At 45.0% G+C, this 66,468-nt stretch overlaps 1 protein-coding gene across 2 annotated transcripts; it reads left to right on the top strand.

Annotated features, from left to right (window-relative positions):
- The first annotated feature begins 31,230 nt into the window (after positions 1 to 31,230).
- Positions 31,231 to 42,399, top strand: lrrtm4l1 (leucine rich repeat transmembrane neuronal 4 like 1). 2 transcript variants are annotated; one of them, XM_031578023.2, is made up of 2 exons: positions 31,231 to 31,634; positions 40,528 to 42,399. In XM_031578023.2, exons 1-2 carry the CDS (start codon positions 31,631 to 31,633, stop codon positions 42,174 to 42,176), a joined length of 1,653 nt encoding a protein of 550 aa, XP_031433883.1. In that variant the 5' UTR covers positions 31,231 to 31,630; the 3' UTR covers positions 42,177 to 42,399. The 2 variants fall into 2 exon arrangements, with proteins under 2 accessions (XP_031433883.1, XP_031433882.2); XM_031578022.2 differs by having other exon boundaries at positions 40,531 to 42,399.
- The last annotated feature ends 24,069 nt before the right edge of the window (positions 42,400 to 66,468 follow it).

Below are 66,468 nucleotides of genomic sequence, written 5' to 3' on the forward strand. Positions count from 1 at the left end.
AAAGACAGGCAGCACTTAGTCATATAACCTGATAAACATCGGGTGAGGGACAGAGACAGAGAAGCGTTGAATCAAAGAGAGAGGAAAAAAGAAATGGATGATGAGGAAGGAGGGAAAGAGAGAGTGAGAGAGGAGAAGTGAGAGACAGAAGGAGAGAATGAGAGGGACTTGGCAAGAGGAGGAGGAGTGGAGAGGGACAGAGAGAGAGGAGAAGAGAGACAGAGAGAGAGAGAGGGATTGTACAGGGATAACGATGACTATAAAAAGCAGAGTCCAAATCTCTGGTGAATGCACATGTTCCCTTTGCTTGGCTTGCTATGGAAATCCAGTTGATTTTCCTCCCTCAGCTGGTGGTGTTGGACGTAATGGCAGCTGGTTGTGTAGGATGTGTGAAGAATATTACAGGGTTATTGTTTGTATTATTAAGTTTGATGAACAATATACCAGAAGAATTTGTGTAAAACACTAGACAGATGTTGACTTTATTTCAATTACAAACCATATAAGTAGTTTTTGTGGTAAATATTTGCCATTTACCTCTGCAACATCACATTCATCAATAACAGCACCATTCAGGCATGTCAAGAAAATGAGGAAAAGGACAGATTCTCATGCTTGAAATATAACATTGTTGCAACTGTTTTTAATCGGATTCTCTATTTTACCATGTTAACCCTCTTCTTACCTACAATGTACACATTATGTTAAATCTGTATGTAGTGGAGGTGCATGATATGAAAGGGAAAGTTTTACGTGGGGTCCGGATGAAACCATATGCAAGTTACTAATTAAAGTCAAACACAATGGACGAATTCCAGGTGTACCTACACCTGCGTGCTGCAGATTGATAAATAATTCAGTAGTCTATTTTTCTTTAAGTAAATGTAGAAAATTGATCCCACAGAGGGTTAACCCTCACTGTCCACTCAGATGTAAACAGTCGCTCCTTGGCAACGTTTGAAGGCAACTCTGTTAAAGGTACAGTCTGCAACTCAAGGTTGTTGATACATGAGCTCAACAGCCAATCAAATTACACTACTCCATGCTTTGCTCCTGAAGTTCAGAAACAGGTTTACTGGCTGGAATAGTGTATGGCTCAGTCCAACGTCTTATGCGCTTCAGAGCCAGGACTTTGTAGGGACAGGTTTGTTTGGTTTTGGAGCATACACACAGAAAAGCCAGACAGCTAGAGGACCATGAGGCGCAATTAGCTGAATTTGACAAAAAAAGTTAATTGGATCAGGGTCGTGGGTTAGGGTTAGGGTGCCCATCGCCCACTCAGGTGTAAACAGCTGCAACATTTAAATACGCAAAGCAACTCAGTTAAAGTCTGCTGCTGCTTCCAAACTAAGGCCTATTTATGTTATTCATGAATTCATGAACATCAGAGTGCTTTAGAAACATACCATCAGCTAGACAAGGCTCTGAACATACAGTATACTTAAAACATTTTTTTGCACAATTTTATGCAAAATCCAGTGATCGTACATAGGAAGAGAACCTCTGGCTCACCATCCCTGCTATCATAATATTCACAAAGGATGAGGAACAGAAGGAGATCTTCACAGAGCCTACAGACCAAGCATGGAGAGGAGAGACAGCAAACGGCAAAAAGACTAGTTTGAGTTCATTAAAAAAAGAAGTGGTTTGCTCTTAAACTACAGCACGTCCTCCCATGGGTGCTGGTCCTGGCACAGAAGAGAAGAACAGAGAGAAGACTCTGCTACGACTTCCACATCTCACTGTGCTAGAACTACCCGAGCAGATGTTTTCTGTGCTGCGGTGCGCTGTACTTTTACAAGCACTGACTATAATGTGTTTTATGGCCATAGGCTTTCAGTCTGATTGTAATGGTGACAAAAGAGAAGTGTGTGTGTGTGTGTGTGTGTGTGCGCGCACGCGCATGCAGATGTGTGTGTTCCCAATCGTTCAGCCTTCAGTGCACCTTTATTGTTGTTTATAATAAATGCCTTCTACTTAGCGAATATCTGGAAAGATGGTCATTGCTTTTTAAAGACAGCAGTTCATGTAAAAAAAAACACATGCCAATTATTATAATTGTACAAGCCTTTTCTGAGTGAGGTGTACTGGGGGTGGTGGTGGTGGTGGGGGGAAAAGTCCCAACAGAACAGACATCTTTAGAGAGTTCTTTTTCATCCTGCACATTTTATTTTCCTTGAAAAGACAAATCTGCCAAGTGCTTTCAGGGCTTTAAGTGATTTGCACAATCAGTTACTCTAAAACAATGTACAATATGATTCATTATGAAAAATAGACCATTACTGCAGAAATCTATCACACTGAAATATCAGCTGACTCAAACCCTGACAAGAAAGGGAAAGTTTTCCACCCTGGTGACTATCAGGACCATTGAAATAATAATGATGTTTAATATAATCTTATCTGCTCTTATTTATGTACACGCACTCGCAGCACTCATTGGCTCAAACATCTCAGAAACTTATTTTACAAATGAACACAGGGAGAAAAAGACAGCAAGAAAGGATGGAGGAACAAGAAAGGAGAGACAGGGACAGTGAGACAGGGACAGTGAGGCAGGGACAGTGAGACAGGGACAGTGAGACAGGGACAGTGAGACAGGGACAGTGAGAGAGGAACAGTGAGACAGGGACAGTGAGACAGGGACAGTGAGACAGGGACAGTGAGACAGGGACAGTGAGAGAGGAACAGTGAGACAGGGACAGTGAGACAGGGACAGTGAGACAGGGACAGTGAGAGAGGAACAGTGAGACAGGGACAGTGAGACAGGGACAGTGAGAGAGGAACAGTGAGACAGGAGAGAAAGGGACAGAGAGGGAGGAGTGAGAAACAAAGAGGGAGGGAGGAACAGCAAGCGAAGAGAGAGAGGAACAACGAGACTGGAGAGAAAGGGTCAATGGGGGGAGGAGAGAGGGATAGTGAGAGAGGGACAAAGAGGCAAGAGAGAGGGACAGCGAGAGAAGAGAGACAGCGAGATAGAGCCAATTGGGGAGGAGAGAGAGGGACAGCAAAACATGAAGGAGGGACAGAGAGGGAGGGACAGAGAGAGGGACAACTGGGGAACATGAGAGAGGGACAGTTAGGGAGGGACAGAGAGAGAGGGACAACTGGGGAGGAGAGGGAGCAGGGGAGGACTTGTGAGCACATGAGCTGGAAGACGTTCCAGGTTTGGGAGAGGAGAAAAGATTTATTTGAGCGGAGAACTCACACGCAACTCAACAGGAAGAGGAATGGTCAGTGCCAATGTTCTCACAGTAACCAACATAATGTCCAATGTAACAGGCCAGCTACTCGTGAATGCTAGACTTTCTTTTTTTTTTGCCTGTTTACAGATTTAGCCCAGATTCGTTTTCCGAAATTCAACCGAAAGCCCCAGAAGATGTGTTTAAAAGATGATTCGTTAATTTGGCCCAAACCCATAATATGGATCTGAGCTGATAGTGGCAGAAATAATTGGAATAGAACAAATACAAATATTCTGGTGGTGCACTGTACAATACTGGCCACTTTTGTCTTTGTTAAGGCTGAGATGATTGGTATTTTAACAGTGCTTAGTAGTTTTGCGTGACCAGCTGCAGGGATAGTCGTTAGATTCGTGTTAAACAGTGACCAGGCGGTTTAACTATGACCAGGCATCCCCATCTCCAAAACATGTAGCAGTCAGATTACTTTTTTTGCCTGCGCTGACAGCTCAGTAAACATGATCCCTCGACTATCTCTTGGAAGCAGCCAATTGATAACTTTACTGTTACTCTTACAAGCAATTGTTGTTTTCCTAGGTATATTATTTTGTCCATATTTTGTCATATTTTGTCCATATTCTCCAGCCATGCTTTTGACAAACAGCCTACCCCTGTTTTCCAAGGAGCCTAATGACCTGCTGACAGGAAAGAGAAGCAGAGAGAGAGAAACAGAGACAGCACATCACAACAACAACAGCAATTCGACTCTTAGGCAATAATAAATACACAATACATCCATAGATGTAAAGTGTAACGACACCTAAGCAAAACAATAAATAAATGAATAAAACTGTACCTTGTTTCCCCTACAAATACTTAGTTTTTATGGATATTTGAGTCTACTTGTATCTGTTCTCTGTGTGTTTTTTGGTTCGTGAGCAGAGAATGTTACGACCTTCAGGCCTTGTACTGCCAGTCTCCCATCTCCTTTCCATCCAACGTTCTACTGACTTTCATTACACTCACACATACTCTCTCCCCTAGACATCTCTTCTAACTACAGTTCCTTATTTGCCTGTTTATTTTTCAATAAACAAAATCTTGGTGTGAATCACATCTCCCGTGCCTGCCTCTCTTTGTGTCACGGTAATCGTAGAGGCCATGACAAAAAGCACAGCAGATTAAGAACATGTTTTTTTCGATTAGAAAATAGAAAAGCCTTTATTGTCATTGTATTTGCATACAATAAAATGTGGATTGTATAGAGGGCGTAGGGTGTCTGTGTGTGTTTGAGGTTATGTGGGGCAGGAGAGATCTAAAGGTGAGGAGATGGATGGGGGGCTGGGTGATCTGTACAGGAGGCTGGGGATGGTGTCTGCATTGGGGTGGTGAGTGGTGGGGTGGGGTGGGGAGTGATGAGTAAAGTATCTTTCTATGTTAATCAGAGGCGTCGCCTCCAGGTCTGTGCATATGGCAGTAAGGTAATTAAATTCATCCCCCGCCTGTGTGGTTGTGTCAGCACTGGGTTAATCTCTGACATTTCCAATAGCCGCCTTCAGGCTTAAGACTGGAGACTTAATGGCGATTTGAGTTACGGCTACACCCCATGGAGGCTTAAGGTCATAGTCTATATATGTTATTTACACAGAGACTGAGGAAATCATCAGGACCACAACACCTGGAGGCAAACACACAAACACAAACAGGCTCCATGTTTCTCATAGCAACGTTATTCTGACGTGAAGAGGACATGGTGTTGGCGGGGGTGGGTAAAAGGCCAGAGCTCTGCAATGCATCACACAATATACCTGTTAGGATGACTACTTGTGGTATTAACACTGCTGGAAAAACACTTCAGTCACACACACACACACACAAACACACACACAGAGAGAGAGCAAATTATGTACTGTGTCTCTTTGATGCTGTGATTGATTTATGCCAATCTTTCATCTTCTGCAGGACAATTTACTCTCTGATGATGAGCAAACTCTTCACATGGCCTGCAGTAAATTAGTGGATCCTGTCTGAAGACGTGCTCCTGCTCCATGATTTGTGACTCCTTTCATCTTCATCTCCAACTCAAATCAGTGCTCCTTCATCATAACCTTCATCCTAATCATCGTCATCCAGACAGTCTTCAACATCCTCCACTTCATCATCGTCATCATCATCATTATTCTCATCCAGATATGCTGCCATTGTCGCCATCATCATCATCACCACCAACCAGACACTCTGCCTTCATTTATCTTCATCGTCATCAACATCATGCAGATGCGTCACCTTCATCATCACCACCAGACTGACAGCAGAGGCTGATCAAGACTAACTCTCTGCAGCTGAAGACTTCAGCTCACTTGCCCACCCAGAACAGTCAGATACTGCGGATTTGCTGAAATCACCACCTCCTTCTCTGGGCTGATAATAGTTTAATCTCATTCCCCGTTGGGGCGGCCTGTTCCAAACATAAACAGGGCCTCAAAGCGACCGGGAGAAATAGGAATTCTATGTGAAGTCTGTCTATGTGACGCTTTGCTGGGGTTTTTGATAACTGGCCAAGATTTTCAACTGATGCCAGTTTGCTGCAGGGCAGTGTTTCGGCTCCAACCAGATCACAACATGAAACAGTCATGTTATAAATAAAAACAAATAAAATAATACAAAATTGGGGATATTGGAGAGCGGTTAATAAAAACAACCTATAAATATACATAAACAGCCACCACGCTGTTGAAATGGCAATTAATATGCTGTCACATTAGGTCCATGGGTGAGGTTATAATAATAATACATTTTTACATAGCGCTTTTCTAAATACTCAAAGTCGCTTTACATGTGCGAAGACAAACAAAACAATACAACAGCAAAAAATAGAAAAGACAGAAGATCAAACAGAACAAACAAACAGAACATTTTAGTAAAAAGCTGTGCGGAATGAGTCGTGTATTCGAGGGTAGGGAGCAGGGGTTAACAGGTGAAGGCGAGTTTGAAGAGGTGAGTTTTGAGGGTTTGTTTGAATGATGCTGAGGTTAAATGCTGGAAAAGTGAACACTGTTTCCTGAAGCTTACAGTGTCGGTTTAAGCCCCATGATTAAAACATGCTCATGTCTGCCTCTTAGTGTGGTTCTATCTCACAGCTACGAAGAGTGAACTCAATCTGCTATTTAAACTCTGATTAGGCCTTCTTCTCATTAACTATCCAAGCGCAGCACAGCAGATCCAGCACACAGAACTCCCAGGCAGTACGCCACAAGTCGAGTTACCATGGGTACCATCAGCCCTGCCGAGAGGAGGGGGGGGGGAAGTCCATCATAATCGGCAGCCTTTCTGAAATTAGCCTTGAGATAGGTGCCAATCTGTGTGAAATAATGGGGGTGGGACTCTATTTCTGGTGGCGGGAAGAACGGAAAGCATGTGGGCAGCAGCTGCTGTGAGTACCTTGCCACCCTACTGGGGACACATTTAAACACACACATATTTAACGCACATATACACACACACACACACACACGTACACAACAAACAAATACACAAAAAGGGACAGACATACACACATGCACACACTTAAATGAATCAGGGGAAATATGCTACATAAAATCCATCTGACACAAAGACTCATGCACGGAACATGCAGTCTTTGGATGTGGGACATTTTAACAGACTTAAATTGATGTTTTGCAAGGTCTACTTTTCTGAATGCAATCTCATGGACAGTTTATTATCTACTGAATTCTTTCAGTAAGTGCCGGCCCTGAAACAAGCAGAAAGAGAGAAAATATGACCAATAAAACAAACCTCAGTGCGACTTCAATAATGTCTCCTGTCAACCCAGTCTAAACATATTAGAATAAATATAAGAACAGGAAAACAATAAATAATGCCAAGACTAGATTTTCTCTGAATTACTTTCCAGAGTAAAGAGATTCCCTCCCAACACACGACTATAATGAATAACTATGATGGACTTCTTTAATGGAGTAATTCAGTACACTAAAAGCATTGCTAGTCTCTCCATACAAATAGATCTGGTCAAAATGTAATCATCTGTCTGTACCAACACTCTGATTGGTATAACCCTAAGGCATGGCAGGCCAAAATCATAAAGAAGAACAAGCATAAACATCACATGATCACAATGTGCACTAATATCCCACTGCATGTAAAAACATAAATCACCAAAATATCACACTAAAAATCACTCACTGCATATAGTACATATCACCCAATACACAGATATACTACACTAAGTACAGTACACTATCATATTTACCGACTATTAACTGCAACGTATATAAACCTACAGTATTTCATGTAATTTTATAAAACAAACCCATGTATTGACCGCACCCATGTATTAACCGCAGTTTATTGAACGTAATGTTATGCCATGTAGTTGTGGTGCGAGTGCTACTAGCCATTTAAAAGTTGTACGAATGGATGGGTATTTCAAGCAAAAAATACTACCCCTACACCCCGTCCTTGCATGCACAAACACACACAGAAATACAGCATTCTTTCTCTTAGGATTGTCTATTTCTATTGCTGTTCAGATGGTTCCCTAATTTAGAGATAGCTAGGATAGTTAAAAAGCTATGATCGGTAGAAACCCTCTGGGTGCTTGTGCACAGGGCCGGCCCTAGCACATTTGGCGCTCTAGGCAAGCTTCACTCCTGGCGCTACACCAAAACTAACGTTGTTATAATTACTCAAATTTCAATTTCATGACACAACGAAAATTACGCCAATCGCGGTACAGCTGAACTTGCACTATGTTTTGCTAAAGATAGCCTGATGTTTCGACTGAATGGCAATAACAAGGAACGTCACACGTCACTTGCTAGCTAGCGTTAGCTAACTAGCAAGATTACATGCAATCCATTCGCTAAAGTTGACAATACAACATTTGGATTTTCACCAGTATTCCTCACTTGTTGACAAGTTGCCGTATTTGTCTTCCTTAATGGGTGTGCTATGCAACGAGTAAGATATTTGTAGTGTTGTTGCACTAGCAGCTATTGGCTTTATCTGTGCGCCCCTGGTGTAATTTATGACTGGCTGGCCCTCAATATTTGAATCATGTCTTTTTTGTATAATGTATAATAAAATGGACATATCATTTTTGAAATACACAATATTGTATTGCCTCTGTAAAATCCTTAAATAACTATGTGACAGAGTAGGAAGGCTTTCAATGATAAGGTACATCTTTTCTTCTTCACTCCACTAAAGTGCCCGGGGCAATTCTGGCATTCATGAAAGTTTTCTTATCTGGGATTCATTCTTGGCTAAGAACAGGATTTAAGGATTTACCTTTCTCCTTGGCACGGTTCTCTTCTTCTTCCTTTCTTTTCTTCTTAAATTGCGCCCCGGATGGCTTTTGCCTCTTCATTATTTCTTTCGTCGAAGTTGCTTGGACACACACACTCTAACCATATGCCTCAATGTGCTAGCATGTTCTGACAACACCAAGGAGGTACGCAGCCTACCCCTTCCTCTTTCGATTTTTGGCTCATTTTACCCTTATGTTAGATTTATTTTTGTAATGTCAAAATATTGGTTGGAGATATAGAAGGGGGCGCAAAAAACTCTGCCCAGCAAAAAAAACAAACAATTATAATTATTATTTATTTATTTTTTGCTGGGCGCAGTTTTTGCATAGGCAACCGCTTATGTCGCCTGTAGGAAAGACCGGCCCTGCTTGTGCAGCATCATATTAACACAAGTTCATATTCACTTCATATTAAAATGAGCAAGCAACCATGAGTTAAGATGGTTCCCTAAGCTACAGATAGCTAGGATAGATCATAACCAGGTTAACTGGCATGAGACCTCACACAATTCTTGCGGAGGTTTGCGCTTCATAGTTTCCTGTTAAATACAGACTGGTAGGAATACACAAGACTGAATGGGACTGAGTGTGAATGAAAATGTGTTGTCTATCCTAATGTTGTTTTTCGTATGTGAAAGAGGGAGAGAGACATTCATGCTTTATCTGGCAGAGTTACTGTGCGTGTTACTAACTACCAGGCGGAAAATAATACATTCCCGTGTACAGGACGCACCTGAGCAGGGTTGCAGAATTTAGCAAAATCAATGCGATTAATAGTCAGGAAATTATGGTACTCACGCAATTACAGGTTGGAATTTCACAACACATCATAATCACAAACAATGGCGCAATCAACTGAAATCACAACACAATGCCAAGCAGTTCCTAAACATTCATTCTCACTACTGACACACTCCACACACCACTAACACCACAATCACAAATGTCTTTAATATGCTATGGATGGACACCACAATCAGATGTCTTTAGTATGCCATGGATAGACACCACAATCAGATGTATTTAATATGCCACGGAGGGACACTACAATCAGATGTCTTTAGTATGCCATGGATGGACCTGTTTAAGTGGGAGTGGGAGTGTGTGAACCTGTCACTCCCACTCTTTACTGATGTGTAGAAGGTGAATTACTCAAAGATGTACGTTAAGTCTACTTAGACAGTATGAAGCAAACATGTTTAGGAGGCATGAACTACACAGACTTGTTTGTGTAATATACAAGAACACATGCTGTGGTAAATAATCTAAAAGCATCACTACACGAGCTAAGATATGGCATTATACAACATAAACAGAAGTTAGGATCTGAGGCAACCCTGAGGTGAAGGTCGCTGAGGAAAAGTATAAGAACATGTTGGTTGTTGTCAGTAATTTAGCATATTGCTTTAAAACATCAGCAGACTGCTCCACAGGCTGGTAGAGCACGAAACAAACAGGGAGAGTATAATGGGTGGAAACTATTGCTCATATCGCCACAGACACAGCCAGGGCACCCACCAAATAGCCTCATTACTACAACAGAACACAACCAACTCATAGGTCAGGGCACAGAGGAGGCGGCTGCGCGGGATAGTCAGATGGTTGTGTTGCCATGGCGAATGAGCCTCACATACAGGTGACCGGTGGGATTGGTGGTAATAGCGTGACCGCGGCAACCCTGTGGAGAGATATCAGGAGATGGGGATCAGGAGATGGGGATCAGGAGATGAGAGGACAGAAGTGGATTTGCCCTGGATCCCCGAGCATTCTGTAACCACCAAGCTCCCCTCTGGTGCCCCCTGCCCCTGTGCACACCAGCACACCGCCACAGACACTCAGCCAGCTCTGCTCTGCTCTGTCTCAATGGGACGAGGTGACTTGAGGACTCCATCGGACTCCATCGAGTCTCAGAGCTCACTGCTGAAGACATGTAGCCTGCTACTCATGTAACAGCAGACTCTCTGAAGACAGGCCTCAATATCAGATCATCCGATGTTTATGTAGTCTTCCTTACGACAGGCCTCAGTATCAGATGATCTTACTGCTGAACACAAGCCCCAGTATCAGATGATCTTCTGTAACTATAGCCTTACAGCTTAAAGCTTAAGAAAAGACCCAGTATGAGATGATACTCTGTTAATTAAGCCTTACAGCTTACTGACGACAGGCCTCAATATCAGATGATCCTCTGTGAACACCAACAAGCTGCCATCAGCAGGCAGGGCCGGTCTCTGTGTGTGTGTTTGGGTGCGGTGTGTGTGTGTGTTTGGGTGCTGTGTGTGTGTTTGGGAAGTGTTTTTGCTGTGAGTGTGCCTCTGATCTCTGTGATCTGTAAGAGACTGTCTCTTGCTCTCGCAGGTGCCTGCACACTTCATGTTGCAAATGCAGAGCTGTCAGAAGAGTGAGGAGATTTAATTATGTTGAAACCACGGCAGGGTAGGTCTCTATGTATGTTTGGGTGCTGTGTGTGTGTGTGTGTGTGTGTGTTCTAGAGCTGTGTGTGTTTGGGAGGCATGTGTATGCGCAGTGAGTGTGTGTCTGGTCTGTGTGATCAATGAGAATGTCTTCTGATCTCACTGGTTCCTCCACACTTCATGTGGAGCAGATGTAGTTGTCTTCAAAGTACTGCAAAGCAGGAACAAGGCACACTGAGCAAGACCCCATTTGATCACTTTGGTGAAAGATGAGGCAACGGCACTCGCTTACAAAACAGTACATGACAGACTCTTAGAGTCAGGAGGCAGCGCACAGAGCTGCTCTTAGCGCTTACATATTTCAGTGATTTATACACAGTGGGTGTTTCTACTCGAGGGAAACATTTCAGACACGTCCTCAACTCACAGGGAGCAGCCAGGTTGATCTCTAGCAGGGAGTACAGCCATCAGCCAGGGTTAAAAACCTCTACATCTCTACAGGGTGCACACATATGTACAAAAACACACAAACACAGTACACATACAGATATACACACAGCTACACAGACATAGATACACATGCACTCACAGTGACTCATGATCCTGCAGGACAGATCAGTGACCCGTGACTGAGGACAGATGGAGTTGGTGAGGGAAAATGTATTTCAGATTTTAAGTGATATCACTATAAAACATATAAAACATAAAAAACTTAAAATACTCTTACATCCGCCGTGCTTCGTCCCTGAAACTATGCAAAGGTTCCTAATTTATTTTATTTGCAAACATTCTCCCTTTATTTTACCTTGAATTTAGCCAAGGAAACAATGTCCTGAAATGTGTGATACAAGGCATGATTAAGATTGTTTCCTGAGTTCATCAAAATTCAAGGAGTTTCATGTTTACAGATTGAAAGCAATCTCTTAATTATCTTTTAATGACAGATTACTTAATTGTAAAGTTCAAGGTTTATTTCAAGGCACCACTTAAAAGGTTTCTGTTGACTATGCATAGCCTACTTAGTGTGAACCCTTTTTTTATAAACATGCTTTTGAAATGCATACCACCAAAAGACACCAGTCAGCACATTAGCAAGCTTTTATCGGTGCCACCTTTGCTATTGGTGGTATTTGCTGTGTTTTGGCATTTAAGTAGTTAGCAAACTAATTTTAGACCTGAACTCCTGAAACTGCAAGGAGCAGCATCTTGCTTATACAAACAATTAAAACAGGAACTGTGAACTATTGGGATTAGAATGCAGTCACTTTGTGTCTTTAAACAGTTCAACGCAGTCACTTGTAAGTTAGTAACAGTAAAAGTGAAAACAAAAAGTAAAAGTAGAGACAAAACACAGAAACGATGTCCATACTTTGATCACTGCATATTGTACATTGAGGAATATTGTTCAGTATAAGTACTGTAATGCAATACTTGGAAATGAAGGTAGAGAAGAAGAGCATTTTCAACTGTTTAAACTGAAATCCTGTTAAAGGGACAAATTAAGTGGTTTTGCCCTTTAAAAACTTGAAACTGCATAAATCTTCTTTATTTTTTCCACTGAAAAATCAGTATTGTTTTAAAGGATAATTTAAGGTGTAAATTAAGGGGTTGTTTTTTGTAGTGTAGAGTGAGATGCCGTGATTTAGACTGAATTCTAACTCTGAGCAGCAGCATCACACATACACATGTTTGTGGCAACAGTTCCACCATCACACAAACACACATCCATGGCAACAGCAGCAGCATCACACAAGTATGCATCAATGGCAGCCAGGTTATGGGGCTGTCAGCACCATGGACAGTTATCACATATAAAAACAAGGAAGTGGACAAGAGACACATGCCTCCCAGGGGTGGAGAGAAACTCTTCACACTCTTCACAATACCTGGAGGCGATTATGCAACACCTCCTGCCTGAAAGTCCCCAAACTGCACAGCTCTGGGCAGGTCATCTTAACTGAGGTCAGGGCAACCCAGGACAGCCTGCAGGCTTTACCTCCATTACTGCACTTCTTAACATTCATGAGCCACAACAGAGTCAGTTAAAATAAATTAATCTGGTGATGCAAACACGCAGACAGGTAAATAAGAAGCCAGACTGAACACAAAGGGGTGTATTTGTGTGTAGAGTGTGTGCTCTGTCAGATCAAAGTGCACGGCCTCCATGATTAAGCTCTCCTGATTTAGGCAGGAGCCTTGTTGTTGTGGATGTTTTTAAACACCACTTCATGCGCACTTAATTCTCAATCAGAAAGCGTAAAGTGTATGTAATCATAAGATCTGTCTCTGTTTTGTATAATTACGTCTCGGGATATCTATTCTGCCAAGATACACATCTCCCAGTTCCACTAATTTCTTTAGGATATCTCTCAGAGCATGGCAGTTAAATGTGGCTTCAGCAGAAACCAAACGTGTCCAATGGGTTTACATCTGCCTGTCCCCCTTCATGTGGTGAACATATCTGAGCACAAAGGCCAATTTATAGTCCAGGTGACAAAAAAATACCAAATTTGTGCCTGCTAGGGTGTTGCCAACTTTGTCATGTACATCAAAACATTTGAAAGGGCCTAGACATTTAAAGGTGAATTTATAGTCCATGCAACAATGTCGCTCCACAAAAATGAAGAGGGTCTGGCGATAGCGCAGCACCTGTGGGCTTTCATAGTCTGTTACTGATGGCAGACTGGCTCAGAGCGTGTAATTTCTATGGCAACTCAGCTACTAACATTAGCTAACAGTTCAAGTTATATTTATCACGGAAGACAGGCAGAACAATCCTGAATGGCACATTTTTCCTCTTTATACTTTGTGATGCCATCAGTAACATGCAAAAAAATATTTACCGACCTTGTGGGTGATTAGGAACCAGGTGAGTGTAAACGCGGTGCAGGTGAGTGAGGATACAGGTGTGAATGATCAGTACGAGCGTGGTGCTGGTGCTGGCTGAGCGTGGTGCTGGTGAGTGAGGCGAGAGAGTGGAACAGGTGTATGAGCTTGTGTGATTGGGGACCTGAATGCAGCTGATGAGCGTGCAGCTGGGAGAGTTAGTGAGCTGAAGGGGGCGTGGCCGGAGCGGAGCTCCGCAGGAACCTGACATTACCCCCCCTTTTACGGCCGGATTCCAGACGGCCCTTAACATCAAAAGTTTTTAAAAATAAACTTCCCCACAGGGTGGGTGGAGGGGTCAAGGGCAAGGCGGGCACTCCAGCCGGGGCCGAACCGGAGCGGAATGTCTGGTGGGCGGCCGAACAGGGACGTAGTGCATGGTGGACAGCCAATCAGGGGTGAAATGTCTGGTGGGCGGCCGGTTGGACGGCCGACCGGGAGCGGAGTGTCTGGTGGCCAGCCGGGTGGACGGCCAGCAAGAGGCCAAAGATCTGGCGGATGACTGGGAGCTCTGTCAGGAGCGAGGCGACCGCCACCAATCTCAACCCAGCCTCGGACGACGTTGACCGGGGATAAGGCCGAGGTTGAAGAACCCGTAGCTGGGGTAGTCGTGGTGGAAGCCTCCTTGGCTTCGCCCTTCACGACGTCCGCAGCGCGAGCATCGTCGCTGTCGGAGGTGCCGTCCATACGAACCTTGACCCCCTCCGTGGTGTTATTCACGCCCGCTGCTGGATTAGCATCGAGAACGGATGCTGGGGGGTCCGGGTCGGCAGAGGGTGCTGCTGGTGCTTGAGCCAGAAGCGGCAATGGGACTAAGGGCGCAGGAAGGTTGGGGACTGGAAGGGACCAGACGTCAAAGGGAACTGGGACAGGAACACCTGGGATACCTGGGATCAGGAAACTAGGGACACCTGGGCCGGGGACTGCGTCTGCCGGGTCTGCCGGGTCTGCAGGGTCGGTGACGGCCGACTCTGCAGGGTAGACGACGGCCGGGGCGGCAGGGTGGTGGCTGTGTCTGCAGGGTCAGCGGCGGCTGGGTCTGCAGGGTCAGCGGCAGCTGGGTCTGCAGGGTCAGCGGCGGCTGGGTCTGCAGGGTCCGCGGCGGCTGGGTCTGCTGGGTGAGCGCCGGCTGGGTCTGCAGGGTCAGCGGCGGCTGGGTCTGCAGGGTCAGCGGCGGCTGCAGGGTCAGCAGCGGCTGGGTCTGCAGGGTCAGCGGCGGCTGGGTCTGCAGGGTCAGCGGCGGCTGCAGGGTCAGCGCCGGCTGGGTCTGCAGGGTCAGCGCCGGCTGGGTCTGCAGGGTGAGCTGCGGCTGGGGCTGCAGGGTCAGCTGTGGCTGGGGCTGCTGGACAGCTGTCGCTGCGTTCTCCCCTAAGGCAGCGAATGCTGCAGGTTCAGCGGAGGCAAGGACTGCTGCGTGCTCAGCAAAAGCGGCGGATGCAGCAGGCCCCGTGGAGGTAGAGGCTCTGGCGGGCTCGGTTGCCGGCTCGGCAGGGACCGCTGCGGGCTCAGCAGATGCTGCTGCCCTGGTGGCCTCCATGGGGGCAGAGGCTGCTGGGGGCTCAGCAGAGGCCGAGGCAGCGGCAGAGGCAGCCGTGAGCTCAGCCAAGGCTGGCAACTGTGGGCTCCGCAGAGGCAGAAACAGCTGCAGGCTCAGCAGCGGCCGAGGTAGCCACGGGCTTCGCAGGGGCAGCTGCAGGTTCCGCCAGGGCAGCTGCGGGCTCAGCCGAGGCAGCTGCGGGATCAGCAGAGGCAGCAGCAAGCGCCCGGTGAGGTGCTGGCACTAACACTGCTGTGGGAGGAGCTGGAGCAACACTGGCCACCGCGGCTGCTTTGGGAACCGCGGAGGCAGAGGCAGCTGTGAGCTCCGCCGAGGCAGCAGGCAGCTCAGCAGAGACTGAGGCAGCTGCAGTCTCAGCAGAGGCAGCTGCGGGCTCAACCGGGGCAGAGGCAGATGCCCAGCCCGGAGCAGGAGTGGGGCCCGTGGTTGTGGCAACAGGAGTTGCCAACACCGCGGCTGCAGCAGGAGCCTGGCGAGGGGCAGGCCTTGGTCCTGGGGTAAACCAGGGTGCTCCACGTCGAGCCCGATCTCTCCGACGTCGAGCCCGGCGAGGTGCAGGCTCTGGAGCTGGGGTAAGCCGGGGTGCTGGAACCGACCTCCGGCAAGATGCTGGCACTGGCACTGGTGTGGGAGAGGCTGGCAGGCGGTAGGCAGGACGTAGGCGGTACTGGAGCATCACGAGCCACAGCGGTTGCTGTGGACATAGCGGAGGCCACGGCCATCGTCTTCGGAGCAGGAGCGCGGGTTGGGTCCATCTCTTCGTAGGCTGACCTCGTGAAGAACCGATCCCCCAAGATGAAGTCCCCATCAATCCACTCACGGATATCCTCCTCCTCTTCGACATCATTCTCTTCCTCAGACTCATAGTAAGCATACAGTAACTCCTCACGAATGGTTCTATCCCAAACATCCTCATCTTCAGAGTCATAGCCATAGGGGTAGGCGGTGTATCCCTGGAAATATGCCTCACGGATAGTGTCCTCCTCCCCACCGACGATCTCAGGTAGGATCCCAACCTCATGGGTCCTGGGCAGAGTAGGAGTGGGAGCTGGGGTGGTCACCCTCAGCGGAGTAGGTGAGGGAACAGTGGCCACCGTAGGAGGCGAATCTGCGTCGACAAGGTGCCGACGGCGCGCCTCCATGATCTGCTGGTGCAGTCCTAGGCAGGCCGCCTGGGTCGCTGGGTCTCCTGCAGGGCAACCAAACTTCGCCTGTAGATGTGCGAGGAAGGTGTCGAGCGCCTCAGTCACTGGCCCTCCCCACACAGCTGCTGCCCATAGTAGCGCCTGTCCCTAAAGGCGGAGGACGACGTAGGCCACACGGGATCTCTCGTGGGATACTGCCGCGTCAGCCTCAACAGGGCGCTGGCACAGTCGAGGACAAAAACCCAACAGTCCTCACGTGCATCGGAAAAGGAAAAGGGAGAGGGGGCTGTGGCTGTGATGGTATCCACCTTGTCCGTACTTGGAGCAGAAAGCGGAGACCGAGCTGATGTGGGTCCGGAGTATGGGGTTGGTCGGACCGCCGCTCCAGCCCGAGGGCAGGATGCGGTGGCAGAGCTGGCTGAATCCATCCGTCTCTTTTTCGGTCTGGTATTCTGTCACGGAACGAACAGACTTCGAGGTGTGTATAGTTGGAACAGAGTTTATTGCAAACGGAGACAGCCAGGAACACTCAGGACAGACAACAGGGTGCAGACACAGAGATGCTGATATGAACACAGAGAGGCTGCGGGAGAATCCTCAACCACACAGTCACTACCCTCGGTGGGGCGCAGGCTCGTAGCTCTGCCGAGAACTGATAAAGCTGGCGATCTGAGCGCAGAAAGGAACTAAGCAGAGGCAACCTCTGAGCTAACTAAACTATAACTTAAACGCCGTTGCGGCAAACAAAACACGAGTCACACTCGGCAAGGCACAAACGAAACAAGAACAAAGACTAATACAGAAACGGTAACTAAGGCTAAGAACGTAACAGATACAAACTCTGACAGGAGCGAAAGTAATCCACATGAGAGTTCAGTCAAGGTTAATCCGTTGAAGTGCGATACCAGACACCGCGTGAAGGGAGATTGAGGTATATGTAGGGGCTGTGACAGGTGTGGGTGATTAGGAACCAGGTGAGTGTAAACGTGGTGCAGGTGAGTGAGGATACAGGTGTGAATGATCAGTACGAGCGTGGTGCTGGTGCTGGCTGAGCGTGGTGCTGGTGAGTGAGGCGAGAGAGTGGAACAGGTGCATAAGCTTGTGTGATTGGGGACCTGAATGCAGCTGATGAGCGTGCAGCTGGGAGAGTTAGTGAGCTGAAGGGGACGTGGCCGGAGCGGAGCTCCGCAGGAACCTGACAACCGCTGCTAGGAAGTGGGTGTGGGAAAGTGGGTGTTCGTCGCAAAGAGATGGGAGGAGATGCGTAAAGTGCGCCTAATTATGTATTAGTAACGAAACAAGAGGTGTTTTAGCATGACATATCAGCTGTTAAATGAAAACTATGTGCCTGCGAGAAATTTGAAAAATGTTTATATTTGATATATCATTTAATATAGGCCTACAAACAAATAGAATTACAAACTGTCCCACCAGCTAGCTGTTCGGGAAAAGTTCGGCCACGTCTTACCTAGAATCGCCGTTCATTGTATGGTTTAAACGGTATTTCATAGTTCAAGCACACCGAGTACAGTGCACACCTCCTGCGTAGGAGTAACGCGTATCTATTCAGGAAAAGTACTTGTACTCGAAGTACACTAACTAAACTACCGGTAAGTAAATTGTAGAGACAGAGCTGCATATTCATTTCACCTTCCATGTTTATTTTGATGTTATAGCCTCTCAAGCGCAAGCTACCCCCAGTGCCATGGCAACCTACAACTACAGTTTTCAAATGTATCTGCCTAGGGCAGCGTTATTGAAAAGCATGGTTTTCAGTGTTGGAATACGCCGTTTTAAAGTAAGGGGTGTCGTGTATTCCTACCAGACTATTCAACGGGATGCTATGGAGCAGTTAACCTGGATATTAACTATCCTAGCTATCTCTAGCTTAGAGACCCATCTTAACAGTTTGCAGTTGCCTGTGTGAGATTAACTCATGTTAATATGTGTGAATATGAACTTTCTTGTGAACATAAACTCGTTAATATGAAGCTGCACAGGCACCCTGAGGGGTAACCATAGCAACCCAGAAACTCAATGTTCGCTGAAAAGTTTAATTTCCCCAAATCAGCTCACCAATAAAAGACAGTCTTGAATTCAAAGTGATCACAACTTTTAATGTGGACGGAAGGGCTAAACGGAGAAATATTTATGAGTTTCTATATTTACCTGGGTTAGTTTGCTGTAACCTCGTGAACCAAAAGCTCTAATTCTAATTTTAGCTCATCATCCACGGTGGAACACACAGGCTCTTTCTTCCCTATTTTCGCGCAGCGCTAAATAACACTAATGGGCGGTGTTAGGCGCAGATGACGCAACGAGGGTTCTTGTTTGATAAATAGGATGCAAAATACTGTGCGTTATTTGCGGTTTGGCAAAGGCGCAGATTAAGCTGCGGTCGCAATGTTAGTAAATGAGGCCCTCAGTGTCTACGCCCTACAATTGTAGATGTGCACGACAAGGTCAGTGTCATTTTTTGTCGAGCCTGGACTATAAATTGGCCTTAAAGTTTTTGATGCTCACTCTACTTGAATGAGAAGAAATTCGATGGACGTTTTGCCTTGTTGACATGGATATGGCCATCTGGCTAGTTAAAGTAGTTAACTAAAGTTGGATGGCTAGGAAGCTGAGTTGCCATAGAAATAACACATTCTGTTCTGAGCCAGCTTATCATCAGCGACGGACTATGAAAGCCCACAGGTGCTGTGCCATCACAAGACGCTCTTCATTTTTGTCGAGCGACACTTGTCGCCTGGACTATAAATTCACTTAAGAGCTCCACCTGTCTCAGTCGTCCTCTTCTCCTGCCTGCTCTCACAGCCAGCTCGCACATCCACATCCACAAACACGCTAAGACACGTCTGCACGGATGCGCTCGCTGCCTGCGGCCTGTTTGAATGGAACTATCAGCTCTGGAAACTGTGCGTTAGGCACTAATTGCAGAGGGGCAAACTGAGAGTCGCAAAAAATAGTTGTCAAAGATCTTTAAAAAATAGTCTGAAATGAAACTTAATTTTGCATGGGCCACTGCATACAAAATTAATTAGAAGTACAAAGCAGGGATGAGCCGAGGATGTCCTGCTTATTATGAATTATTAATTATATTCATGGAATATCTGAAATCTAAGGAGGCAATTTGTAGGAGATGGAATATTGTTATCATTTTTATCTTGTCGTGAACTGTGCTTTTTAGTTTTTATAATCATTCTTTATTTTACATGTATTATTCTCTCTCTTTCTCACCCTTGCTCTCTTCCTCTCTCTGGTGCATACCTGGCATGAAATACAGATAAACACACAGGGACATACCTGGCGTAAAATACAGATAAACATGCAAAAGTAGCAACATTTACATATATATATATATATACACACACACAGGTATATACTACCTATAGGCCCCAGATATATAAAACCTGTACAATGTAAAATTGTTGCTACTTATGTGCAAGTTTTAGTTTAGTGTGTAGCCAGGTTCAGATGTGTAACAGCTTGGGGGAAGAAGCTGTTTCTGAGCATGGTACTATGGGCTCTGAGACTCCTGTAGCGCCACCCAGAGAGCAGGAGGTCGAACAGGCCGCGGTTGGAGTGCCTGGGATCTCTGCTGGTGCAGAGACCTCTGCGCAGGCAGTATTTATTGTAAATGCCTTGGGTATCGGTGATGTACTGGGTTGCCTTGAAGGCTGCAGGGCTTTCGGTCCGCTGATGTGCAGTTACCATACCATACTGAGACGCAGCTGGTTAGAATGCTCGCAATGGTGCTGCATTAGAAGTTGGAGAGTATTGTGGGGGATAGACAGACTCTCCTCAGCATCCTCAGGAAATGCAGGCATTGTTGGGCCCACTTCTCAAGGAAGCAGGACCCGTCCCGGGATGCTGTCCGCGCCAGCAGCCTTTCATGTATTTATCTTGCATAGTGATCTTCTGACCTCAGCAGTGGTCGGAGTGAGCACCTGGTCTCCAGGATGGTTGGGGGATTAGTGGCTGGCTCCTCGGTATTGTCTTTGTCGAAGCGGGGGTTAAAAAGATTTAGTTTGTCTGGGAGGGAGGCATTGTGAACTGAATGCACTGCCACATGCGCCAAGGATTGGAGTTGTTGTGAAAGTTGTCCTCTATTTGTAGGGTGTAGTTATGTTTGGCTGTTCTTTTTTTTTTTTTTGATCAAATCTTTATTGATAATATAAAAGTAGAGATACAAAAAAAGTACAGGTTTTACATTTTAGATCAATACAAAAACATACACAAAACAGAAACAGGACAGTTATCCCCACCTCTCCACCCCTCTTGCCCCCACCCCCCACCCCATGGCGACCCCCGTCCCACCCCAGGCCCTGGTCTCTCTCCCTCCAAAAATAAATAAATAAATAAAAAGAATATATATATATATCAATATAAAGTATGATTACCTTCACTTAAGTATACTAATGCTGCACTCTTTCTTTAACCAAAGTGTAAGCTGCGTCCCATGCACGTAAAGTTTTCTGACTAGCTCCATGGACACGGGCCACAGATCTCTCCATCATAACTATGTCTAGGAAAGAGTTGGCCCACTGCTGCCATGATAAAGTGTGAGGCGGCTGCCATCGCAAGGCCAACATTTTCTTTGCTGCAGTGAGACTAGCCCATAGTATGCGCCTCTGCTGTAAAGTAAGTTCCAAGGAAGAGTCATCATTAAGTAAAAGTAAGGTTGGTGACAGTGGAATACTTACTTCAAGCATATCACTTAAAGTGGAGCATATATGTCTCCAAAAGGCAAACACATGAGGGCATTCCCAAAACATATGTAAGAAAGTCCCTGAAGCATTCAATGTACATAGGTCACAATTTGGAGATGTGATGATTTTCATTGCATGACGTTTTCTAGGAGTAAGATACATCCTGTGTATAAATTTAAAATGTATTAATTGGTGATCAGGGTTTTTGGAGGTATCATGAAGATTCTCCCATACTGTGTCCCAGCAAATCTCTTTCTCATCCTCAGAAGGTAGGTCCCTACACCATACACTTTCTACTGGTAAGGATGCATAAGATTCAGAGATAAATTTATAAAGTTTTGAAACCATCCCACGTGTCTGTCTTTGTACAGCAAATATTTTATGTAAAGGGTGTGTTAGGAGTGGTACACCCCAAGGGACACCATATGCCTTCATGGCAGATCTCAGTTGTAAATAAAAGAAAAATGATTTGCCGGGCAAACTGTATTCATCTTGCAGATCATTGAAAGCTCGTAGACCATTGTCATCATAAAAATCTTGAAGAACATAAACTCCCCTATCCATCCACTGTGGAAAAGAAAAAGGTGCATTGCCAATAAGAAGAGAAAAATTATTGAATACAGGAGAATGCTTGTGCCATTTAAGATCGACCTTAGCGTTTTTCAAGACAGTGCGGCAGGTTATGAGTAAAAAAGACACCAGAGGACCTAAACTTTTTTTAGCTTCTTTAGATGGTATATTGGAGTACATCAGGTCTTGTAGTCTATGAGGTTGTGACAAATTCTCCTCAATTGGTCTCCAGGAGACAGATGCATTAGGATTAAACCATGCAGACAGGGGGCGAAGAACAAAAGACCAAAAATACATTTTAAAGTTAGGTAAAGCTAATCCTCCTTGTGTCCTGTCTCGTTGAAGGGTTTTTAATTTCAAACGTGGTCTCTTCCCATTCCATACAAATTTAGATGTGAGAGAATCCAATTTTTCCCAATACCTCTTTGGGGGTGCAAGGGGAACCATAGAGGAGTAAAAGTTAATGCGAGGAAGTACATCCATTTTTATTATTGATATGCGGGCTTGAAGGGAGTTTGGGAGCTTAGACCAGCGTTCAAGATCTTTCTCAATTTTATCATATATGCCTTGGTAGTTCCGTGATGCAATGAGAGATGTAGAAGGGAATATGTCCACACCAAGGTACCTAAACTGCCTTACTATTGGAATGTAGGATGGGAGGGGCGTGAGTGATGGGGCTGAATTTAAGTGCATTAATGATGATTTAGTCGAATTGATTTTATAACCAGATAAAGAGCTGAATAACTCAAAGGTGGATAATAAATGTGGAATTGAGGACCCTGCATCGTTTACATAGAGTAAGATATCATCAGCATATAATGAAATCCTGTGTTCGGTATTGCAAAAAGTTATGGGAGGTACAGAGGGGTGCTGTCTAATTTTCTGAGCCAAGGGTTCAAGAGAGAGGGCGAAAAGTAATGGGGAGAGGGGACAACCCTGACGGGTGCCCCTTGCTATAGGAAACCGTGTGGAGCAAATATTGCCTGTGTAGACCATTGCTGAAGGATTGGCATATAAGACCTTGACCATCTTAATAAATTGTGGACCCAATCCAAAAGTGTCCAGAGCAGTCCAAAGATAATCCCACTCTAACCTGTCAAAGGCTTTTTCAGCATCTAGTGACAGGACTGAGCAGGGTAAATCAATTGTATCCGCTGCATGGATAATGTGTAGAAGGCGGCGCACATTATCAGATGCCAATCGGGTCTTAATAAATCCAGTTTGGTCGTTATGTATCAATTTTGTCAGATACGTTTCTAGGCGTGTCGCAAGCACCTTAGCATAAAGTTTAACATCCCCATTTAGAAGGGAAAGGGGTCTATAATTACTGCATTGGGAAGGGTCTTTGTTTGGCTTGGGAAGCAGTGTGATTATAGCAGTATTAGCACCTGAGCTGAGTACACCTTTGTCAATCGCAGTATTAATCATATCCAACAGCGGTGGGCCAAGAATGCCCCAAAAAGCAAGATATAATTCTGGTGGAATGCCGTCCCAGCCTGGAGATTTCCCTCTCTGCATGTGGGCAAGAGCCTCTCGTAACTCCTCTAGGGAGATGGGAGAATTCAGTTTTTCGGACTCCTGGTTGGAAGGAGAGGGCAAATCCAGACCATGGAAAAAGTTTTTAGAAGTGTCTGAGTCCAGTGTTACTTCTGATTTATAAAGATTAGAATAGAATGTTTTAAATGCTAAATTAATTTCACCAGGCTCAGTTAAAGTGCGAAGGTGTGATTTGATGGCCAGAATGTTAGAATATTTTTCATTATTTTTCAGTCTTAAAGCTAATAAATGACTTGGCCTAGGTCCATTAAAGTAATATGTTCTCCTAGTTCTATGCATTAAGAATTCTGCCCTCTGCCTCAGTAACGAGTTTAACTCAGTTCTTGTTGCAGATATTTCAGCTAGTAAGGCATCAGTTTGTGTACTCTGACGTCTGGCCTCGAGTTGTGCTAGGGCGCCTTCCAGTTTGTTTATTTTGAGGAGTCTGCTCTTCTTAAGATGAGAGGAAAAAGAGATTGATGAATCTCTTATTGAGCCCTTAATTGCATCCCATAAAATTCTGGGGTCCCCCACTGAACCTATGTTAAGCTCTATAAATAGTGTTAGTGCATTGCTGAAAAAGACACAGAAATCTTCATTTTTGAGAAGAGAGGTGTTGAAACGCCAGCGTGATGCTCTAGGAGGAGTGCCCAGGAGTGTAAGATGAGCTGAGACTAAACTATGATCTGACAATGAGCAGGGTTTAATTGAAACAGAATGAATTTTAGAGAAAGAGGTAGGTGAAGCTAATAAATAATCTATTCTGGAGAAGGTCTGATGTCTGGCTGAGTAAAAGGTGTACTGTTTGAAAGTGGGATTAATTGTACGGTATAGGTCTGATAAACTAAGAGATGAAAGAAAGTTGTTCAAGTCCCTGGAGGCACGTAATTGTGTGGAGGTAGACTGTTGAAGAGACTTATCCAATGCTAAGTTTACACAAGTGTTCATGTCTGCACCTATGATTAGTGAGAAATCTTGAAGATGTGATAAAACAGTGTTTAGATTAGGGAAAAAATCAGGTTCATATTGAGATGGGGCATAGATGGAGATAAAGGCAAATTTACGTCCTGAGATGATAGTTTTGATGTATGCAACCCTGCCATCCTCACTTCCAAATGTATCTAGTATATTTAATGAGAGGTTGCGTTTCAGTACTACTAATGTACCCCTGGTTTTAGAGTTCAGGGATGCAGAGGCAGTAGTGTCTATTTGCGAAGCGATGAGTGTCAGCAGTTCTTAAATGGGATTCTTGTATGAGAGCAACATCTACTTGTTGTCTACGTAAGATGTCTAAGCAAGCAATACGCTTAATTTGGCCATTCAGCCCATTAACATTCCAGCTAATAAAATGTAACTTAGCCATGTTTATCTATCAGAAAATAATTAGTATACATACAATAAACATGAGGTTGAGCAGTGCAGCAATCAAAAAGTAAAATAAATAAAAACAGAGAGAGATCCATACCAACCCTGATAAACCCTGTCGCCACAACCCTAGCCCTCTCCAAAGAACGGGAGAGTGCCTGAAAAACATCCACACCCTTATTAAGAACATAATAATAACCCACATTCGAGACACCTCTTGAAGAGTCTGCTGTTCCCCTAAACGTTGGACCCGTGATCCTTGAGTAGAGCATCATCCTCAAATTCCCGCAGCCCCCCACCCCCCATTATAGATATCATAGGATACCGCAGTAATGACAAAAAATAAGTAATAAACACTTTGGTCATTAAAAGTTTGAAGGAAGATAATAATGACAAAATATACAAGAGAAAAAAGAAAAGCCAGCTTTGCTCCTGGCATTAAACAGTCCACCTAAGGACGCATGGCAGAATTATATACAGTAGTAAAAGGGAAAATGAAAGTACCTTACTCTTTTTACCTTACTGGAAAGAGAGAGAGAGAGAAAAAAAAAGGGAAAATTTTAGCCATCGAGAGAATCAATGAAATCCTTCGCCTCTTGTGGAGTGTTGAGAAAATGGCTTGCTCCTCCACGCATTGCTTTCAGCCTGGCAGGGTAAAGGAGAAACGTGCGAAAGCCCATTCGCTGCAAAGTATCCATGGAGTTCGAGAAGGCTAGCCTGCGTCTGAAAGTTTGTGTGCTGTAGTCTGGAGCAAAGCGAATAGCCACTCCATCCACCTCCACCGTTGTTTTCCGTGCGGCGCCTAGGATCCTATCTCTGTCTGTGAAACGCAACAGCTTCAACAGGAGAGTGCGAGGACAGGGTTTACCGTTAGAGTCTGCCTTTGCTGCACCTACCCGATGTGCACGCATGATTTCAACTGAACCAAGCTTCGGAAACCACTTTGGAATAGCAGCAGACAAATAGGTAAGCGGATTTGATGTATCCGAGTTTTCAGGGATCCCATGCACTCGTATATTGTCTCTGCGCGACCTGTCTTCCATGTCAGTGACCTTGTCCTCCAGACTGGCACATAGGGCAGTTAGCTTGCTTACAGATGCAGAGAGGCGGCTATCCACCTCACCCAGGCGGTTTTTACTTGTCTCCATGACTTCCATACACTTTGAAGTGTCAGCCCGCATGGCCACCATTTCGCTCCTAAATTCTGCCATTTGCTCTGCCACCAAGGCTTGCGTTTTAGCTGAAAGTTGAGCCACCACATCATCAACGAATTTAGGGATAGCTTCCCTGATAGCTTCTGCAACTGCTAGCTTAACTAGCTCGGCTAGCTCTTCACTGTCGACTGAACGAGCATTTGTCTGCTTAGCAGCCGTCTTCCTCAATGTTGTCGCCATCACCGTGTGTTGAAAACGTTTTAGAAAAACAATAAAATCCGGACCTCACTAAAACAATAAAATCCGGACCTCACTGATCATCCATGGGTGGCTGAAAGTGCAGAAATACTCCAATCTGTGTTATCCTTGAGTTCAGAGACAGTTCTTTCTGGCCAGACGGTGGCTGTTTTTACTGCTAGCTTTGACCCGTTTTATGAGGGGTTTATATACACTGGGCCCAAGAACAGGCAGAGGTGATCAGACTGCTCAAGATGCTTTATAGTAATACTCGTCGCGGGGGGGGGGGGGGGGGTGTCAGGGGGCGTGGCGGGGGGTAGTGTATAGCATGCTGCACCATGACCATGTGAATGCATACAAATGTCACAAATGAAATGACAAAAATGACACAAATGACTATATGAACATCTATTTATTGAACTTTAACAAAACTACAAAGTGCAAAATCTTTTTTGTGGCATTTAGTCCAGCACTTCTTTAATGTGTCTTGTCCATATATTGAAGCAATAATGATAACAAATAAAAAATTCTAAATAATAAATACTTTATATAACCACATATTAAAATAAGAAAATGAAGACACTTTTCAGTCCTCCTCATATATTAAAGCAATAATAATAACAAATACAAAATTCTGAATAATAAATAATAAATTCTTTATAAGGCCATCTATTAAAATAAGAAAATTAAGTCGGCGATTACCTATCAAATAGGTATGAAAGTCCTTGCAGGTCATGTGTTTGAAATTGTACTGGGTGCACAGAATCCCCTTCAGCACTTTTTTGAGCTGTCACCGAATCTGGGAAAATCTTTCTTAGCAAACCAGATGTGCAGTCCACTGATCTGTAGCTGTTGTGATGCTTTATTGTATGAAAAGCAAGGGTACCCTCTGCAGCTGTAACAGAAGTGTCTGTTTTACTCACAAAAAAGCCTGTCACTTTACTCGATGACCTCTCTCCTCTTGCTGCAGTTTTGTGTTTTGCAGAGTGCGCGTGAGCTTCCAAATCGCTGCCACCTTTATTTGCCACCGACACGTAAGTGCCTGCTCTGCATGTCATGCACTAAGCTTCCGAAGCATCACGGCCGAGGCGAAAACATGGGTATTTTTTTTTTTAGTTCGTCCGTGAACTTACATTTACGTTTAGGCATGGCTGCAGCTGTCATGTGCTGTAAACAATGCCAAGATCCATTATTCTTGTATGAGCGCTACCGATTCAGCCGACAAGGAATCATTAATTTACAAGACCTTCTCGAGTAATTTATTGCAAACACCACAGTCGAACATTGACTGTCTTGCGCTTTTTTGCGAGTGGTACATTTTTGTAGTGTCGGTGATGCGGAGAACAAAGCACTCATAATTATATGAGTGTTATTAGTACACCATAGCATATCATTATTGTAGAAAATGATTAAGGTGGACTCATGATAAGAATAGAGAGAAATACAGACCATTTATTTTCACTGCTTCAATTTATTGCATTTGTTATTAATACATTTAGTCATTTAACAGACGCTTTTATTCAAAGCGACTTCCAAGGAAATGTAAAACTACATCGAGGAAGGAGGTGAGGGGATTTGAACTAGCAACCATGCAGATTCAAACCGGTAGACGAAACCTCTGTACCAGTGGACACTTGCCGTCAAGTATTCAAACATAGATATCACCCTATAAACATCCCAACACACCTTGCTCTCACAGCGGTGGTGGTGTTGAATTTTGCCATGATTATGGTCTTGTATTCTTCATAAGCGTTCATGTTCATCTCCTACTCGCCAGCGGAGAAAAAAAGAGCCCTTTTCTTTGAGTTTAGAACCATTATACCGTTAGAAAATCATGGTTTTGGTGATCGACCTTTCCTGCCTTTTGAAGTAGGACGTGCACGTGCAAATGCCATGATAACTTTAGCCTGGTTGAAATTAACCACATGATTAGGATGCGGATCAGCCGTTAACGAACCGATATTTGCTGTTCTCAATCAGCTTGCTAATCTTAACGGGCTAAAAGGCCAATTGATTAACTTAGCTTCAATCCTACGACGAACGTACCCCTGGTGTTGTCAGTAGCTACCTTGGCATTAGCATGCGTAGGAAAGTATTCAGTGGCGATGTTATTGGCCGTGAACTCCCTAAAAAGACCTACACTGAACCATAAGGAGCTCAAGATCAGCAGAGTAATGTATTTCAGTTATCTTAGTTTTATCACACCAAGAGTTATTGACATAAATGCTCAAACCTCCACGATGGATCTTGCCGATGTCTGCTGTCCTGTCAGCACGGTAGGCTGTATGGTCAGCTAGCTCGAAGTCGGCGATGTTGCTGTTGAGCTAGGTCTCTGTAAGCATCAACAGACAGCAGTTCTCCAGCCTCTTCTGGGAGTTTAGCCTGATATGTCATTTCCCCTCAAACTGAAAGGCATTTATTTAGAGTTTTGTTAGTATTATGGTGTTGTGTGATAATGGATACTAAACTCTAAAGTCTAAACATTTCTGTATCCCCTGGCAACCTATTTTCATCGATAGGTCCCTAAGCTATCTCCAGGATAGTTTATAGCTAGGTTAACTGGCATGAGATCTTGTTTTATGCATCTCCCGGAGGTTCACACACTATTAGCTTACCATTAAATACAGCCGGGTGGGAATTTATGACACCCTTTACTTTTTTACATTATGGAAGACTGAATGTGATTTAATAATTTGTATCTATCCCATGTTGTTTTTACCTCATACATTAGGGGGTTTCGTATGTGAAAGGGGTATGAGTTTTATTTTAATTAACTTTTTTAGCCAGCGATCAGACATCAGACAAAAAAGAGAAAATGGAAATGAAAATCTCAGCGTAACATACGTATGTAGTCTCTAAAAGTAAATCCAACTTCCCAAACTCAATCGTTCTCATTCTCTGTCTTTGTTTGTCACATGCATGCCTGCACACAAACGCTCACACACTCACACAAACACACACACAAGTGTTGCTAGTTTGGAGTGGCTTTTCATGTTTGTTAGGACTGTTGTCTCTGACACAGATTTGGCCTGATGGCAGCCTTTTGAGTCTTTGAAGGGTCTAATGCTGATTGCACCGACCTCCTGCGGGAGAGGGGCAGACTTTACCTCTAATCAGGACCTTCCCTGTATAGCAGCCCCCCATGGATCACACCACATTCCTGAAAGAGCTGCTGGAGCCATGCCACACACAGGCCGGATCTGGGCCAGATGAGAGCCGGATGAAGGACAGATTTGGGGGGAGCAGTGGAGCATGAACATGGATCCGTGTGACAGAAAATTTGATCTGTGTCTTCACTGCATTTTCTCCCAAGCTTTGTCTCCTTGCTCCCCTTCTCTCTCTCTATCCTTCTCTCCCCCTGGAATGCATCGGTTGCTATTAAAATCATTACGCCTGCATGCCGCCCAGCTGACAAGTAGTTTATGTGCGTTTCATCAATAAGTACAAGACAGGGACAGCGAAATGCAATTAACGTCGCATCCAGTTTCCCTGGCTGTTGTGCAGGCTGTAAATGTATACACCTTTTGCCTGTTTGTGTTAATTTGGTATGTGTGTGTGTGTTGTTTGGGAAGAGGAATGGGGTTGACAGAGACCCCCGTAGGATACCTGGTGATGGGGGAGATGGTCTGGTCAGAGAGGAGCACATTTCATCCACCTGACAGCAGTACCTCTTCCTCTTTCTCTCTACTCTTCCTCGCCCTCCTCCTCTTCCTCCTTCTACATCAAACTCATGCTGCCCTCTACACACACCACATCACTGCATCACACCACCTTCATCCAGTCAGAGCCGCATGGTTCCACTGATCCACTCAATGACACTATCACAGGAGCTCCGTGGGACTAGACCAGCTCATCAGTCCACGAGATGAAGGAGAATAATTGGCTCCTAATGTCTGTCAAACAACATGTGTCTTATTCAGTGCAGCGCCTGCTGCGCGTCTCAATCTTTCTCATCCAAGCATGTACAGACAACATGGAGAATTAGCATGGACAGACAGCATATAGGCCTACAGCCAGTACAGACAGTCAGCACGGACAGCCAGCATGAACAGCCCTCTGTGTTGTTTTTCTGGCCATCCGTAAGATGTTCTCATTGCATTTCAGGTTACAGTATCAGCACTAATGGCTCTCCTCCTCTGACTCCCATTCGTCCTCGCGCAGGTTATCTGAGGCTTCTCTGCAGAGGAGCGTAGACTTGACGTGCCTGTCACGACACTTTACATCCAGAGCTATACCTCCCCCCGTCACAAACCTTTACATTCAGAATTGAACCGGTCCCATCATGTCCCCTCGCATTCAGGACTGTACCTTCCCCGTCACAACCCGTCAACATTCAGAACTACGCACACCCCATCACCACCCCTTACATTCAGAACTACGCACACCCCATACATTCAGAACTATACAGGCTTCATCAAAAACGTTAAAATTCAGAATTGAACCCTTCCTGTCATGACCCCTCACATTCAGAACTATACCCTCCTCTGTCATGACCCCTCACATTCAGAACTATACCCTCCTCTGTCATGACCTCTCACATTCAGAACTATACCCTCCTCTGTCATGACCTCTCACATTCAGAACTATACCCTCCTCTGTCATGACCTCTCACATTCAGAACTATACCTTCTCCCGTCAGAACCCCTCATATTCAGTACCCTAATCCATCCTGCCACGACCCCTTTGGCTCAGGTATCTGGTTCAGGTCTCTGGCTCAGGTCTCTTCCAGTGTCAGCGGCTCACCTGCAGATTGCTCCACATTGCTTCAGTCAAGTTCAACACATAGAATGTATAAATAATATATATGTCCAGTGTGGTAATATAATAATTGTTATCATGATAGTAATTATAATAGTAATAATAATTGTATTTGTATTTCAGATATCACCATACTGGATTATTATAATTGTTGTTATTGTTATAAATCCCCCCCAAAAATTGCACTGAAGAGTTTTTATTTCTCATGAGAGCAACCTTTTTTTATATGAACAATGACACCTCTTAATGATGATTGTCATGTAGCCTTGTTCTGATAGTCCCCCTGTGCGTGAAGGCACACGCACATACACACACACACACAAAGAAGGAAAGAGAGATAGAGGGAGTTGCGCAACTTGTGCACACAGAATAATGACACATTCGCGTGGGCTCGCTCCATAGCCGATAGTCCTGTGTATGGGCGCTTTCAGCTCTGAGCGCTCAGTTCGCCTACTCCGATAACGATTTAAATATTGCAATATCTTACTCCTTTCCGTATGGTTTTTCATTGCCTTCTATCACATAATGCATTTTAGGGTCACGCTGCATAAAAATGCAATTTATGAATGGATGGGATTGTCAGTTTGTATTAGGAGCCACAACATCTAGCGGGTAGCCATGAATTTAACGTTTCATCATAGCGTTCCTTTTTTCCATCCTATCCTTAGCGCATATTGAAGAGCAGGTGCAGAGGCAGCCTTGTGAGACTGCTGCGCAGAGACCACTGGCTATCGGTCGCTGAGGACTAACAAACATAGAAAAAGCCAGCCGTGCCGACATGGGTAAGTCTTCCTAACGTATTCTATGAAACTTGTGTGTTGGAACAGGAAGATTCTATTTTACAGAATGCTGGCTACCAGAAATGAAATAGTGTGGGGATGTGCCCCAAATCGGGATAAAAACAGGTTTTTGCGGTTTGAATGTTGCACCGTTTGTTGCGAGGTATAGCAAACATTCCGAAAAATGTACCAGCCACCAAAAGAATGAACCTTTCACAGACCGAGACAAACAGCAAAATCCAGTTTGAACTGTTGAGTCGAGCACATTTAACGGAGAGGCAGCTCGGGATGCCGTTTATGCTTAGTTTATGCATTGCATGTTATTTGTTAGCGGTTCCGTTTATGAACTTGTTCCGGTTTTTTTTTACCTGCTCCTCCGTTCAATTATCAGTACAGAGTAAATGCGGGTCAACTCTTTAGACGTTACAGTAAGCGTGTAAAAACGCCGTAAGCGCCTCGTTAACGCCGGGCTGTCCTAATGAGCTGCTGTGGCAAGCCCGTGTTCCTCTCGCCGGCTCCATAATGGTTCTATTGACTAACTCGCCAGGCAGGACTTCAGCAGGTTAGATCCAATTACCGCTCTGTGTGCCGTTTCAGTTCCATCCATAAGATGGGCTTTGCTGCTTTCTGGAAGCTAACCTCCTGGACTTGGTTAACCCCCTTCCCAGCTGGAGAGGTCTCACTACTCAGTTGTCAGCACCCTGGGTCGGAGGGGCTGCCACTTAGATCTCTTCATAATATTTGCCAGAATGTCACTCTCTGCGTTTGCAGAAGCAACCATGACCATACCAACAGCTGCTCTGGATGTGGCCCTTATCTGGTGCTGGTGTCTTTGGGGTTAGCCGCTATCTGGGAGTAAGGAGAGTGGGAGTGTGTCTCAGCCTGCCGGAGAGTTGTCATGTTAAACTCAATGACCGTGCTGAAGGAGCTGTCAAGCTGTCAGGCTTGCACACCTGAGTGGCCTCGTCACGTCCGCCTCTCTCTTAACCCCCGTTGCGCCGTCGGCCACAGCAAAAGCTACTGCTGTCACAGTCAGTTGCTGTTGCTGATGCGATCTGATTTGGTCTATCTGTCACAGCTCCGGTCTCACATGCGGGGCATGTGTGAGGTGAGGGAGCAGCACCCATGATACTGGCAGTTATCAGGACGCTCAGCGAGACCTGCCCCTCGCACTCTCAGGCAAATTGAAATTCTCCCTCTCCGCTTGTGTATAATAATGTTACAGTGTGATTCCTTTCCAAGCCTGTGTGTTCAGAATAACAATCAGCCTCCACCTTCGCAGAGAAACGCAGTGATTGCCAGGTTTGTCTCTCTGTAGAACCATCTGTGGAATGCTGACCTTGCCTGGGCTCTCCTAACATATTTACACCACGCTAATGTGCTCAATAATCAACCCAATTAAGGGGTCGCTGTCAGGACTAATTAAGAGCCCACACGGGGCGGTTGTTGTGAATGCGGAACCGCACTATCGTCTCCTGTCCCATTTATGAAGGGCTTGCCCTTGGTCTCCATAATTCACTAATGGATGGGCTTTCCTGCTGTAACATGCCCAGACTAATTTGGTTCACAACAACTGCAAATTAATCATAATAATCATCATATTGTGATTACAATTAGATCATTATAGCACTTGAAATACACAGGCATTAATGTTAAAATCAGGCGGTTTCAGGTACAGTACTACAGGAGTATTACAGACAGAAACGGCAGAGAGTCCAAGAGAGGCAGGCTGTGGAGATGAGCAGAGAGTTGATGTATCTGCATGAACATCTCCAAACTGAAACTTGTTGTGTTTAGCAGCATTGACACACACTCTTTTTAGAAGGCAGATTATCTGCCCCCATCGGGCACTGACCAAAAAAAAAGGCTGAGTGATACTTCTGATCAGGAGTTGCGTAACTTGATTTACATAATGCAATCATGGCAGTGAGGATGGACTCATCCTCATTACCTGCTATCAAGTGTGCTGTACATGCTGTTCTTCCAGCTGCCCTGTGCATCAGTCCTTTACAGAGAGAGAGAGCGAGGGAGAGTGGAGACCATGACTGTCCTCTCACAGGTCTCTCCTGGTTTACATAAGATGGACAGGCGTCCTCCTCTCTCATCCATTCTTAGGTGTGCCCGAGATTCCTCCCCATCATGTTATTATCTCAATTCTTCTCTTCTTTTCTTTTCTCTCCTCTCGTCTATTCCTCTTTCTTCTGTTTTCTCCTCCTTTTCTTTCCCCTTTTCTCTACTTTCCTCTTCTTCTCTCCCTCTCCTCCTGTCTCTTGTGTCCTCTCCTCTCCATCTCCTCTCTTCTTCTCCTCCTCTCCTCCTCCTCATCCACCTGTTCAGATGAAGAGCTGTGTGGGCTGACGTCTCTCTCTGCCTCCCTCTTTCAGAAGGCAGCTTGTCATAGTCTTTCGTGTGTGTGTGTGTGTGTGTGTGTGTGTGTGTGTGTGTGTGTGTGTGTGTGTGTGTGTGTGCGCGCGTGTATAGTTTCAGCAAGAGTGCGCGTGTGTTCTTTTGTTTTAGGGAGAACTCAGGCGTATTAAATCTCTTTGGTCCTCGGCCATATGTGCTACCTGAGAGCCAGTGCTCTCTATAGCATGTGAATCATCCCTTGGCTACTGCTCCCCCATACAAACCCTGCTGTGATTTAAGCTTGAGCTGTAAATCAGTCACTTAGCTCTCTTCCTCCCCGACGCCCAGAATAAAATAAAATCAAATCAAATGTTGCTGCTCAATCTCAAAATTAATGCCTGTAAAATAATGGGCTTTAAGTGTGCAAGAGGGTGCTTCATTTCAGTGCTGCATTTTAAGCCAGGTGACTTTGTACTGTGTGATGGTCTGCTCTACGGTGAATGTAGTTCACACAACAATGCCTTTTAGCCGTTAGGAGTCTACGCTCCCTCCCAAGGGATATGGAGTTTTTTGTAAGGGTATGTTTAGATTTGATTTAAATATAAAAATATATATATTACTCTCATGTTATTATTGCTGAGGTCTTTCAGAATATAATCATGCATGCCACTTTTGCCTCAATGTTTTTAGTTAGGGGAAATATACAAAAACATCAAGGCATTTCAGACTACCTAAAAAAGGCCTTAGACTCCTATGCTTCTCAGCTCCCATATGTCCACAAACTGGAAGGAACCAGTATAAATAATGCATCACACACATCCCATCTCTTTTAATGAGGAACTGGTTGATGAACGCATGACAGCTGGCCAAGCCACCCCCCACCTCACCCCCAAATCATAGCATCCATACGTGCTATCAAGGAAGAACTCAATAAATTAAATATTACTAACATTAATACTGGAGGAACAATTGCATTAGTATGAGAAGCTGGTAATAATGTTGTTAATTATTAAATGTTGTTGTTACTAAAGTTTCAAATACATTGGAGAGAGCTGTGTTCAGGACACGAGTAGCTGTCTGGATGGGCACGTGGTGTTGTATCTCATTCTGCTCTGTGTAATTAGATCTGGTGGAGATTCATGAAGAGGCCAGCTTTGGGGAAGAGGCCAGGTACCACCTCACATGCTTTGGCAGTGATGGCAATAGAGTAGGACTGTTTGGCCCAGACTGGGAGAGTCAGAGCTCTATGGTACCTGTATATGTCAAAACATCAACACCCTCCTTCCTCAGAGCAGGTGGAGAGCAGCACAGAATGACTTGATGTATCCATCAACACGTCTTTCAGCATGATCATTCAGAATTCAGTCAGGACCAATCTCACCGTGTAACAATTTCCTATTTGTTAGAGTATTGACAATCCCATAACAGTTATATTTGGCGGAATTGCTTTTTTTTTTGGGAGGGGGGGGGGGGGTTGGGTCTTCTTCAGTCATACTGGTATGTAGAAGTATATTACACAGCAGCTTTAACCCCCTAGCACAGGCCTGCAACCGATATGATGTTCTTACAGCAATAACATAATAGCAAAGTAAATGCAAATAATACAATGCAACAATAATATAACTAATATAAATACAACATAAAGTGTTAAAGTGTACACAACACAACAGTAGCCAAGTTAAGCAGTGTTATCTAAAGGATTAACATTAATAAATATAAGTAGTAAATAAGAAATGGCAATAATAAATATTAGTAGTAAATAAGAAATGACATTCATAAATATTATTAGTAAATAAGAAATGTGACAGATAGAGTCAGGGTTGGAATTGCCACAGAGGCGGCGGTACAATACTCTCACGATATTTGGGGCCACGATACGATATCGTTGTGATTCTTTACATTTTACAAGGATTGCGAGACGATTCTGCAATACATGCAATTTATTTCTCCCATATATTATGTTTCGTACACTGGGAATTTCTGCAGTCATTTTGGTGCGGTACATTTGTTCTCAACTCTGAATTCCTTTCCAATTCCACTGTGACGCAAGAGAAGAACGAGGTCTTGTGCCACCTTGTGGACTTCAGAAGCAATGTTATCAGAGTAAACGTATGTACCAATTTAAATAAATAAATAGATATTTCGATAATTGGTGCCGCTGTATCGATATATCATGCTGAGGAATATTGTGATATTGCACCGCATCGATTTTTTCTCCCACTTCTAACAGATGGCAATAGCAATCACTTCTAGCAATAATTTGAACAACAGAAAGAGGTGGAGCTGGGGTGGTCATGGGTATTTGTTTGGCAACTCAGCAGGCAAGTTGAATTGACCGAGGGCTGTCTTAAATGGGCCGCCTTAATTCAGGGAGCGACCGCGGCTGGTGTCTTCTTTTGTGTTATAGTTGCTTTTTGCAGAATTGCAATTAGACTTTGTTTAACAGCAGCAGAGTTGAGTTTGACTCCACACCATGTTTTGCACACAAACACAGTGTCACACACAGCTGACAGCTCAGTGTACTAACAGCTGTCAAGATGGGCTGAGGCTTCCTCTCAGTGTTGTGGCAATGCTTTCCCTTTGGCAAGCTAGTGTGAGCAGTATTCAATTTCAGCGTAACGTTTTGTTCTATAAAGTCAATCTGTCTGTCTGTCTATGTCACTCTTAGATCATCTGAGTGTGACTAACACGGGCTTCAAGCATGTGAGAAGATGCACTTCTTTAGTTTTGTTTCCTCTGTGGATTGAGTGTGATAAATCCCAATGTGTGTGTGTGTGTGTGTGTGTGTGTGTGTGTGTGTGTGTGTGTGTGTGTGTGTGTGTGTGTGTGCGCCTGTGTGCGTGAGTGTGTCTGTGTGTGTGTGTGTGTGTGTGTGTGTGTGTGTGTGCGTGGCCAGTGTGCAGCGCTGTGTAGAAATGATATGATTTATCCTGGTGCGTTGCGCAGTGCTCCGCTGGCGATGCGGCCGATGGTTGCCGCTTCTGGCTGAGCACTCTGGCTAATGGCCTCTCCGTGAGCGCACACACACACACGCACACACACAGAGCGCTCCGATAAAATATCAACTTGTGGCCAAGCCAGCAGAGACGACAGCTGAGCGTGTTCCAGCTGCCAGGATCTTCCATGGCTTTGGGGAACAGGTCTACCAGGATCTTCCCCAGGCGTGGGGGAAGGGGGCTGCCACTCTCTCACAGGCTATGGGGAAGGGGACTGCGGGATTCTCCCCAGTTTTGGGGAACAGATCTACCACGATCCTTCCTGACTTTGAAGAAGGGGGCTGCCATCACCTCACAGGCTTTGTTGAAGGGTGCTACCACGATCCTCCCTGGAAGGCGGCTAGTACCATTTCACAGAGCTGTCAAATGAATAGACTGGCCAAGCTGTGTGTCTCCAGAGCCCAGACACCTCTTGACCCATTGTGAATTGTGCCTTTTGAAAGCCATAGGATCTCATATGTAGTGGTTTATGGTTGCTATTTATTGTGTGCTCACTCTATTGCCGTAGCAGCAAACACACACCAGCCATCCCTGGACAGATCTGCCTTGAGTTTAGTGCAATATGCCAGCTGCCATTGCGTCATATTCGTTCATTGTTGGATCCTGCAGGGAAGGCATTTATATTTAATCTGGCCTTTACTCGACTGTATTTTAACATAAGCCTTCATCTCCAAAATAAGTTTAGACTCCCGCTTCAGCCAGCTATTGCAGCATGTCAGAGAGACAATCTTTACTGTACTTGGGGACACAGACTCAGTCTATGTGACTATGCTGTCCTAGACGTAACGACTTTACTGTACTTTGGGACACAGACTCAGTCTATGTGACTATGCTGTCCTAGACATAACGACACAGACTCAGTCTATCTTACTATGCTCTCCTAGACATAACGACTGCAGTAGCTCATTAGTGTGCATACGGGAGGAGGGCGGTGTAGGCATAACGATTTACTTTGCTTGATTCATCATTGCTCTGTTGATCCAGTCCCATGTTGTCCTAACCCAGCAATCTAATCACCCTTGCCTCTTGAGCCTCTCCGAGAGCAACAGTTCCTCTGTGTGGTGTGTAATGAGCATCCAGTGACACGACACTAAACAGCACAGCCGCCACTTCAGAGAGTGGACACAGGGGATTACACGTCAGGCCTAAGAGAGGATAATGACTGCATGATAAATCTAAACCCACAGATAGCTGAGAGGACAGAGATGGGTCTGGGGTAGTAATAGTCCTATGGCCGTACGCTGATTGATTGTGGAGCGGATAGTGTGTAATTAGCGTAACTGACAAGTGAAAGTGACTGAGGGAGAGAGAGAGGAGAGTGCCTGTGATCCTCTCCTGGGTGATATCAGATACAGAACAGCTGTAATTTATGTGGGGATGACACGGCCAGACACAGCCGCACACACATACTCGCAAACATATGTGCACACAAGAGCCCACACCATAATTATTATAATGGCTTAAAGCTGAAACGATGACATATCACAGTTGTAAAAGCTATCCAAACAGCAATCCATAACATAAGGCTGCTTTTTATAAGGAACAAATGACCAAACCTGATAGTAGCATTAGCCTTCTGTAATGGGAGCTTAGTGTTAATGTGGCCAGTGCTTTCTAAGGCCATGTCGGGTTATAGACCGTCAAGCGGCTGGAACAACAGCAGGTGAGCATAGGTTGGCACGCACCGAGGCTCCCATACGCCGTTTGTTCTGGTAGCTTGTGTGCGCTGATTGTGTTCCCTGTGGCCTCAACCCGGCATGTGGCCCACACTAACACTGACACGGATGTATGGCAGCTCTGATCGTCGCCTCTAGCCAGCAGCCTCTCCCTCACACACCCACGCTCATTTCGCCGCTCGGAGACAGAGGCACGGAAGACGGCAGCATGAGGGATCGAGGGAGTTGAGGGAACAAGGGAGGCGACGGTAGAAATCAGTCTGAATAAAGAGCCGCTTCCTCCATGGCTCCCCGTTCAGCCATATAATTGCCGGTGGAACCACGCTGACTGCCAGGGCCGGGGCGAACACTGCAAACACGGCAAACACAGCAGCGGAGAGACAGCTCTGTTAGAGGGAGGCTCTGGGAAAGCGACAGCGGTGCCATTTTTTATTTTGATTACAACAATAGGGTCGGAGAGAAAAAGTGAATCGTTTATCAAACCAGTTATTACGGGTGGGTGGCCGGTCGGACAGATGTAATTTTAAGGAAAAATGGTCTGTGCCTGTTTCTCTGAACTGGGTTGTTAAGCTGAGCCTGCCAGACGCCCTGTTGTCCACACCTCGTAGGCTAACGTTATCTCATGTTGTTCGACTGAGGCACCCAAAGTGCAGAGACAAGCTACTGAGCAACAAATAATTGTTCCTTCATCATTCAAACCTGACATTAAAGCTCAGAATGAACAAAAAAGAGCAGGAGACTTGTGCTTCAAACAAGACACATACTTGCAGGTGGTGGAAATGATCTCCCCTTGTCAGGTTAACTGAAGGAATTCCACATGTTTAACACATTTACAAGTCAATGGAATGTGTTATTGTCTCCCATATCTTTTATTAAGCATTCTGACACAATAGACTGAACTAAATCAGTGCTGTACCTTCAGAGATCTTCCCTGAGGGAGCATGGGAGGCAGTGTGCTTTGTACTGGGAATCTGAGGGAGTCTCAAACACGTGGCTGTATTAGTGCTGAGACTTTCTCCTGTGATGTGACGTGACTCTTTATGCTCAGCAAGCTCAGGGACTCTGTTTCCTGTGACTGACTGTTTCCTGCAACATGACATGGTTTCTTGTGGTGTGATCCAGGGTTATTATAGTTAACGAAAACTAAGACAAAAAAACTAAAACTAGCAAGAAGAAATCATTTTGTTCACTCAAATAAGAAAACATATTCAAAAACATAAAAACTTAAAATGAACAATGCAACAAGAACTGAAATGAAATAGAATTGCAGGTAAAATCAGCTGTTTTTGTTCCCCCCTCAATTTGCACTGTTGCTATACCACTTTGTGTTGTTTGTCTGTTCTGTTTGACCTCTTAAGAGACACTGGCCTAATAAAAAGGACATAGAATGAAACAAAATAAATCATATTTGGAATCATACATTTTATGTCATACAAGGCTTTTCCCACAATACCTGCAAAACATTCACACATAAAACTACATAAAAACTAACCTAAAAGTAGTCAATTCCTCAAAATAAAATAAAAACTACTTATGCATGCATACAACAAAACTGTAATCAAAACCCAAACAATGAACATAAAAAAAATGTGAGTGTGTATTTGTTTCCTGCAGTGCGACATGATGTGTGTGTGTTTCCTGCGGTGTGCCATAATACATGTGTGTTTCCTGCGGTGTGACATGCTGTCTGTGTTCCTGGGAGCGTGATATGTGTGTTTCTTGCGGTGTGGTGTGATGTGTGTGCTTCCTGTGGTGTGACATAATGAGTGAGTGTTTCTGGCAGTTAGATGCGATATGTGCGTGTGTCTTGCAGTGTGGTGACACTGACTGTCTTTCCTGTGTTGTGACGTTACGTGACCTTTGTCTGTATCTGCTCAGCAGGTTCTGTGACGGTGAGGCAACAGCTGGTGTGTCTCCTGCTGCAGGCCTCGGCCCTTCTACATTCCTCCTCCGGCGAGCGCTCATGTCCAATCAGCTGCCGCTGCGAGGGCAAAATCATCCACTGCGACTCGCTGGCCTTCCTGGAAGTCCCCGAGAACATCTCAGTCGGCTGCCAGGGCCTGTCATTGCGCTCCAACCAGCTGCACACCCTGCTGCCCTACCAGTTTGCCCATCTGAACCAGCTGCTGTGGCTCTACCTTGACCACAACCAGATAGCCCAGGTCGACAGCCGGGCCTTCCAGGGAGTGCGGCGGATCAAGGAGATTATCCTCAGCACCAATCAGATCTCCCAGCTCCACAACGCCACTTTCCACGGCGTGCCGAACCTGCGCAGCCTCGACCTGTCCTACAACAAGCTGGAGGCGCTACAGCCCGGCCAGCTCCACGGCCTGCGCAAGCTGCAGAACCTGCACCTGCGCTCCAACCTGCTCCGGGACCTTCCGCTGCGGGTCTTCCTGGAGTGCCGCAGCCTGGAGTTTCTGGACCTCGGCTACAACCGGCTGCGCGTGCTGACACGCACCATGTTCCTGGGCCTGTCGCGGCTCATGGAGCTGCACCTGGAGCACAACCAGTTTTCCCGCATCAACTTTTTCCTCTTCCCACGGCTCACCAATCTCCGCTCGCTCTACCTGCAGTGGAACCGCATCCGCGGGGTCAACCAGGGCCTGCCCTGGGCTTGGCACACCCTACAGAAGCTGGATCTCTCTGGCAACGAGATCCAGGCCCTCGACCCGGTAGTGTTCCAGTGCCTGCCCAACCTGCAGGTCCTTAACCTGGAGTCCAACAAGCTGGCTAATGTGTCCCAGGAGACGGTGGTCGCTTGGGACTCGCTGACTGCCATCAGCCTGGCAGGAAACATGTGGGACTGCGCCCCCGGCATCTGCCCTCTGGTGAACTGGCTGCGGAACTTCCGGGGCACTAAGGACACGAGTATCATCTGCAGCACGCCGAAGCACCTCCAGAGCGAGAAAGTTCTGGAAGCCACACGGAACCTCGCCGACTGTGAGGACACAGAGCTCTACGAGAGCACCACCTTCCCCCCAGCCATTGAGCCCGACACCCCCGAGCCCACCCCCGAGCCAACCACCCCATACACCAGCCCCCTTGCCCCGCTTCGACCCCCTGCCACCCCCACTCCCAAACCTCCTGTGGCGCCACACCCTTTACCCCAGCCGAACCCCCCCAGCCACAGCGGGTCTGACCGACGAGCCCCCCCGCCCCCTCAGACCACCCCTCCTTCTGAGAGCCTCCCGCTGACTCTGCCCCCAGATTCCAAGCACATCTCCTTCCACAAGGTGGTGGTGGGGAGCGTGGCGCTGTTCTTCTCCGTGTCTTTGATCTCCACCGTGGTGTATGTGTTCTGGAAGCGTCTGCCGGGGCTGGCGCGCCTGTTCCAGCAGCAGGCCGCCGTGGTCCGCAAGCGGCGGAAAAAAAGTCCAGAGCCAGAGCAGAACCTGAGCTCCCAGCTCCAGGAGTACTACATGAGCTACAACCCGGCGGCCACGCCCGACGGCATGGACGTGCTGGCCAATGGCACGGGGGCCTGCACGTGCACCATCTCGGGTTCGAGGGAATGCGAGGTATGACTCCACCCCCCTCCTCAAACTCAACCTAGGCAACCAAAACAAACATTCAGATGAGTCGAGCAGTGGAGCGAGAGGTAAATCCTGCATCAGGCATGTCTCTGGACGCCTCTGGAGTGGGGACAAGCACCCTTGGCTCTGTGGGCTGAGCGTAGCCACTCTCACTGTGGTTCACTGTGGGAAAACACAGGGAGAAAAAGACACTGAGGGGTGTCAATTTGAGTTAGATTGAGAACCCAGAGTCAATGGTACTTAGCCCAGGTTCAGAAGACTGCTTTGCTGCACTTTCATATGCATTTTGTGTGTGTGTGTGTGTGTGTGTGTGTTATTTTGTGCGTGTTATTTTTGTTCAACACACTGCCCAGATGAGGGCTGAAACTTGAACAGACGCAACCTTGCTTTGGTGCTGATCTGGCCCAGGTCCGCTAGATCTGTCCCAGAAGCACCTCCAATCTGGGTAGTCTCTCTCTGCACACAGTGTGCCTCACATCTCAGCCAAACACCTCTGGAAGACATACAGGCATCTAATCTCTCCTGCAGCGGCTGCCAGAGCATGCGCTGAATAATCACTGTCAGGCTTATGAGGGCTGTGCACAGGAAACATTGAGTGTGGCTGTAATATTTAGCTTACTGGCTTTTACATGTAATTACATGCCTGCTTGTCTACACGAGGACAAAGTTGAAAATGATCCATAATCAGCCGCACAGATCAGAATAATGGGGTATTGACCTGCAGTGCACAGCTCCACTAACTGTAATACAAGCCACTTAGAGAAACACAGTGCTGGCTTCCCTCTTTTCTACTCTCACTTGCTCTCTCAGTATCTCACTCTGCCTCCCGCTCCCTCTCAGAACTAAAATGTTGTGTGGGTGAATACACATGAGTTTACTAGTCCTTCTACCTGGCATGAAGGCTCACAGTTATACAGTGCCGTTTGTCCCTCTTCCTCTCTGGATGGTTAATATATCATCATTTCATTCTTCAGATCCAGAGGCACCGTTGGCAGTTTTTAGGAAAAGTGTGTGTCAAATATTTTGGAATTCATGGCAATGATGGAGAAAGTGTGCTTTTATATTTCTGTGTGGGAGTGTTTGTGTGAGTGTATGTGTGTGTGTGTGTGTGTGTGTGTGTGTCTCAGGCTTTTTCCTCAGTGTGCAGTTTTCTCTACAGGTTCATTCAGCACCTCAGCCATATGAGAATATATGGTAGTGTGTAGCGTGGTATGTTTTTGTGTATAGTATGAAAGTGTAGTATATATTATAGTATAGTATGTATTAGCATGTTGTATAGGTAGGTATTATGTGACATTGTGTTGGATACTGTACTGTGTATCATGTGTTGTATAGACTGCATTGGATGGAATTGCAGTCATGTGGAGTTGGTTGAGCAACCTCATGTTTCTATATGATGGTTCCTAGTTGAGGGGATGTTTGCAGCAGGAAGCAGCTGTCAATCATCAGTGAGCTGCAGGATTTCTCTGGCAGAACTAATCAGTAAGATGCGGACCCCCACTGAGGTACAGCACTACTGCGCCTAAAGTCGGGGTGTCATGGAGTCGCGCAGCACACCTCTCTCCGCTGAGATCTAAGTGCCTTTATTTATCAATGTATGTGCACCTGGTGCACTTTCTCCAAAAGGATTATTCATGCTTTAAGGCTCTCTGTTTGGGAAGAAAATTGAAAGTAATCTGTTTACTTAACTCGGCCCATGGAGAAAAGCAAAGATCACAGCAAACGCAAAGCCACCTAAATCCTGTAAATGTTTGCTGTGTGTAATTAAGTTCTTTGACGTTAACGATTATTAATGATCATGACATTAATGATCAGCACTGGATGACTCATTAGTATTGATTTCTAAGCTTGATTTTCTTCTGCTTGTTGTGTAGTCATTATTGAATCAAGCCTTAAATTCCTTAGGAGTTCTATTTATTCCTTAGAGCTGGATTTGGTAAAAGACCTCTGGCCCTCTTCCCTCTGTACACGTCCATCATTTGTGGCTTTTTCTGTTTATTTTGTAGCCCGCTCACTAATTATTTTGGAGGCATGAATTCATGAGGCACACTAAAGCCCCGGGCTAATCATTAAATGACTTTGGGGTACTTTTCTCCAGCCTTGACTGGCAGATGGTTTATTCAGTCACTCTGAGTCAAAGATCTGTGCCCTTAATCCAGGTATCCGGTGCAATGCTTAAAGAGATTATACAGCCTGGAATATAATTACTTTCACTCTATGGGTCTGCATATTCAAAACCTTGTGGAGAACGTGATTATATAAAATGAGGGAAGGATGCATAAGGATGAATATTCCTTCTGTTCAGCTCTCTCGACTGAGGGGGGATTCAGCTGTTCTTTTGCAAATGTTACATAAAGCACAAATTTCATCCTCTCACTCAACACACATTCACACTCAAACACACACACACACACACACACACACACACTCACAGTCACACACGCACATACTCAGACTCACACATACACACATATTTATGTGAATATACAAAACCAATAGTTGCATTCATCCAATTTACAATGACAAACTATTTACATACACACATACTCACCTGCATACTGACACTCATTAACACTCGTATTTGCATGTGCATAGAGAGTGATACACACACACACACTAAAACACACACACACACGTGCGCACACAAACAGGGAGGAAGGACACTAGTCTTTTTGTATTTTGCCTTTCATCTCGTGTGCAGTTCAATGATGGAGGCACTGGAGTCTGTTCTGTTTCAGATGATGAAAGTCCATAGTAACTGCTTTCAATACCAGAACATGCAGTGTGGCCCTTTCCAGTGTGAACATGTAGTGTGACCCCTTTCCAGTGTAAAGATTCAGTGTTGTAAAGAACTCTCAAGTGCATTGTGCTTAGTGTGTTTGTTTGTTTTTGTATGTTTGTGCAGTCAGCACAACTAGGAGTATGGGGGAAGTCAGTACAACTCCACTGGGGGTGTGGGAGGAGTCAGTACAACTCCACTGGGTGGGTGGGAGGAGTCAGTACAACTTCACTGGGGTGAGGGAGGAATCAATACAACTCCACAGGGGTTCCAACAGCATTCCGAATTTACAAACGGTTTCAGAGTTTATACCCTTACACCCGTCTGTGAGTCTGTTATTGAGTCAGTAAGAGAATATGCCTATCACTGAGCTTTTGATATGTACTAATGTTAATGAAGTTACCTTGCACAGCCTGTACTGTCTTTTACTGTAGATAAAAGCACAGATTTTAATCTAGAGGTTTGAAATGCATTAGATGTAGGTTTGGAATCACATATCGCACATCTTTCGCACTTAAGTTTTCAGGCTACCTGCTCTTAGTGATTCTAATATGCAACCACTGTGCACTAACAAAGTTTTAAAGCATGCATGAGGAGGTTTCAATAGGAAAACAAACATATTTTGAACAAATATTATGAGCAAACAAATTTTGAAAAATATCACAGCTTGACAGCACTGCATATACTTATACTTATACTTAAATATATATATATTTACAGAGCCCCCTGTTTGCAAGTAGTGATTTGATGATTAAGTGCTATAAGTAGAATATTATTATTTTAATATTATTTATCCAAAATCTGCAAATGCTACATTAAATTGACTTAAAATACCACATTGAAAAAAATGTCCTGTATTGTTGTAAAGATATATTATTCCAGTCTACATAGTAACAGACAGTGTTGGGAAGGATACTTTGAAAACGTATTCTGTTACAGAATACATGCCCAGAAATGTAATCTGAGTAACGTATTCTGAATACTTGGATTACTTCCACATTGAATTGCATTTTATAAGTGTAGGAATGCGGCCATCAAATCCTGCTTACTAAACAGGCCTAATCTGGTGTGTTCTTCTGTTCCAACTGGCTGCATGTGATACATTTTTTGTGTTTGTAGTCCCGAACTGCATACTACAAAAATCTAACTGCAGTTTAAGCGAACACAAGCTCATTTTAGCTAACGTTAGCTAGCATGTCAAACAGGGCTAATCAGAGTCTTTCCACGGCTCCGGGGCTATTAAATCAGCACATAGGAGATTGTAAAATCGCACATCTGGCTGATACAACTATAAAATAGCAAGGTGACCAGTAAAACTACAGCAGATGACTAGCCTTGGCTAATTCAATAAATAAGCTTACTTAAGATCCTTCTTCAGGTTGGAGGTGGAGTCTTTGGACACTGAAAGGAGGTTGGTTGCTGGCAAGCAGAGGTTGCACTGCACAGTTATATTACGTTCTCCCTTCTCTTTCTTTAACGTGAAATGCCGGTCGAATTTCCAGGATAGAAACGCATTCCTGCCCTGGCTCTGTTGTGCCGGCTCTGGCACCTGCTCCTTTTCCGACTCCATTAGCAGCTACTGATCGCGCAAGCTAATTTTCATTCATTTTCATGTTGGGGCTTCTGGGAAATGTATCAAGTTGCCTTAATTTATTTAGAGAGTGAATAAACTTGTGAAACAGAGAAGTACCGTCATGTAATCCATTGATTTCAACAATGTAACTGTATTCTGAATACCATCTATTTAAATTGTAACTGTAACGGAATACAGTTACTCATAATTTGTATTCTAAATATGTAACGCCGGTACATGTATTCCGTTACTCCCCAACACTGGTAACAGATATTATCTTATACAGTTCTGTAATCTCTTCATAAGCAGTGATCTGGTGTGTGCGTGTGTGCATGCGTATGTGTGTTTGCATGAAGGGGTGTGTGTGTGTGTGATGTGGGGTGTCAGCAGAATGTTCAGACTCTATAGGAGTAGTCTAACTGTGAGTGAGTGTGCCATAGTGTGTTTGTGTGTGTGTGTGTGTGTGTGTGTGTGTGTGTGTGTAAGTACTGTGATGAGAACACGTAGCGATTGGAGATATTCACCCCTCTGGACCGTTACACACCATCTCAGAGAGATGTATGTTCCTGGTAATGTCAAAATGATGAATTAGCTTATTCTATATGGCCCTATACACTCAATTGCTATCTTTTAACAGTGCTTTTAAAGTGGCAAATTCTGTAAAATGTATATTGAGTGTATGACTAAGTTAATAGCTGTCTGGGCTCAGCATTAACTGTTGCCAGGTTACACTTGGCAACCCAGATGAATGGAATTGGCAACTTCCTTTTAGCACATAATGAATAAAAAGAAGGCAGTCTGAGTGAAATGTTAGTATGTTATTGTGTCGAGGGTACAGACTGGCTGAACTGTGCTGGGGTTGTGGTGGACTGTGGATATGTTGAGCTATGTTTGTTTTTGCTGTTTATCACCTCTCGTATCTGCAAGCAGCTTCATCTGCACAGACATGCCAACAGGTAGCTTGGATGTAGTTGGATACCTCTTAACGGTCAGGAGGTGAAGTGGCCTTCTATTCTGGCAAAGCTATCTCATAGCATGTGGCATTTGAAACATGCTTTAATGTTATTGAAAAGGAGCTTTGTCCCATTCTCAGCCCACATATTTGAGGGGTTGGAGCTCGGTTACCTCTGGAAGTGACACTTAAGGTCCTAAGGTCATTGAAGGGCAGTGAGCAAAGCAACAAGTCCGCTGTGCATGAACTAAAGCTAATCCACAAACTTGGCAAAATCATTTTGCTAATTTAATACCATGAGCAAGATCCTAATCACAAACATGGGTGGGTCAGCGTAATGCTCCTCCGTGCCACACAATAGCTTTAAGGTGCTGGTGTGGTTCATGGATTTGTCATTGGGTGCGCCGGTGCTGATGTCAACACAGCTCCTTAACCATTTATGCTTGTGCTTGGTGCGTGTGTGACTCGCTGCAGTTTCCTCGTAAACGATTTCGCTACCAAAAAAAATACCATCTACACCGCTGGAAAGTAATGCACCAAATTAGAGCACAGTGAAACATACGTGACAGTTAACTGTATCACCAGCATCCATTTGTGGATTAACCACTGGAAGAAGCGATATGAAGAGGTAATATGCCAGACAGAGAACAGATATATAACCTAGGCTATATGACATGACAGTTAAACTGTTTCACTTATGTTCCTCCATTTGTGGATTAAACTGGACGGGTCCTAAAACTTTATGGTCAGTGTTTTAGTTGCCAGCAAAACTAGCCTGTTACCTATCTGTAGGTTAATATAACTTGTTATGGAAACAAAAGACGGCCACAACTGCACTATGAAACAGTGTTATTTTAGAGATTTTCATCAGGAAAAGACGTTGGCATCAGCCAAGACTATAACCACACAGTGGTTTGTACAATAGTATCAGTAATTTCGCTCCACAAGTTCTGTGCCATCTGGGAATCCCTATGCTCCCGCATTGAAGGGTCATAGAGATGCCTGTCGGATGCCAGACGGACTTGCAAATTGTGTCTCCAACTCATTCATTTTGCCTATGTGCCAACTGAGGTAAAAACACTGGGAGGTGTGCGGCTAACCGAAACGATGATTTTTTTTAGCACACAGCTTGTAATGGCAAGCATAAATCCCCCTTTAGTTCATGTGCGACTGCGAGCATAAATCCCCCTTTAGTTTATGTGCAACGGACTTTGCTCGTTGCCCGTCAGTGAGATTAGGGTGCATCATATCACACACTCTACTTACTGCTTCACCTGCGCACCTTGTGCGTGGGTATGTGTGTAGTTCTGAGTATACTACATGTTGCTCCGGATGGATGAAGAAAGAATATCCCTTTAAAATCCTCAAATGGCTCCAGGTGAATTCAGGCAGATTACATTCCAAGCTGAAGACCCACAGCTGTGATCTCAAAGTACACTTTCAAATGTATGTTCATGTATGTTACCTGTGATTCAGCCATTTTATTGGCATTGCTCCCAGTGAGAGCAGAGATTTATATTACTGGGGTAGCTTGTTGAGTGGGATATATATGGTTAATTTGGGTGGCTTTATTTTAGTAGGGTAGCTTTATATGAGTGCGCTCCAGGTTTAGGTGAGTGGAGTGCATTTGTATGCAGTCTATTTCCATCAGGTACACTCCCCAATACTCAACGATTCAAGAGCTCTTTCATGAGCGTAAAAGCATGAGCGTAAAAGCATGAGAGATACAGGAGATTGTGTATCGGGGCTGCAGATCCACACATGATATGGAAAGGCACTTAAAAACAAAGGGTCCTTGAAACCACAATCCCACATTTCTACAATCCCAGCAAAAACCCATTAATGTGGCACTGACATTTCCTCTTCAATATTGTTTTTAAAATTGTGCTCGTGTATCAGGCGCATGCACAGGAGGCGCAGGTGCCGTCACTACAAATGAACATGTGCTATGACTGCCATACCATAGAGCCTGGTTCTTTGGCATTGCGGCCAGGGTGCAGGTTTGGTACTCTGCAGACCTGAATTCAAGGCAAGGTGAGGGGACTGCTCTCTGCCTTCGCTACAGTTTCCATAAGGATTGCTTAGAATACTTTTTACGTTTTTTTCCAATGGGTGAAAAACTCATTACCCCCATATAACAAATTAAATTATACTCAGGGACAGAGGCTTGGCCCTTGGTGTGGTCAGGGTTTTCCATAGCACCCCCATATAACATTGAGTCTTGTGCCCGGTGTATAGTTTCACCTACACACACCAAATTTGATAGGTATGAAGGATTCCCCAAGACAAACAATTTTGAGGCGGCAAAATTATAAAATTTGCCATGTATTTCTTGACACTCAAACAGATTTTTGGGTTCCTTGACCAGTCTGATGAGTGTCATGATGTTTAACCAATCAAATGAATGAGTTGTAGCATGGGGGTTGGTCTAGAGGTGCCTACCTCATGACGTACACATTGAGTCACGTTTGGACAAGGGTCACTGCCATGTTTGTTTATGTGTTTAGAGCATATGAATGGTGTTGCTACTTCACCAATGTCTGGAGGCATTTCGCATGCCTAGTAAAAATTAAACTTGTTTAATTGTGGTGTGATTAAGTCAGGGATAATGGTTCATCAGCTGTCCCGATATGAACTGGATTAGGCGTAGGCTATCGAGTCGAGGCGTCGTAAACTCACCAATGTAGGGAGACATTTTACATGCTTAGTAACAAGCCAGCTCCAAATGGGCTTTTAAGAGAAGCCGCCATTGTATTTTGTTATCTCAGTTAATTGTGGTTTTGTGTAAATTTGGTAATTGTCAGGGAGGAAGGTTGACTAACTGTTTAGAGTATGAAACGATACAAAAATCTTGAACGAGGCAACGAGGGAAACTTGTTTTATGTACACCTGCGTGTGCATAAAGGAAATATTATGGTTAATCTATAAAAGTCTACCTGTTTGTGGCAAATTACTACTTTTGACATGGAGTAAGATTACATTAGATAGATTGCTTGGTTCACATAAAATGATTCTGTTGATGACCCCGAAACATTTCAGCTGTTGCCATGGACATGTAGCCTAATGTCAATAAAAAACAGTTGGCTCAAATTAACTGTATATTTATATGTATGTGTAAGAGGTTTAATTACCATCAAATACAGATTGGATGATTATTAAAGCTAATTTATTGCAAGGAAGGATAAGCATGTTATGCTAGCCCATGGTGTGCAGGCTATTGAAATATCGATTGCTAAATGAACTTCTATTCCAGTACATGACAATTTCAAGCAAGAGGAGTATGACAAGTCTGTTTACATTATATAAGCTTTAGGGCTATCACTTTTTTTTGTTCAAAAGGAAAGTCACGGTTATCCCAGCCATGTTGTCGTGTTATGAGGTGTAATGTTTTTCTATTTCTATTTTCTCTTGATCAATGAATTGTTAATGCCATTGAACATACATTTTATTGAAGTGTTGCTTAAACGTTGAGCATTATGACTAACATACTAAAACTGTGTCTTTGTGAATGTATTCAGTACACAAAAACAGCCACTTCCAATGTTTGAAAACAAATTGCTTTTAGGACACACTTGGAAAGCAAATGCTCTCATTTATAGCTCTCCACTATTCAGCTCACAACACAACTCATGAGTTGCATCTATTACAGTTTGTGTGTCAAATCATCAATAATCTTGCTAAAGTAATAAATCACAAGCCGCTCATGCAGATTAAACTGCACAAAATATTTAGACATTGAACATTATGACTTACCAAGTTCTGCTTATACCACTGCCTTCCATACACAAAAACTGATACTTCTAATGTTTAAAAACTCCTGCCCTTTCCCACACACATCTCAAGAAACCATTCAGGCAAAACCATGCAAATCATTTATTGCATACATACAGAATTTAGCCTGCATGATGTAAGCATGGTTGAGATCTAGATTTTTAATATGTGAACTGCAGTACTTAATTAACGTAGTGTGATGTGGCAGACAACAGAGCTGTGGCGGTTCATTACACACTCGCTCGTGAAGGTTAAACTGCACAAATTGGAACATTATGTAGTCGAAACACGAATAATGACTCACACATAGAAAATACATTTGTCTGGAAATTACATAGTACGTGCAATATCATAGAAATAAAGGACATTTGTCAGATGCATATTTACACAGTACACAGAAGTGGTTGCGGTACTCTGACGGGCCAAACCTCGGGTTGCCGTCGAAATGTGGGTTTGGCCAAAAAGCTCAGAGACAGTGAGGGTTCAAAGATAAATTGTTTAAGAAACTTTTCAAAATATACAGGAGACCTGCTAAGCCTCTCAATATGCAGAGGACAATAATCAGCAGTCTCACTGAAAAATATAACCTGCTAAGCCTCTATATGAGCAGAGGACAACAATCAGCAGTCAAAAGAAACAAACAAAACCTGCTTAGCCTCTCATTTACCAGAGGACAATACTCAGCAGTACCAAGGTCTACAAAGATGCACATACCTGACAAGACAAAACTTTTTTCCCCCTAGACAGAACAGTGAACATACTGTATAGGAGGTGGCAAAAACCATTTCTAAAAAAGGGGTAGACACAAAAATCAAACAATACACAGATGACAATACAGACCATGAAACATGCACATGGCATTTTTCAGTGTTTTAAACAACAAAGAAATAACTAGGTAATAAAATTATATATTCCAGGTATGTTAAAAAACACCTTATCAAAGTGGACTGGCAGAGACCTTTTCTAGTGTCCCTTCTGCCAGTCTAGGCATTTAGCAGTGTAATTAGCTAGGAACCAAAATACATTTTCTGGGTTGCTGGCGTGCGCTTCTTGCGTCGGACTGACCATCTAGCTGAGGCCTCTCAGACACCCTGTTACAGGACGAATGTGAGCTGTTGAGATGTTACTGTAATGTTGAACCGATGCAAGTGTGTGTGTGAGCATGACCATGTGGACCATATTCCTGTTTGAGTGTTAGCCAGAAGAGGAGTTATGAGAGTTTACACTTCTGGTAAGTCGTTGCTCTTCCCATTGGTGTGGTGTGGTGTGGTGTGGTGTGAATCTGACTGCAGAGTGACCGCATGAAGAACCAAGGCACTGCACAACTGAGGGTCTGCTAAATCTATGAGCACAGTCAGGTGCTGGGCGGCTATTGTACCGGAGCAGGGGAGTGAAAGGGTCAGAGGATCTGGGGGACGGTGTGGAAAGAGTGTTGTGAAAAATGTGTCATGAGTCAGTGAACTGTGAGTGTCTGAACTATGAGTGAGAAGATGTCATCCTCACTGTACTCTTGTGTGCTTTATAAATCTAACAGAAGCCCGTATCTTGTGTTTGGCTGCATTCAGATGAAAGTCAAGTTCTGACAGCATTTGGTGTTATTCAGGTAAATGTCAAGTTCTGACAACATTTGGTGTTGTTTAGGTAAAAGAGTCCGAAGCTGACTGTCTAGTTGCATTGAGGTAAAACTCACATACTGGTTGTGTTTTGGTGGAAGTCATGTGTTGATTGGTTGGTAGCGGACTAAAAGGGGTCTTCCTCCACACCTATGCATCTCTGCAGTATAGTCTAATTTGCTTATAAATGAAAAGAAGCACTTTTATTGCTCTACTTTATTGTGTGTGAAGATTCAGCCTCTCTATCACTCTAAAGCAGCCAGACAGCCGGCTGTAGATAGTTCCTCGTTCAGCAGCATCACACTGTTAAAGTCATTTAGTGAACACACTGAGAGGAACAGCAATTCATTTACTGAGCACACAGATTGCCGCTGTGCACGAGCAATATTTTCTCTCCCTCTCTCCGCGGCTTAAAGTGTCCATTAAATCCTTAAATGCTTGCACGCCAAAGAGCGCTCTTGTTGAATATGCAATAGGGGCTAGATTAATATTTTCTCCCCTTTTTTTTTTAATCCATATTTTTGCAAGGACTGCTCTTTGGGGAGTAGTTTAATGTGCACATCATCAGATTTTCCACTGATAAATTCATTAATTACTTTCAGGAGTGATTAGTCCAGGAGGGGGGATACTCCGGTGCACATGAGAGAGATGGCGGGGGCGGGGTGGGGGGGATTGGGGGTATGTGGGCTCGTGAGGAAACCATGAGGAAAAGCTTCTGCTCTCTCCCCCTTTTCATCACACCAAGGTAGGGGGCTCCAGTACTGACCCACAGAGTATTTAGAGTCTTAGAGTAAAGAGTCACTTCAAACAAAGGGAAGGAAGGGAACGGAGGGAAGTACAATAGAGGGGGAGAAAAGCAACGGATGGAAAAGAAAGAGGGAGGTTGGGTGAGGCAAAGCCAAGAGGCCTGGAGCTAACTGTCACCATGAGTCTGTGCTGTTTAAGTCACTGGCCGCACATGTGCCTGCCTGGGGAGGGCCATGTGGTGTGTGTCTGTGGGGGTAGTGGTCGTGTGTATGTGTTATTTTTTGTGTGGTGTGTATCGTGTGCGTGTGTGGGCGTGCCTGCGTGCATACGTTTCTGTGTGTGTGTGTGTGTGTGTGTGTGTGTGTGTGTGTGTGTGTGTGTGTGTGTGTGTGTGTGTGTGTGTGTGTGTGTGTGTGCGTGCGTGCGTGCTTGCTTGCTTGCTGGCGTGTGTGTGTGTGTGTGTGTGTGTGTGTGTGTGTTTGTGTGTGTATGTATGTGAGTGAGTGAGGGGCTCTCAGCTGTGTGTGGGTTGAGGATCTGGAGCTGCTCTACCCTCATCTGTGAGCGTGCTCAGTCAGTCCCTGCAGCGAGCAGAGAAGTCTCGGGAGAGGAAGTTGGTTTCCATCTGAAAAGACAGACAGGGACAGGCAAAGACAGGGACAGACCGGGACAGGGACACACAGCAGATGATGACAAACACGGATCTGGGCCATATCCCTTTTTTTACACTGGAGATGACAGGAGGGTATGGGGGTGGTTGCAGTCACACACACACAACACACACACAAAAAGCACATCATGTATTGAATGCAAATTGATACAATGCATTTATTGTACGCCCACATGCATGTGCACACTTGCGCACACACACACACACACACACACACACACACACACACACACACACACACACACACACACACACACACACACACACAGGTGACCTGAGGTCGAACTACTTCTCTTATTAGCCCCCCCCACGCTCTGCTTTAATCTCTGTCCATTCTCTCTGCACATCTCTCAGCTGCTCCCTTCCTTCACAAGGTCAATTAAATGGGCTGCCAGTTAAATCAAAACCTCTGCTGGGTTGGCCAGCACTTCCTCCCTCTCTACACACACACACACACACACACACACACACACACACACTCACACACACACACACATGCACACACAAAGGGCCCACATACACTCTATCTCTCTCTCACACACACACAGGGCTCACACACACACACACACACAAAGGTGTCGCTCACACACCCTCGTACACGCACCCTCTCAGACTCATGCACAAGCACACACACACACATCCAACCCACATACACACTCCTGAGCTGAGTTGGAACCAGGCTCTCAAATCAAAGTTTTATACCACAGCACTAAAAAAATGTTTCTGGGAATATGCTAATTTATGGGTGCGAGGGAAGGTTTTTTATCTGCTGTCCTGATCCCTGCAGAGGCTGAGCAAACTGGACAGATGGGTCTCACACACCCAGACCATTATCCCAGACACATTATTCCCTTCCACTCCACTCCACTGCATGGTCCTATGGTGCCTCACTCACACGTTCATCTCTGCTATTTACTCCATTGCAAAGTGAGTTACTGTAATACCGAAAACCAGCTTACTTTGGAGAAGGCAGATCTGGCCAAATGCCAGTCCCTTGCTCTCCTGCCAGGGAGACCCTGTTTGCTGACTGTTTGAGGATTCATGTTTTTATTATTGGGAAACCCTATATGTTGGCTGTGAGTGGATTCATGTTTTTATTATTGGGAAACCCTGTATGCTGGCTGTGAATGAGTTAATGTTTTTATTATTGGGAAACCCTGTATGCTGGCTGTGAGTGGGTTAATGTTTTTATTATTGGGAAACCCTGTATGCTGGCTGTGAGTGGGTTAATGTTTTTATTATTGGGAAACCCTGTATGCTGGCTGTGAGTGTGAGAGAGCGACCCCAATGGGCCAGGCTGTGTTTATGGCTGGGAAAGCTGGGGCGTGTCCCATTAGCTGCCATCACTTCCAGTAGTAATCAACATCCCTCAGTTCACGGCAGACGCACAGCTGCTCCCATTTTGCCTATGGAGACAACATAACACAGAGCTAACGCAAAGTCTACAGCCTGCTTTCAGCCATGTTTTTCTCCTACTGTGGGCAAACATAAGGGTTGGCTCTCAATTTTCTACCAGCTTCATGAGGTACTGTGGCCAATGGAGACAGCATTAAGCAGAACAGTCTACTGCCTGCTTTCAGCCATGTTTTACTGCAACTGATGAGGTGCTGTGGCAATATACACCACAGAGGATTTACTTTTAATTCAAAGACATGAGGTTTTCTTCTGTGCTCAGGCAAGCATGAATGGCACAGTCTCTGGAGCTGAAAGGACTGCGGTCTCAGAGGCCAGCAACCCATTAGGTATTCTTTCAATCTAGTATCTTAACGCTCTCTCTCTCTACAGAGTTGTGTAAGGTCACTTCAACTATTCTCTGTGAAAGACTAGAAAAGTCTGCTGTGAAAATGCTGTGCAGTCTCTGTAAACATTGCTTTGTTTTTTACTGTTCTATTTCTCGCTTTCTCTCTCTCTTTCTGTCTGCCTGTCTTTGTAAAATATAACAGAGTGTACATAGCACAAAGGAGCAGGAAGGTGGGATGAACGGTTTTCAAGATAACAGTAATTTTATTCTGAATCCATGATAAAATGTTTGCCAATATGACTGTGCCCTCTATACGGTATGCGTGTTTTATTGTATTTCACTAGTTCCCCCATCGGAGGAGTTGATTTAGAGTGCTGATGATAAGCATGTTTGGCTCGTTTGCTGGCCGTGGTCCTGGGATGCCTATAGCTGAGATTGCATGTGAGCGATGTCTGCTGACACCCCCTATGGATAAGGCGTAATGAGAGCTTAGCGCTTCTAGTGAAAAGGAGGAGAGTGGGATACTTTGCAACATGATGGACAGGTAAGGAGGGTTTAAATCTCCTAGAAAAGCTGAAGTGGAGTGAGTGACGGTGGCGTAATTTGTCCACATCTACATTTCTTCTTCCCGCCTGAAGAAAACTTTCAGGATTACACTAGTTCACTAGTCACCTTCCCTACATGATGGCTCACGGTTATACAGTGCTGTTCGTCCCTCCTCTTCTCTGGATGGGTAATATCTCCTGATCATATCATTCTTCAGATCCAGAGACATCGTTTTTAGGAAATGTGTGTGTCAAATATTTTGGAATTTATAGCAATGTAAGAGAAAGTGTGCCACCATCTCAACTTCAGCTGTCAAATAGTGACAACATCTTTTTTTCATTCGTTAATTCCCCCTCTCTCTCTCTCTGTCTGTCTGTCTCTATCTCTCTCTCTCTTCCTCTCTCTCTCTCTCTCTCTCTTCCTCTCTCTCTCTCTGTTGCTTTTTCTATCCATCTAGTTCTCTCTCTCCCACTCTATCTGTCACTTTCTTTCTCGCTCTCCCTCTTTCTCCTTCTCTCCCTCGCTCTCAGAACCCCTGTCCCCTTTCACACATTAGTTTGCTTGATTTCATATTTCACAAGTCATGGAATGTGCGATCACCAATCCCAAGGTTCCTTGAGTGAAGTCCACTTTTCTCCCTAATGCACCACCTAGGGCCTGACACCTTAATCACCTCTAATTCCGCGTAATTGGGTTCAGACCACTAATGTACGAAGCCTAGAAGACTCTCTGTGGCATTACACACACACGCGCGCACACACACATACACACACAGCTAATTTTTTTTAATTATCTCTCGGTCGTGTGCATTTTTAAATTGAAGTTCTCCAGCTCTCCGTTCAGCAAATGTTTGAATTATTAAAGGGTGCTGTTGGTGGGGGAGCGGGAGAGCCAGTCAGATGCTGGCTGTGCAGAGCTGCTGTAGTTTTTCTTTCTGGGCCCCAGGCTGCTGTTTCTGCATGAGCCATATGGGGAGAGCCTCCCAACAGCCCACTGAACAGAGACACTTCCCCAACACACACACACACACACTAACATACACACACAGCCTCCTCCACCCTCCGCACCTCTCTTTCCTCTTTTCTCTTATTTTTTCCACGTTCCTCTACGCTTCTCCATTCATCTCCTCTCTCTTATTCCCTTCTTCTCTCCCCTCTTCCACTCTCCTCACCTCTCTGCTCTCCGTTCATCTCTCTTCTTCTCTTCTGTCCTTTTTTCTGTTTCTTTGCCCTCCTCCACACTGTCTGTCTTTCCCTCCTCCATTTTCCTCTTTTTTGCCTTTTCCCTCCTTTCTCGTCAGTTTTCTGTCTTATCCTATCCCTCCTCTTTGCCCCCTCTCCTCCTGACTAATATTTTCTCCTCTCCCCTCCCCTCCTGTCCTCCCCACTCCGCTCCCCATCTCACCCCTCCTCTCCACTTCCTCTGGCTTGCCATCAGGAGACTCTCTTTATTTCCATCTCCCTCCACATGAAAAGGCATCAGGCACTCAAAATAACCAAGGGCTGTTCTAACTCTATTCCTCGACCTTCTGCAACAGCCTATTACTGAGTGACTGCCGTTTTCTCTTGTGTCTCTGGTTGTTTTTTTACTGGCTGGTTCTGTGTGTCTGTAGACCTCCACACACACACAATGCCCGTTTCTCTAATCTAATCCCCCTCACTGTTATTTCCCCCAAAAGCTGTGTTATCTGCGGCATCACCTCCGCTCTCCTACTGGTCCAACATCAGGAGGGGGGCTTTTAATGCCACCCCCACACCATCACACACACACACACACACACACACACACACACACACACACACACACACACACACCCCTACCCTCACTCTGCTCTCCTGCCCACACTGGTTCCTGTGGGTTTAGACAAATGTGACAACTTATTTCTTGGGCCAGGCGCTGGAGGCTTTAAGACAGATTGTCAGGTCTGGCCTGTATGAAGCTGTTCCTTAAATAAGACGTCCGTCCATCTCATCTCTGAGGCGACTGTGACGAGTCCAACCACAGTGCAGTAATAAGCCAATCAGATTACCTACTTTGACTGTGGTGTTAAAAACACCAATTCAAGTTATTTGTTATATCCAGTAATCTTGTGAGTCCAGCAATGTATGTTTGATGTTGGTTTTAAATATTTTAGATCAGCATGCGTATCAAGCATGTAAATACTGCATATGGTCAGGGTTCCTAAAAAGTGTTATTTTTGTGTGTGTGTGTGTGAGTGAGTCAGAATAGTTGTCTTCAGGCAATATATGACTCAAAGCTATGTGACTTACATATTCATATATTCATGCTCTCAGCTATGGAGCTAATCTATTTTTCTCCCCTGGAATAATTCAATAAAGGGTTGCACTTGAAATCGTGTTATGTGACAACTCAAAGAAGCCTAATTCAAGAGGTAATGCAGTGGCACAGTGAGCTTTCATGCAGTCTCAGCCATCAGCTGCTGATATTCTGCGTATGCTAGGTTGGGTTCTTGCAGCCGTTTAAGTCATTGACGTGGGTTGCTTTCAGCATAATAGGCTGGTTTGCTGTCTGTAATAGACATGTGTTGATGTAATAGGCTGGTTTGCTGTCTGTAATAGACATGCATTGGTGTAATAGGCTGAGTTGCTGTCTATAAGAGACATGCATTGATCACATTGTAAATGGCGTGTTGGATTCTTGTCTACATTCAGTGGATTTGTTCCCTTCACCCCCAGCATGTCTAAAAGTGGGAGTAGGCGAGAGAAATTATCAAAACAAAACAACTAGGAGTAAATTAGGTAAACCAGCATACACACACACACACACACACACACACACACAGAGAGAGAGAGAGAGAGGGACACACACACACACTCACTCACACACACACACACACACACACACACACACACACACACACACACACACACACACACACACTCACACGCACACACTCACATACACACACACACAGACACACAGACACACACAGAGACACACACACACACACTGACATATAGACAGGAGGAGCCCTCTCAGACATGGCAGTGATGGCCAGGCAGGGAGTAATTTCCCCTGTCTCTGCTGTTATGAAAATAATCATGCTGGGCCTGCTGACCTGTCTTCATCTCCTCTTGTCATGTGTGTGTGTGTGTGTGTGTGTGTGTGAGGCTGAGCTTGCCAGACACAGAGGGTTCATTGGAGGCAGGGTCCTGGGAGGCAGACGTTGGCATATGTCCTGCTTAGAGCGCACGTCTCCAGACTCTTTGCTAACTAATTACCTCATGTTTATCTCACACTAATTAGACCCAACACGTATGATTTAATTACAGGCAAGCCTGGCCTGGTGGGGCAGGTCTCCTTAAGACGGAGGAAAAACACAGACAAGACAGCCGTTTGCAGCCAGAAATGGGTCTATTGTGCCTATTAGATGCACATTCACAGACAGCGCCCATTCTGCCCGTTTGGTATGCCAGTGGAATGGCAAATATGCCCTCTCATCATGCAAATACTTTTATTAAACAAAGCATTCGTTTGACATAAACAAGCATGCTAATAAAGAACAGAAATAAGCATGCTCTATAAGGTATGATCTACTCAGTAGGTAGTTCTCATTGTTCTGTGAGTCTGGCCAGTGCAGCCTCACACACACACGCACCCTTGCACACACGCACACTTGCACACACACACTCTTGCACACACACACTCTTATTTATGTCATTCATTAGCATACTTGTTTATGTAAATTGTGAGAACTTCCTACTGAGGAGATCATACCACAGTCAGCATGCTTATTTATCGCAATCAGGAAGTCTAAGCCATGAGGCATACTCTATTCATCAAATGAGAGACAGCAATTCACTGACATTTGGAAATGCAATGAATTCAATATGTGAGACAGATCTTTAGCAATTTAAACCTATTAGCCCATTTAGGTATCCCATGCAAACTGCTCATTTTTTCATCCATACTTAAGTTTAATTTGTAGAGAGTAGGGTAGGGAAACCCTCAGAAGCAGGAAACCTAGAGGAGTGTTAGACTCAGTGGAGCAACTTGCCTTTGAGGAAAACAGCAGAGTAGCACAACCACTCCACAGAAACTATATCTGCTTCACTGTCGTTTTATTGGCCGGTGAGGAGGAAACCTCTTTTTGGAATTTATACATTTAATTATATATATATTAATATACTCAAACACACTCAGCAAATGTTTAAATGTTTATTTCCCACTTGTAGGTGGGAACCAAGCTCTCAGACAGAGTGAGGCCCCCGAACAAAAATCACACACAACTTTTAAACTCAGAGTTAACACGACTCACTATTTAGTGGAAAGTTACTGTTGGTACAAGGCAGCACCTGGGTAGCAGAGTTACTCAAGGACATCTTGTTTTTCCAAGACTTAAAAGTGAGAGGTCTCGACGGAGGACAAGGGAGGGCAAGGATTTGTCTCGCTGACCACCTCATCTCTCAACTGCAGAATGTGCTAGAACAGAATCAAATATGAAAACAGTATTAGTGCTGGTAAGCAAAGAAGAACTAAAAAAAAACTCTGCATATCAAGTGTTGTCTGCACAATTAATTATTTAAAAATCTCCATATCAGCCAGACCCCACCAAATACCTGCTAACCAAGCAACAGAGTGTGACATGATGTGTTACTGTGCTGTCTTTAGCATCCTCAAAGTAAAGTTGAATTTCTTTCAGTGGGTTAGAAATTTCTTTCAGTCAGTCTTTTTGCAGAGGTTACTCTGCTTTTGTGTTGAGATGTGTATAGTGTCTATCTCCCACCTCAGGTAACCTGCATGGCATTGAGAGTGGCCTCTGCCAAAGCATAGCTGCTAAATAAAGCGATGCATATTATTTAACCAAAATATCCCACATAATAATTTAGAGTGGAGGCCTCTGTTGAAGTAATCTTTTAATAGCATCTGGCTCCTGCCAGCAAGGATCTGACAGAGACAGAGGCTGGCTTTGTGGCCAATCAGCAGAGGTGATCACAGCCTTTTTTTGCAGACGTAGCAATGGTTAGTCATTAAAGGTACTGCTGCTCAGGAGGCCATTTTGTGTGGCCCTGAAGAAGGTGATAACGACGGTGCCCACTCAATCTGGCTGAGTGAGGAGAAAAGGAAACCAATCTGCTGCCATTATCTTTCCTCAAAACAAACGCCCATGTGCCCTTCCAAGACTTTCATCTTTAAGCGCCGTGCCGCTGGGTCATTTGGGGTTCCAGATCCTGGGATGGTTTTTTAGCTAAATAACAGCGATATCAGAGAAGACTCCTCCCGAAGGGGTTTGTGGTTTTAGCAAACCCTTGTTTTTGCAAAGAGTGTGAGACTGGGTGTGCCAGGCCAGGATGCCTACTGAGGAGGGTAGAGAGAGAGATGCCCACACCCTTAGATGCCCACACCCTTAGATGCCCACAGGAGCCCCACTGACTTCACGCCATCTACCAGCGTCCTGCTTTGCTGTTACTTGGAGTGCGTATGTAAAAGGCAGAGCTTTGTGAAAGGCAGTATGTGTTGTGCTTATGGTAAACTGTTGTCCTCCAAGTACTGAGATGTTGTCCTTTATTTTGTTCTGTTGTTGTTTATATTTGTTTTGTTGTTATATTGTGAAGTTAGATCAACCAGAACACTTTTTTTGAGGTCATTCAAAGGAGGGTTAAAGGAGTTGTCTGAGGCTGCTGAAAAAGTGAGCCAGTGATTATAGCTGAGGAGCCCGTAGACTACTTGGGGTCGTGAATGAACCTGAACTGAATTAACTTGAACTAACACTGAGATATGTGAAATATTGTCGAGGTGTATCTTGAGGTGTATCTGTTGTTGTCTCTGGTAGTGGCATATGTCCTAACCCATCGTGGGTATGGAGAGGTTGGGTTTTGTTGAGCCTCTAACCCCTTCACTTACCTTTCCACTATATTCTACATCAATCCTTTCCCTAATATCTTACGTAGCTTGCTTTCATGCATGTTTATTAGGCCCCTAGGCCTATGTTAAATAATGTCAAGAACACGGCAATGATTACAATTTGGTGGTTTTAACTGTGCTGGGCTTTTATCAATTCAACACAACCTATTTAATCATTTCACAATGATGATTTAACAGTTAAACATTTAACAGTATAACATGCATTAATGTCTGCTGGACTTGAAGCAAACTAATAATAAGTTCAAATTCAGCGGCGCACCTACAAATATGCCTTTTCACCATTGTCCCACAAAGGCTTATAAGTGGCCTATAAGTGCAAACATGCAAATAACAATTCTTCTCCTCCCTCTGATTATTTGCGGACTATCATTATATCACACGCATTAACGCACAGCTCGTTGCCCTATCAAATTATGTGTGTTTTTGTGTGTGTGCCCCCTACACGCTTGTGTAGTTGTGTCCTTTTGCACTGGCACATTCCCCATCTTTGATCTGAGTACTCGGCTGCTGTGTCAGCCATAACCCACCTCCCAAACAGTGGGTAGGAGGAGGAGGAGCGGCTTCCCCTGCCTGTGTGATTACACCTGTATCAAAGCTGAGCCGACGGCATATCACACACACACCACTCAGAGACAGAGGGAGAGAGAGGAGAAAGTGAGAGAGAGAGAGAGATAAACCGAGAGAGAGGGAGAGAAGAGAGGGAGGGAATGAGAGAGAGGGATAGAAGAAGCCAGAGTTATCCCAGCCCTGATGCAAACAGCAGCTCTTAATGCCATGCCAATCCCCCAGAGTTGAGTTAAAATGCTGAGCCTGCCATTCTAACTCCCAATCTCTCTGATTCTCACATCAATGCTATTAAAACTCAGATTTACCTGCAGCCAAAACCTACTCTGGCTTTTTTTCCCCCTAAGAATATCCCTGTAAGTAGAGAAGTCACAGAGAGGCAACCTTACAACCACAGAGCTGGATTTCCCCCCGTCTGCCTCTGCCTCTGGCTCTTCCTCTTCCTCTGCCTCGGTGTAGTTTAAAAACGTATCCCCACTAGAGACTCAGGGGGAGAGAGAGAGGAGAAAAACATGGCCACCCCTCTCCCTCAGTCACTCTGCAGAGAAGCTGTCATCTGAATTCTGCCCACCTCCCATCCTGCTTGCATGGGCTTGCTGACTGACTCTGACTCGGAGGAGCAGGCTGTCATTCGCCGGCTTTCACAGATGGAGTTCCCTAGCCCCAGATTAACAGCGGGGCTTAAAACACCACCACATTCGCAGATAAAGAAAAGAACCACGGCGCTCAGATTTGTCAAGTCATTACCACAATCCTCCCCAATAGCGGGGACAGACTGGTTCATAATCAGTGTGGCGTGTTGGGGGGGGGGGGGGATATGCAATGTTGAACTAGGGCTAAATGTGATAGAAATCACTGTCACAATGCAGGTCACAAATTGCCATTCTGGAAGTTTTCGTTTATCCAGTTTAGATAAACCTCTTCCCAGCGCGAGGTCATTTGCTTTCAGTAGTCCAATTACCTTCAAATTAAAACGGAATGCAATAAGCCATTTGCATGGTGTGGTCCATTTGTCTTTATCTGCAGTGATATTTATCCGAACTGTCAGACGCATGCCTCAGGGGCCGTTAACAGTGAGACACTTTTTTCACCTCCATTATGGGAGGCGCGTTGCTAATAATTCAAAACGTGCACGTAAAAAAAAAACGTCAGGAAGAAATGTGACACGTGTGTGTTGTTGTTTTGAAATGTTATAGTTAGCTAGATAGTCATCTACCTGGCCTATCATAGACAGATAACCCACTGTTGAAAACAACATGACCTTAGAAGTTGAACTATTTTTAACCTTGAGCACCAGACACCTCACATTTTTTTTCTTGCACCTTGCTCAAATAAATGGGAGTAGCGTCACAACAGCCTAGCTTTTCCCCTCATTGCTGCGCTCCACTGAGAAACACTTTAAATGGACCCCCCTCTGAAGGTGAAAAAAGCATCTCACTGTGAATGGCCGCTTGCAACCTCAGCACTAGTTCCGGCACTGGTTTAACATGGTCTTGTCTGTTCATGCCTGTTTCACTGGACATCTCACACACAGATTCACCTCACTGTTGGCTGTGCGTTCTGCTCTGACTCGACTTTGGACTAATCTATCTAAGCTATCTGCTGTGGCACTGACAGACTGCCTGCAGCCTTGTGAGGTCCCTAACACTCTCCCCTCGTCTGTCTTTGTCTGTCCGTCTCTTCGTCTGTCTATCTATGTGTGTGTGTGTCTGTCTGTTTCTGGTCCCACAGAGCGAGTTCCCCTGCCCCAGACCTCTCCCGGGATCCTGGCTGGGAGACATCCCCTCTTTGCACTAGAGGAGCGGCCCCATCAGTCGCTCCACTGGACCAGCAGCAGGGAGGAAGCAGGGAGGGGAGCCGAGTCCGCACCCCAGCTTTCCCCTTCAGCTCCTGGGTCACGTCTGCCGACAGCTCCCTGTACACTTATGCGCTCCTCTCAACTCCGCTACTCGGCTCTCTAATCTCAGCTCCTCTCCTTGCCTCCTTTCTTCTCCTCTTGCATATTGTGTCCCTCTCTTCTCCTGTTTCTAAAATTCTCTCCTCTTTCCTCTCCCCTCACTGGTCATCATCACCGGACAAGACTAAGCCTCTCAGTCACAGCTGGAAGCCGAGTCTTCTGTATTATTTCATTTTTCATTTTTCTCTCTTCTCTCCTGACTCATTGTGTGTTGCTGGGGGACGGACACTGCTGCAGTCTAAGGGGCTCTGCCGAACACAGCTTTGGCATTTCACCTTGTCAGGAAATCGGCCTCTTTTTTTCTTTCTTACCCAGACTAAAGGTGAGGACCTGGTACCGGGCAGTCATGCCCCAGACACACTTCTGAAGAGTGGGTAAAACAGAGGCCCGGACTGATCATAGATCAGCATCAGCAAACTCATCAGCATAGTCTGGGGCTTTTTGGGAAATGTGATAGAAAGCCCCATATGGGGCTGCCTTCAGAGTGTCCACATCTCCACAGCTTTGGCTGAAGCCGTAATGGAGTGCCACATTCATAACCCTTCTCAAGACCATCACAAGACCTTCAGAAGCAGCAGAGAGACCTTCGAGTGCACTGCTCACCTTTGTTGAATAGAACTCTATTTTAAATAGTTTGATTGCCCATTATGTTGAGTATGTGTAGGAGAGTCTATTCAGCTGGCAGATCGTGTGAGGGGGGAGAAGGACAGTGGACTTGTACATGATGAGTGTGTCAGCAGGTCAGATGATTGCCAGTGGCCTCATGCAGACGTTGTGCCAAATCTGCTTTTGTATGTGTGTGTGTGTGTGTGTGTGTGAGAGTGTGTGAGAGAGAGAGTGTGTGTGTGTGTGTGTGTGTGTGTGTGTGTGTGTGTGTGTGTGTGTGTGTGTGTGTGTGTGTGTGTGTGCGTGTGTGCGTGTTGGTGTGAGTGCGTGTATGTGAGTGTGTGTGTGAGAGAGAGAGTGTGTGTGTGCTGGTGTGTGTTTGTATATGTTTGTGTCTGTATGTGTGTGTGTGTGTGAGAGAGAGAGAGATAGAGAGAGAGAGAGAGAGAGAGAGAGAGAGAGAGAGAGAGAGTGAGAGTGTGTGTGTGTGTGTGTGTGTATTTATGCTTGAATAAATGATAACACTATAACACTTGATAGATTGTTTGTGATTACCTGCATGTTTCTAAGTTTGTGTGGGTGTGTGTGTGTGTGTGTGTGTGTGTGTGTGCTGCTGTTATGCATTTATTTACAACCAGTTTGTTTTACTAGGATTCTTTGATAACACTTGCTTTCTCAAGAGTGCTTGTATATAACATGTTCATAACACTGTCATATGCAATACATAAGGCTCCCCACAGGGTTAGTATAGCAACTTTAAACGGGCATGACCAGTAGAGGTGTCGAACAAACAACCTCTTATTATGGTGTTACTGACAGTCAGAGAGACGATTCACCTAAAGTGTGTGTGTAAATGTGTGTGGGCTCAGCATGTGTGT

The sequence above is a fragment of the Clupea harengus genome, chromosome 12, assembly GCF_900700415.2.
Source record: "Clupea harengus chromosome 12, Ch_v2.0.2, whole genome shotgun sequence".
NCBI lineage: Eukaryota > Metazoa > Chordata > Actinopteri > Clupeiformes > Clupeidae > Clupea > Clupea harengus.